Source organism: Leptodactylus fuscus, chromosome 1 (genome assembly GCF_031893055.1).
Source record: "Leptodactylus fuscus isolate aLepFus1 chromosome 1, aLepFus1.hap2, whole genome shotgun sequence".
NCBI classification, from domain to species: Eukaryota; Metazoa; Chordata; class Amphibia; order Anura; family Leptodactylidae; genus Leptodactylus; species Leptodactylus fuscus.
Window position 1 is genome coordinate 363,936,082 of NC_134265.1, and position 60,339 is coordinate 363,996,420.

Below are 60,339 nucleotides of genomic sequence, written 5' to 3' on the forward strand. Positions count from 1 at the left end.
AAGCTAACAAACAGGAAATAAGCAAAAAACTACACAGTAAGCAAACCCGGGCGTACATACCGATGGTAACAATTAGAGCGCCATCTGCCAATGCGCTTTACCTCTTCTTCCGTGAGACCAGCCGCATCTGCTGCAGTAGCGGCACCAATGTGGAAGGAATGCGTCCCGAAATCCGCCGGGGAAACCCCCGCGGACGACAGGCATCGCTTAAACAAAGATTCAAATTGGAAACGCGTGAAAAAGGAACCGTCCCTATGAACTAAAAACTGCGGGGAAGGCGGGCGGACGGCCACAAATTGCTGCACCACCGCCACCGGGCACAGGGGGCCGTCTATACGTGATATAGACAACCACGTGCCCTGCCCGTACACGTCAGTCTTGGAGCGCTTCACACGGACCCGAAGGGAATCCTGTAGAATGACCACATCATCACCCGCCAAACCACCCTGTACCAAACGCGACGGGGCTACCAACTCACCCACGCGAAGCGCACCAAAAAATGCAAGGCAAAAAGAACAACTAAGCAAAACGGCTTCAAAGGAAGATGAACAAACCGACGAAGCAGCATCAACCAGACGCCACAGCAGAAAAAAGGAGACCGGCCTGCGACAATCAACCGGTCGCGGCGCCTTCTTCCAACCCTGCAAAACAAGCTGAAAGGAAAATTCTTTCGTCACGTCGGGGAGACCCAGCAGCTTCAAACCAAAGGCAACCCCGAACATACGCCGAGCTGCCGTGGCTGCCGTGACCCCATCAGAACGCAAACGAGACAAGAAAGCGTAGGTAAGCTCGCGGCAACACTCCACATCAAGTAAGCGGTCAGGAGAAGCAAAAGACAACCATTCACACCACGCCTTACCGTGAGCTGTCCATGTAGCCGACGTGACCGAATCCCTCATCAATTGAGTCAGGGGTGAAGGACCACGTCCCATAGTAAGGAGGGGCACGGGAAGCCCTCCAAATCCGCCTCCGGGTGTAAGTCTCTGAAGCGACCCAACTGCGAACGAGAAAGAGAGTCAGCAATTGTGTTAACAACACCGGGGACATGCCTAGCCTTGAAAACGACATTATACTGCAAACATCTGAGGACTAAACGCCGTAACAAAGCTAAGACCGGCAAAGAACTAGAGGAAAGGCTATTAATTGCCGACACAGCGCTCTCATTGTTGCACCAAAATAAAATGCGTTTGTTCGCCATGGCGGGACCCCATAATTCAAGGGCGACCACAATGGGGAACAACTCCAATAACGTTAAATTGCGGGTAAGGCCCAGGGACGACCAAACCGGAGGCCACGCCGAAAAAGACCAATGGGCGCCAAAAACTGCCCCATAGCCAACAGCTCCCGAGGCGTCAGTGAAAAGCTGAAGGTCGGAATTGGTCAACTCACCCTCTGGGAAACAGGAAAGACCAGAGTAATCCAAAAGAAAGGATTTCCAAACCTTCAAATCATCCCGCAAGACTTTCGTAATCCGGACATAGTGGTGCGGAAGGCGGACTCCAGAAGTAGCCATAGCCAAGCGGCGGGAGAAAACCCGCCCCATTGGAAAAATACGACATGCAAAAGTCAGTTGACCCAGCAGAGACTGCAAACGGGACAACGGAACTTTGCGAGAACTAAGGCAGAAGTCCACATCCGCACAAAGCCGGGACAACTTGTCCTGCGGGAGATGAAGGAGCATACACTCTGTGTCAATTCCGATACCCAAAAAGGAGAGAGACGTCACCGGACCCTCAGTCTTGTCACTGGCCAACGGAACGCCAAAATAGGCAGCAAAATAACGAAAAGTATCAAGCAAATACTGGCAAGTAGGAGAACCAGCCGGGCCTACAAACAAAAAATCGTCCAAATAATGTAGAACCGATGAAGCGCCCGATTCCTGACGAACAACCCATTCCAAAAAAGTACTAAACATTTCAAAGTAACGGCAGGAAATCGAGCACCCCATGGGTAAACACATATCATAATAAAAGAAACCACCAAACTGACAACCTAACAAATGGTAACAATCGGGATGTACCGGCAACAGACGGAAGGCCGACTCGATGTCAGATTTCGCCAAGAGCGCACCCCGACCGGCTTTCACCACCAGCGAGACGGCTCTATCAAAGGACACATAAGACACCGCTGACTCTTCCTTCGGTATGCCGTCATTCACCGACTCCCCGGGGGGGAAAGAAAGATGGTGGATCAAACGATACTTTCCCGCCTCCTTTTTGGGGACCAAGCCCAAAGGAGACACCCTAAAATTTGGAAAGGGAGGCTCAGAAAAGGGGCCAGCCATGCGACCCAGCTCAACCTCCTTGGAAATCTTCTCCTGAGCAACATGAACATCCTTCTGAACTGAACGCAGGTTATCAACTAAAAGAACATTAGAACAAGAAATATGAGGTATGTAAAAACCTGTAGTGAACCCATCAAGGAGCAGGCCTGCCTCCTCCTTCCTGGGGTACCGGTCTAGCCAAGGGCGCATCCTTAAGGCGCTCACCGGGGTCCTCGGGTTTACCTGAGCCGGCCTTGGCAGGTTTTCCCCGCTTGGCGCAACGAAGGGCTGCGTGGGCGCCGCCACATATGGAGCATTCATGTTTAAACCGGCATGACGCAAAAAACCGGCAGTGCCCTTCATTGAACATCCAGCAGGCACCTGGCCTGCGAGAGGCCGCTGAGGAGGCGGAAGCCCCCCCGGCGGCCCCAGATGGAAAGGGGGGAGCTGCGGGTTTTGGCGTCAACATTAGTTGAATCCATATGTCCGTCGCCTTAGAAGCCCAACCGACTTCCGGCTGCAGCGCAAGCCGCCGCCGGAATTCCTCGTCGTACTTCCACCAAGTGGAGCCACCATACAACTTATGAGCGGAAAAAATAATGTCAAGGTAAATAAACAGTTCCGCTGCAACAACTGAACCAGACTCACAAAGAATGCAAGCAAAGGTTGAAAAGGCTTGCAACCAATTGGCAAAGGTTTTAGCCACTTTTGGCTTCTTATCGTCACCTCTGCCAAAACCCCGTTCTTTATCAACCGTAACATGATCAGGGGATAACAATGACCATATATCAATATATTCCCCACTGATGATTTTTTCTCTCAGCTCCAGAGGCACATGCGTGCCAAGAGGAGCTACCCCACAGAAATAAGTGTCCCTGAAACGCAGGCCAGAGGGAGGAGCAACCGGCTCAGGCCGCGGCAAAACCGCTCCTGGAGAAACCAGAGAAGGAGTCCTACCCTCCAGCTGCGAAACCATAGACTTCAAAACATCAAGCATGTCGCCACTCGGCCCTGGCGACTGGGAAGACCAGGCCTGCGAACAGGCCAACTCACCGGATGGTAACGCGGGCGGCTGTACCGACACGGCCAGGGGTGGAGACTGCGGAGCTGGTACTGGAGCTGGAGCTGCAGCTGCTACTGCAGGCACGGCCGGAGCGCCCTGGGCAGACACAGATTCCCTTCTCCCACTCCGCCTCCGGGAACTCCTGCTATACCTCGAGCGACGCGAGCGATGGGAACCCCGGGAGGACGATGACGAGCGCGACACAGAGCGATCGTAATCGCGACCCCTAGACCGCCTACTTCTACGCCGATGACCCCGCGAATCCCGCCGACTACGCCTGCGGCGCGAACGGGAGGAGCTACGCGAACGCGGGGAGCGATCCCGGACCCTCGAAGACCTATTATCCGCCCCGGAACCGCGATACGAACGGGAACTGGACTCCCGAAAACGGCTGGAAAGGGAATGGCGCGGGAAATGAGGAGTACCTGGGACATACTCGGTATCAAAAAACTCCTCATCACTACCCTGAAAAAGAACCGGTGACAATGGATCCGGGGGGTCTATGGGAGGGGGGCCCGCCGCATCGGAAGGGGCCGTGACTAATGTCTCAGAGAGAGGGGCCGAGGCCTCTACGCCACCGGCCAACACTGGAGGAGCTGCACTGCGCCCAAACCACCTAGCTAACCTGCCAGGAGGCGGAGGCGGCGGTGGCATGGGCTCCACAGGGGAAGTCACATTGGGGGCAGAGGCTGCAGGCTGGGCCAGAGCCACAGAAGCACTGGGCCCAGACACGCTAGAGGACCCATCCACATTAACAGGTTCAGCTGAGGGGGGAGGGGCTAGAACCCCCACAGCATGAGTGGCAGCCGCAGAGTGTGCAGGTCGGCGCCGGGACCCGGCAGCCGCACTGCCTCTCACACTAGCAGCACGCCGCCCGGTACGTGCAGGAGCCCGGGCGGCGCGAGAAGCGGCTGCTGCGGCCCCCCGTGACGGAACTCTGCTCCGCACACTGGAGGCCGGACTAGGTGAAAGCCGGTCGGGAGGCCTCGCCGCCCTACTAGGGCGGGCAGAGGCCGCCCGACCCGGCTCTGAGGAGGCTGAGGCCTGGCCTGACGCCCCGCTCGTATTGAGCAGGGACGCCAGCCAGTCAGTCCCTTCCTCACTCACCTTGCGGTGCAGCAGCTCCAAGAGCTGCTGGCGCTGGGTGTCTTTGGACATCTCGCCGTAAATCTTCTTTCTTCGACGCTGGCGGGGATCCGAAAGGAAGTCCCCGCCCAGCGCCGAAGAATATAAAGGGGACGGAGCGTAGCCCTGCCCCCCCCGCCTGACCGCGTCATCACGGCGAACGTCAGAACGCCGGGAGGGGCAGCGGAAGGGAAGGGGGGAAGGGCGCATGCGCGAAAACGCGCTCAGTCAAACCCCGGGCCGCTTATACAGCGGCCCGGTCCTAAGTCGGCCCAGCCTAAAAGAGATTTGACTCTATTTTTTCTGATGAAGCTACATCAGGGTTTTTTTTTGTTTGTTTTTTGCAGGGTAAACTTTATTTTTCCACTGTATTATTTATTCATGAAAATTCTGATGATTTTTTTTTTTTTTTTTAAATCAGCATTTAGTTTTTTTTTTGTAGATTGTGAGCCCCATATATAGCTTACAATCTACATTTGTCCCTATCAGTATGTCTTTGGCGTATAGGAAAAAAGTCCACACAAACACAGGGAGAACAAACAAACTCCTTGCAGATGTTGTCCTTGGGAGGATTCGAACCCAGGACACCATGTCGACCCTTTTTCTTTTATATTGTTCTTCATGTGGGTTGAATCCCTGAGTGTACGGTCCCTGGTAAGTAGCATCTCCAGAAGGTGTTCCATAGTAAAACCCATCAGACTTCTCTCCATCTGTATACTGTACACAGTAAATCAGTTTGCACCTCTCCACTCCCCATTCTTTACCATCTCACCTCATGTGTCGCTTTCGTGTTACATCTTGTTTTATGATTAGTTAATTCTTTCTTAATTGGAAATGTTTCCAGTGTTCAGGTTGAGAAATACAGAGGCGTCTTGTCCTTCATCTTTGCTGTTGATGAGATTAATAATGACCCCGACCTCCTGCCCAATATCACCCTGGGGTATCATATAGTGGACACGTGTGGGGACTCGCTGAAAACCGCCCATGCCTTCTTCAGGATCCTGTCAGGAAGAAACATAGCGGCTCCAAATTACTTCTGTGGAGATCCCGGTGAATTGTCGGCTTTTGTGGTTGATTGTAACTATCATACAAGTCACGCCATGATTCCTGTATTCAACCTATACACGTACACACAGGTGAGTGATATCTACATCACCTGTTTTATATTAAAGGGGATGTCCAGGCAAAAATGGACATTCAATTTATTCCTTAAATAGGCCGGGGGAGGTGAAAAAAAAACCACAAAAAAATCATACTCACCTTTCCCCGATGCTTTGATGCCTTCCAGCATGGTCCAATCTTTTCGGTCTGGTTGTTACGTGTGGTGAAACAAGAAGACAGACCAATGGATGAGAAAGAACAGCGCTTGCTCCAGATCCGTTGATTCAACACGCTCTTTTGCGTATGTGTATTAAGAACCATAATAAAAGAGCGTGTTGAATCAACGGATCTGGAGCAAGCGCAGTTCTTTCTCATCCATTGGTCTGTCTTCTTGTATCTACTTCACCCTCCGAAGGTGTCGGATGTTGTTACTGCTGCTGAAAAAAGCTCCCACGTGTAAAACTAATCATCCAGTCAAAAATCAAAGTCTTGGTGGTTTGCTCGGTGAAATCCTTTAATCTACGTGTGGTGAAAGTCCCGGCCACGTGAGGTCAATCAGCGGCTTTCGTAAAGAGCATGAGAGGTCACTACAAGAGCTCTTGTAGTACAATACAGGAGCCTACTGCGCAGGCGTCGGAAGTTTAACCGTGTTGGAGACAGAAGAGGCGGAGTTGCTGATCAAAACGGAAGCGGCGCTGAAAACAGCTCTCGGGCAGCAATGGGGATGCACTCATCGGCGTTTGAGCACTGGGACCCGCCCTCATTGCTGCAAAGAGCTCATTTGCATACCGGTTAAAACCGGTATTTTTACGGAACGGCGGGCCGAAACCACGTCTAAAGGTGGCAACCTTTCTTAAGGCTATTCCGATGTGGTCATTAGAAAAAATGTTACTTTAGTGGTAGAATCCCTTTAAGTAGATGCCAAAGCAGCAGGACGGGACCACCCTGGGAGGACACCGGAGCAACTAGAACAGGTAAGGATGATCTTTTGTTAGTTTTTTAACCTCCCCTGGCCTCTATAAAATATAAACCATTTGCCTGGGGAACCTCTTTACGCCTATTTGATAAGACATTTCTAGGTTTGAGTAAACATTTCCCATGTCCCTGCCTCACATTCTAAAATGATCCCAAAATCTTGTAATTTTCCTTCCAGCTCTGTAGAGATGACTTTTTATCTTATTATAATGACAGACAGGACTACAATGACCGGTATCACATGTATATGAGTAACACAAGATCACACAATGACCTCTGCCCAGTTCTCAAAGCAAACCTAGAAAACTGTCACATAGAATCCAATGAACTCTGAACGTTTTTTTAAATTGGTTTTGTTTTTATAACATTTAATTTATGGCAAAAATGACACCTGATGGTATTAGGAGGATCAGTACAGTTACAGAGATACCAATATTTATACTGCTTTATGTATCCAGATGGCACAGGGCACTACAGCCCACTTTCCCTTGTACAATTTTCCCCAATAAAATTCTCCTTTGGCTCGAATATTGCAATCGCTCTCATATATCATCATTACAGTCACACAGAGAAAGTTTCATTTCATTCCAACTCCTTCTTAGTGCCAGATTTATCTGGTTAATGAGTGTACAACGTAGCATGCAACTAATATTCCTAACATGGAAAAAGGCTAAATAAATAAATAAATAAAGTTATGAATTCTGGAAGTCGAGGATACAAAATAGCAAAAAATAAGTCACCAAACATTCAATCCCCACATTATCAGCAACATTGGCATTCCTTTTCACCTTTCTATGTCCCAGGGTTCTCCCCCTGTCTGTCTTTTTGGGGTGTTTTCCCTGTGTCCAGCGTGCCTTTTACCGACTTCGAAGACTGAAGCCTGCTGAGACATCTCCTGGTGACCACCATCTTGTGCCACCAGGCCATATGATGTAGCAGCTCCACTTACCAATGGGAAGGTCTATAGTTCATTCATAGACTCTACTATGGGTCACTACTAGAGATGAGCAAACAGTGAAATATTCAATATTCGATATTTGTTTTGAATAGCCCTCAATATTCGACTATTCAAACGAATATTGAATCCCATTATAGTCTATGGGGAAAAAAGTTTTGTTTCAGGGGATCCCACCATTAGACTCAGGAGGATCACCAAGTCCACTATCACACCTCAGAAAATGATGCCAACACCTCTGCAATGCAACTGGGACAGCAGGGGAAGCATGTCTGGGGGCATCTAACAAGCCCAATTCACAGTATTACACCACTAATAATGCAAGAGGTGACTGTTTCCCATAGGAATGCATTGACCAGTGTTGATTGGCCAAATGCCATACAGTGTATGGCATTTGGCCAATCAATGCTGGTTCTGCCGGAAAAGGTGGAGGCTAAGATCAGTCCACAGCAGCCTCCATTGTGGTCCGATCTCAGATGTAGCAGAGTTCAGCGCACAGCTCTCTCAGATGTAGCAGAGTTCAGCGCACAGCTCTCTCAGATGTAGCAGAGTTCAGCGCACAGCTCTCTCAGATGTAGCAGAGTTCAGCGCACAGCTCTCTCAGATGTAGCAGAGTTCAGCGCACAGCTCTCAGATGTAGCAGAGTTCAGCGCACAGCTCTCAGATGTAGCAAAGTTCAGCGTACAGCTCTCAGATGTAGCAGAGTTCAGCTCACAGCTCTCTCAGATGTAGCAGAGTTCAGCTCACAGCTCTCTCAGATGTAGCAGAGTTCAGCGCACAGCTCTCAGATGTAGCAGAGTTCACTGCACAGCTCTGCTACATCTCAGATGTATGAAAGACAACAACATAGCACTGAAAGGAGGATAATAACTCATATATACCAACTAGGAAATCCTCCATGTATTCATTGTGTATCCCTCTTAGTTTCGTGCTTTTTCAACCTCCAAGATAATCCACAGCAAAAACAACAAAACATGAGGTAAAAAACACTCAGCATATGGAAAAATACAAACAATTTTTATTAATATTCGTATACATGCAACAAGGATCAACAAAAAAACAAATACAGGAAATTTCCCACTAGAGGTCAGCACTGCAGTTGATTACAAGACCCCATGTAGTAAAATAGTATTATACATACATGAGTATAATTGCAATGATTGGAAAAATAGAAAAGATTGTTATATAAAGAGGCTGCCATTAACCAAATAGCATGAAAATGTAAATGGTAACACAGCAAATGCTTAAAGTTGGAAAATTGACTAGTTGTACAACAAATGTTTCTGCAGAGCTGTTGAAGCTGGTTACAAAAAAGTTTATTATAATATAGGCAAACCTACATCTAGGTGGCAGAATTAGCAAGTGACTGCCTATGCTGATAAAAATAAGGTCCATAAAATGTGTAATTCTGGCCCAAAAAGAAAGAGCAGGACCAAAGCCTTAAACCAACAGTCACAGTAGTGCAAAAGAAAGGGTTAATGACAAAACCTAAGGCATAGTTCAATACAGTCAATTTGCTTACCCATAGTATAAGTGAAACCAAGTGGGGGGGGGGACAACCGCAGGCCGACCTACTGACGCGCGTTTCGGCGTGTCGCCTTCGTCTACCTGAGATGTAGCAGAGCTGTGCGCTGAACTCTGATACTTCTGAGATGTAGTAGAGCTGTGCGCTCAACTCTTCTATACCTGAGATGTAGCAGAGCTGTTCGCTGAACTCTGCTATACCTGATATCTGAGATGTAGTAGAGCTGTGTGCTGAACTTTGCTATACCTGAGATGTAGTAGAGCTGTGCGCTCAACTCTGCTATACCTGATACCTGAGATGTAGTAGAGCTGTGCGCTCAACTCTGCTATACCTGATACCTGAGATGTAGTAGAGCTGTGCGCTCAACTCTGCTATACCTGATACCTGAGATGTAGCAGAGCTGTGCGCTGAACTCTACTACATCTGAGATCGAACCACAATGGAGACTGCTGTGGACTGATCTTAGACTCCGCCTCCTCACAGATGAGCCTCCGGCAGAACGAGCATTGATTGGCCAATGCTGTACACTGTATGGCATTTGGCCAATCAACCCTGGTCAATGCATTCCTATGAGAAAAAGGCAGCTCCCGAATAATGCAAGCTGCCAGGGATCCCGACTAGCATACAATGGGCTGCCACGAGATGTACTTGCAGGTGAAATTTGAAAGTGATGAGACCTTGCTAGCCAGAGCTAAATACGATAGTAAGTTCAATGCAAACACATCGTGGCAGCGCACCATATGCTAGTCGAGATCGCTGGCAGCTTGCGGTATGCGGGCGCTGACTTTTGCCCATATGAATGCATTGACCATACTCTTGCATGTATTTTTAGTGCGTTTGCCGTGTGCTGTTCGATTGTAATTGAATACCTCGAAAGGCCTGATATTCGATCAAATACCATTTCAATTGAACGCCATTCGCTCATCTCTAGTCACTACACCTCTTGCAGGTCTGCTCTCACCGCCTAGAGCCTGGAAACCAGGAGTCGTGAACTGCCATGTTGAGGGGATCGTCTTGCTTCTCTGTGTCAGTGCAACAACGGCTGCTGCGTCCTTCTCGGATGTGAGTCACACAACTCTGCAACTGCTGCCTGGCCTCCTCTCCTTCTGATGTGCAATGCAGGGTTTGACATACCATCCTGGCAACCATCTCTTCAGGACATAGCACCATCTGCAAAAGTGTTCACAAGCACATCAGTATGAGACAAGGTTGCCTGCTGTCACTAATGATCTTCATCCTAACCACTGAACCACTGATGCGGACACAAAAGCAACACGACTCGGCCCATGGAGTGGTTGTGGCGAATTCCTCCCTTTTCATATGCCTTTATACTGATGTCTCTTGCCCATTCGATTGACCTAATGCAGGGGTCTCAAACTCGCGGCCCCCGAACAATTTTGTGCGGCCCGCACAAGCCTAGGGATGCCGGATCCAAGTTGAATCCGGACGTTTCACCATTTTGCCCACAGGCAGTTTTATATACTACCGGAAAGCTGACAGTGCGCTGAGTTCAGCACAGTGTGCCCAGTGTGAAGAGCTTACGGTCCGGTACCGTAGCTCTTCTATGGTCAGAAGAGCGTCTCTGACACTCAGTCAGAGACGTCCTTCTTCACAGCACAGCCAATCGCGCTGTGCTGTGAGAGCCGGGAGGAACGGCCCCTCCCTCTGTTCGCAGTACTCGTCCATAGACGAGCATTATCAGGGAGGGAGGGGGCGTTCCTCCCAGCTCTCACAGCACAGCGCGATTGGCTGTGCTGTGAAGAAGGATGTCTCTGACTGAGTGTCAGAGACGCTCTTCTGACCATAGAAGAGCTACGGTACTGGACCGTAAGCTCTTCACACTGGGCACACTGTGCTGAACTCAGCGCACTGTCAGCTTTCCGGCAGTATATACAGTCCTATGAAAAAGTTTGGGCACCCCTATTAATCTTAATCATTTTTAGTTCTAAATATTTTGGTATTTGCAACAGCCATTTCAGTTTGATATATCTAATAACTGATGGACACAGTAATATTTCAGGATTGAAATGAGGTTTATTGTACTAACAGAAAATGTGCAATATGCATTAAACCAAAATTTGACCGGTGCAAAAGTATGGGCACCTCAACAGAAAAGTGACATTAATATTTAGTAGATCCTCCTTTTGCAAAGATAACAGCCTCTAGTCGCTTCCTGTAGCTTTTAATCAGTTCCTGGATCCTGGATGAAGGGATTTTGGACCATTTCTTTCTACAAAACAATTCAAGTTCAGTTAAGTTAGATGGTCGCCGAACATGGACAGCCCGCTCTCAAATGATCTGAAAACAAAGATTGTTCAACATAGTTGTTCAGGGGAAGGAGACAAAACGTTGTCTCAGAGATTTAACCTGTCAGTTTCCACTGTGAGGAACATAGTAAGGAAATGGAAGAGCACAGGGACAGTTCTTGTTAAGCCCAGAAGTGGCAGGCCAAGAAAAATATCAGAAAGGCAGAGAAGAAGAATGGTGAGAACAGTCAAGGACAATCCACAGACACCTCCAAAGAGCTGCAGCATCATCTTGCTGCAGATGGTGTCACTGTGCATCAGTCAACAATACAGCGCACTTTGCACAAGAAGAAGCTATATGGGAGATTGATGAGAAAGAAGCCGTTTCTGCACGTACGCCACAAATAGAGTTGCCTGAGGTATGAAAAAGCACATTTGGACAAGGCAGCTTCATTTTGGAAACAAAAATTGAGTTGTTTGGTTATAAAAAAAAGGCGTTATGCATGGCGTCCAAAAAGAAACAGCATTCCAAGAAAAACACATGCTACCCACTGTAAAATTTGGTGGAGGTTCCATCATGCTTTGGGGCTGTGTGGCCAATGCCGGCATCGGGAATCTTGTTAAAGTTGAGGGTCGCATGGATTCCACTCAGTATCAGCAGATTCTTGAGAATAATGTTCAAGAATCAGTGACGAAGTTGAAGTTACGCCGGGGATGGATATTTCAGCAAGACAATGATCCAAAACACCGCTCCAAATCCTCAGGCATTCATGCAGAGGAACAATTACAATGTTCTGGAATGGCCATCCCAGTCCCCAGACCTGAATATCATTGAACATCTGTGGGATGATTTGAAGCGGGCTGTCCATGCTCGGCGACCATCTAACTTAACTGAACTTGAATTGTTTGTCCAAAATACCTTTATCCAGGATCCAGGAACTGATTAAAAGCTACAGGAAGCGACTAGAGGCTGTTATCTTTGCAAAAGGAGGATCTACTAAATATTAATGTCACTTTTCTGTTGAGGTGCCCATACTTTTGCACCAGTCAAATTTTGGTTTAATGCATATTGCACATTTTCTGTTAGTACAATAAACCTCATTTCAATCCTGAAATATTACTGTGTCCATCAGTTATTAGATATATCAAACTGAAATGGCTGTTATAAACACCAAAATATTTAGAACTAAAAATGATTAAGATTAATAGGGGTGCCCAAACTTTTTCATAGGACTGTAAAACTGCCTGTGGGCAAAATGGTGGAAGGTCCTCTTTAAACATTGAGGTGGAATGAAGGGGCTCATGACACTGGGGCAGACGAAGGGAGGGGGGAGAACGGCATGACAATGGGGCAGAAATGGAGGGACATGAATCTGGGGGCAGAGATGGGGGGACATGAATCTGGGGGCAGAGATGGGGGGACATGAATCTGAGGGCAGAGATGGGGGGACATGAATCTGGGGGCAGATGAAGGGTGTATATGGAACTGGAGGAAAGATGGAGGGGGGACATATAGTTTACGGGTGACTGTAGGAGGATTATACAGTGTGGGGGCACATGAAAAATGAATGGGCGGAGTCAACATAAAAGTGGGTGGAGCTAAATTTGCCGCGGTGCGGCCCGCCGACTTGCTGGGATCTTGCTCTGCGGCCCACATGCTGAGTTGAGTTTGAGACCCCTGACCTAATCAAACACTATGGCATGCTTTCTTTCTCTAAGATCAATGAAAACAATATCCAAATCCTTCCTCTACATATCTCTTCTCTCATCATATCAAAACTGGAAAAGGACTTTCCCTTTGATTGGACATCTAAAGATCTAGTGTTAGGACTGGAGCCGACACCTCTGCAGCTCCTTTCCTTACACATGTTGACAGTGCGCTTGTCTCTCAAGGGTTAACTGTCTTTCGCTCCTAAACTTGATTCTTTTTTTACTCTTTTGTAGATTGTGAGCCCCACATAGGGATATATGATATAGGGATCACAAAGTTCTTTTTTTTTCTATCAGTTTGTCTTTTGGAGATTGGGAGGAAATCCACGCAAACACAGGGAGAACATACAAACTCCTTGCAGATGTTGTTCCTGGCGGGATTCGAACCCAGGACTCCAGCGATGCAATGTTGCAGTACTAACCACTGAGCCACCGTGTTGCCTCCTTAAAGCTTATTTCTGCGTACTTCCTTCTCTCCTGCTCCACTGGCTATTCAGTTTCACTTGGTGTTAGCTCTGGAGCTGTGTTTCTCGTTACTGTAGGTGTCTTACTTTTGGCTCTGGCTCCTGACTTTGTTTCCTGTCTGCCGATTCTATACCTCCACTTCCTCCTGTTGTGACCACTGCTTGCCTTCTATACCACTATCCCTTGATCTCCTATTCTGTACTACCTGCTGACTACTCATCCGTCTCATCCCTCTGTACTACGTGACCTCCTTTTGCTGACTGGACTGTATGACTACATTTATTATTTACCCTCTGCCACCACCTGGAACCTGCTTTCTTCTGCATTCTCTTCTGCTTCTGGTCCTCCTCTGCACGTGCTCGGTGTTATGGTTCTGGGTATATATATATAAAAATAATATTTTTAAAACCGCAGAACCTCTTGGGCTGCAAAGGCACTGCAGCGAGGTCCACAGGCCCTATGGGCGGCTGTATGTCCGTATGCGACAGTACGGCGGTACAGCACAGTATGTACTGGGAGCAACACACGTTCACCAGTTAACTCACTGAGTGACGGACAGTGCAGCTCCCAATGTGAACAGGCTGAAAGCAAATACAAGACAGCTGCCCAGGGTTAAACTCACCCTAGGTCAGCGACAAACATAATCCCCGGTAATAGCTAGGGGTGCTCCCGCACACAGCTAGGAGGAGGCAAACACCTAGGACCCTGTAGTAGCTAGGAGAGCTCCTGCACACCGCTAGGGGCTTCCAATGATGTTAGGCAAGGCGAGCACGGCTATCTGGGGAACCACACCTGCTGCAGCTCCACAGGCCGGAACAATGTCTATTGCTCCAGGCCTTGGTGTAGAGCTGTCAGTCATTCAGGGTTTACTGGTCTATCTAGTAGCACCCTATACTGCAACCTGCCTGAACACTGGAGACTCTCCCTGGGACTACAGTCATTAGGTCTGGTAACTTTCAGATAAAGTGTGAGCGCCGGGCGGGCATCGACTCACTCCTTTTAAAGGAAAGTCCCCGCCCAATAAGGGCGGTGGCCATGACCTCACCGCTCATACTCAGTCAGAGAGAACTGGCACTTAGGCTGTGAGCGACTCCAAAAAGTCCGAGCATGCTCAGTCGGAGAAAACTGAGTCTTAGTCTCCAGAGACTTCACCGCACGCCGCCGGGAACGAGGGTTGGATTGGCCCGCAGGTGGCGCTGTGCGCCGGAAGGCAAATCTGCGGGACCCCATCCTAACACTCGGATGGTTTGGGATTTCTGGGCCTCATGTGACTTGTCCTGCGCTCTCTGGTCCTCTGCTACTCTGGCCAAAGGAAGCAGCTAAGTCCATTTTCACCATCAGGAGCTCTGGTGAAGACCTCTGGAGACTGGTGTCGGCTCAGTTCGGGGGGCACCGGACGCTCAGCACTGTTTACCATGGGGTTCCTTGTTTCTGAAACTAATTATCTGTCTCTGTACTGCATTTGGTTCTTAATTAGATTATTTGGGAATTAAAATCGCTTCCTCACTGACACAAACCTCCAAAGCTAACATTCTACCACGTTTAGTAGTTATTGAAATGGACTTTTAGGCAAAGGCCCCGTGAGACATCCCGCAGCAAAAAAGCACTGTGGGAAAAACTGTTATGGTTACACATTACGGTTCTTTCTGCAGCACTTTAAACAGAAAGTGTGTAGAGTTTTCCTCCGCGGACTTTCTGTTCCAATTATATCTATGGGGAAACTGTTTCTGTAGGTATAATTGACATGCTGCAATTTCCAAAACTGTGCCGATTTTGGAAATCATGGCGTGTCCGCACAGCAATTTTTACCACAAAGTGAGCTCGGGATTTGCTAGAATCCCATCCACTTTGCCCGTACTGTAAAACGCCACAATTTTTCCGCCGTGTGTAAATCGCGGTGTTTCCATCCCGTGGGCCCTGGCCTTAGACTTACACTAAGCATGACTTATCCTGACTTGGCAGAGCATCTGCTTTCCAAATGCTGCTTCTTCCAAAGCTGATGTACTTGTTTCGGACGAGACCCTTGGCCACAACACCCCTCTTCCAGCAAAGAGTCAATACTTTTATTTCAAATTAATCTGAAGCTCTAAGAAATGTAGACTTCCATCTTGTATCCTCTACCGACGATGGGGCGTACTGAGTTTGGGAATCCCCAAACCTATGAGTACTATATTGCCTCTCAACATTCCACACTCAAATAACAACTCATGGGCCCATATAGAATCTTAACTGGTACCCAAACATAAACTCGAGGCATGGCTTTATTATTCTATTTGTACCAATGTTTTATTACCACCTCTGTCCCTGATTCTGCAACACCTAACAGATATTTGGCAGCATACTCATCAGTACACAGGGAAGAGGCAAAGTATGAATCTAGTATTGGCTCCTACCTGTTCATATACCTCAGATTGAAACATTTCTGATTGACTCACCACAACTCTTCTATTACCTATTAGAGATGAGCGAATGCCGTTCGATCGAATAGGTATTCGATCGAATATCAGGCCGTTCGATGTATTCGATCGCAATCGAATACCACGTGGCAAACGCAGTAAAAATTTGATTCCCCTCCCACCTTCCCTGGCGCGTTTTTTTGCACCAATAACTGTGCTGGGGAGGTGGGACAGGAACTACGACAACGGAGGCGGTGAAAAAAAATGAAAAAAACCATTGGCTTCCGAAAACATGTGACCTCCCAATTCATAAGAATAGTGTCGGCCATCTTCGTCTCATTCTTGTGTTGGAGTGATAGAGAGGGTGTGGCGTCAGTGTGATACAGTGCAATACAGTGCTTTTTAGGCAGGAATTGGGAATTTGTCAATACTAACAGCTCTTTTCAGAGCTCAATTTTAGCTAGCTAGAAAATCATGCAGCGTAGCAGCAGGGGACGAGGAAGTGGAAGTGGATACCAAGCTGGCTATCCACTCCACAGTGCCCATACTGGAGAGAGGCTGTCAGCAGTTCCCCTCACCAGCACCAGGCTACGTGGGCGAGCTCGTGAACGTGGATATCAAGCTGGGTATCCACTCCAGAGTCCATGTACTGGAGAGAGGCTGCCAGCAGTGCCCCTAGCCAGCACCAGGCTGCGTGAGCGACGATGTGGAAGTGGATACCCCGCTGGATATCCACTCCAGAGTCCATGTACTGGAAAGAGGCTGCCAGCAGTGCCCCTCGACAGTATGAGCATGGGACGTGGGCTAGGACGTGGAAGTGGATATCAGCTGCATATCCACTCCACAGTCCAGGTACTGGAGAGAGGCTGCCAGCAGCAGCAGGGGACATGGGTGAGGACGTGGATAACCAGCTGGGTATCCACTCCATGGCCCAAGTACTGGAGAGATTCAGTCAGCAAAAATTTACTCTTCCTCATCCTTCTCCTCCTACAACCCCAGCCCCTACTTCTGAATGTTTGAATTTTTTTTTTTTTTCATTAAAAAAAACAAAAACATTTTTCATGCATACCCCCCACAGGGGCATGCAAAACAATTTTTAAGGGCTCCCCCAAGGGCCTGAAAATTAATGTTTTAGGGCTCCCCCAAGGGCCTGAAATCTAATTTTTTAGGGGCCACCCCCAGGGCTAAAAAATAAAACACTGCTGCTGCAAGGCTCTGGTCATCCCAAGGGCCAAAAACACTGTTTTTTAAAGGCTCTGCTCAGCCAAGGGCCAAAAGCACTGTATTGTAAAGGCTATAGTCACTCCAACAGCCAAAAACACTGCTGTTGCAAGGCTCTATTCATGCCAAGGGCCAAAAAATCTGCTTTTTAAAGGCTCTAGTCACCCAAAGGGCCAACAAATCTCTGCTGGTACAAGGCTGAACTAAGTTAAAGGGTCTAAAACTCTGCAGGTAGAGGCTGAAGTCACCTAAAGGGCCACAATCTCTGCTGGTAGCTCAGTTTAAGGGCCTGTAACTTAATTTGGAAGGGCTCATGTTAAGGGCCTTAAAAGTGAATTTTGGAAGGTCTTACCACATCACACACACACACACACACACACACACACACACACACACATCCACAATGACAGGTCAGGGTGAGTACTGAAGGATTTCCCATTGTCTATTCCATCCGTGGTTGTCATGGGGAACGTGATTTAAAGGGGTGCTTGTTAATGTTTGTTGAGTTTAAATTGGGGTTTGTGTCCATCCATTTGGGGAGTAAAGAAGGTTTCCAGGTATTTTCCCACTTTGATAGAGGTTTTTTTGAATGTGGAAAGTGTGTAGTTGTTAGGCTGTGATGTTGGGGTAATAGAGGGTCTTTGGTGTGTTAGATGCCCCCAGACATGCTCCCCCTGCTGTATAAGTTGCATTTTAGAGGTGTTGGCATCATTTGCTGAGGTGTGATAGTGGACTTGGTGACTCTCCTGAGTGGAATGGTGGGATCCCCTGAAACGAAGCATTTTCTCCCATAGACTATAATGGGGTTCCATATTCGTTCAAATAGTCCAATATTGAGATGCTATTCGAAACAAATAACGAACATCATTTTACTGTTCGCTCATCTCTATTACCTATACGTGTGCTCTTTTGGACCTCTTTAAACTGCCAAACCAATCTGTCAAGTTCCTGAGCTGCATCTACAGGGTATTAGGATACAAAAACTGCTTCACCAAAATTGCCTAACTCACTATGAGACCACTACTAAAATCTTTCTACAATGGTACTATACACCGGAGATACTCCATTGCATTTTTCCTCAATCTCCAAAAGTCTACTGGAGAAACTGAAACAAAACTGGTTCCCTTTTTCACATTCTTTAATCCTTTTTTTCATGTAGATTGTGAGCCCCATATAGGGATCACAATGTCCATTTTTTTAATTTTTTATCCTAACAGTATGTCTTTGTAGAATGGGAGGAAATCCAAGCAATCACGGGGAGAACATACAAACTTCTTGCAGATGTTGTTCCTGGCGGGATTCGAATCCAGGACTACCGCGATGCAAGGCTACAGTGCTAACCACTGAGTCACCATGTTGCCCCCTCATTCTTTAATCCTGTCTCCGCCTTTATACCTACTGGAGAGAGGTCTTCCATTGGATATCATACTATCACACTATTTCTGAACATCAATGCTTATCCCTTGTCCCTCTCCCTAAGGACACTAATTCGCCATTTATTGCTCTTGATTTCATCAGCTATTCTCAGACAATGGACATCATTGAATATCCCAACTGTGATGAACCGGCCTTCAATTATGATTTTTCAGCCCTGAATGTTCATATCTATGTATTGTATCAGTGTGATGAATGGCCCATCAGTTATGGCCTATCTCCTATACAGGGCCTGTTATATCTTATTCCTATTTGTCATTTTTAAGTCACCATCCTGCTAATTGATTTTGTTACCTTAGCAAAGTGTGAAGGCTGGTGACCAAGTGTCCATATCTTAGGCATCCGGCCTAGGCAGAGCCAACTGCGCATGCGCAGTCGGCTCTGCTCAGGCGTCGGACCTGGGCAGAGCCGACTGCGCATGACCGCACATGCGCAGTCGGCTTTGCCTATGCCGGATGCCTAGGCAGAGTGAATTACAGCAGTATTCTACACTATGTTTTATAGATAGGTTCCTAGGAGTCCTAAGAGTATTCTACACTATGTTTTATAGATAGGTTCCTAGGAGTCCTAAGAGTATTCTACACTATGTTTTATAGATAGGTTCCTAGGAGTCCTAAGAGTGTTCTACACTATGTTTTATAGATAGGTTCCTAGGAGCCCTAAGAGTATTCTACACTATGTTTTATAGATAGGTTCCTAGGAGTCCTAAGAGTGTTCTACACTATGTATTATAGATAGGTTCCTAGGAGCCCTAAGAGTATTCTACACTATGTTTTATAGATAGGTTCCTAGGAGTCCTAAGAGTGTTATTCTTATTCTTTTATTCTTATGGTAGAGTTGGAAGGGACCTCAAGGGCCATCAGGTCCAACCCCCTGCGAGTGCAGGTTTTCCTAATTCATCCCAGCTATATGTTTCTCCAGATTCCGCTTGCAGATTTCCATTGATGGAGCGCCCACCACCTCCCGTGGCAGCCTATTCCACTCTCTCACTACCCTCACTGTCAGAAAGTTTTTCCTAATGTCTAATCTGTATCTCTTTCCCTTTAGTTTCATCCCATTGCTTCTTGTACTTCCTTGTGCTAATGATAATAGGGGAGATCCCTCTGCACTACATATAGTGTTCTACATTATGTTTTATAGATAGGTTCCTAGGAGCCCTAAGAGTATTCTACACTATGTTTTATAGATAGGTTCCTAGGAGTCCTAAGAGTATTCTACACTATGTTTTATAGATAGGTTCCTAGGAGTCCTAAGAGTATTCTACACTATGTTTTATAGATAGGTTCCTAGGAGCCCTGAAAGTGTTAAACCCTATATTTTAAGCCAATTTAATCTATAGTTCATGTCAAACATATTTGACCCAAAACAAATGAAGCAAAATGACCCTTCAGAAGTTTGCCCATCTCTATCCATTGCTATATAGGAAAAGCCTGAAAACGTTTCTTTTCCCCAATCTGCACTAGGCCTCTCGAAGCCACTAACAGCAACCCAGCTTGTATCTCTAATACGGATGTGTTCTGTCTCTGCAGCTCATCTTTGGTGTCAGTGACCCCATCCTACATGACAGGGACTTATATCCAACAGCATATCAGTTTACTCCTGATGACCGGAATCGATACGACGCTATTGTTATGTTCGTTCAATATTGTGGATGGAACTGGGTTGGGATTATTACAACAGGTGAAGGGAACAACGAAATGGGAGTAAAAGAGCTGAGGAAACTGATGGCCGAGCACGAGATCTGCATCGAGTATGTTATTAATATAAGAAATGAAGAAAAAGCAATGGAGCAAATATCTGTGATCGATAAATCTACGGCTGAAGTTGTCGTGATCTGTGGACCTTACTTAAATTATTTTAGGTTTATCAAAAATTCCAAAAAGCTTATTGAGAATGTGACCCTGATCCTTCATGAGTCCTGGGTGAGTCTTTTAGGTACAGTACAGCATTTCACAGAACAATTTCTTAACTGCAGTCTAGTTTTTATACCTGCAAGAAGAAAAATATATAAAGTTGAAAATTCTATTTATTATGTGACTCCAATAACTGACCCAAGTGATCCACTGCTGGAGGAGATCTACTTCAGGGTCTTCAGATGTCTGACTAAGGACTACAGTAAAAATTATTTCTATCAGTTGTTTTATAAAAAGTCTGGTATAAACTGCAGCGAGATGTATTATATTCCGGTATCAGCATACGACATGAAAGACACAAGCTTATACTATACCTATGTATCCGTGTATATTCTGGCCCATACCTTACACAACATGAAAGTAACTGGAAAGAAATTGGGCCTGTACCAAATACAACACAAGGTAAGGACATGTCTATGTGTGTGTGTTATATTGTACTGTATGTACAGGCTACTATAACACTGTAGTACATTATACAGTGACACATATTATAGGAATATCCACTCATCACCACCATATTGTTATTAGAGATGAGCGAACACTAAAATGTTCGAGGTTCGAAATTCGATTCGAACAGCCGCTCAATGTTCGTGTGTTCGAACGGGTTTCGAACCCCATTATAGTCTATGGGGAACAGATACTCGTTAAGGGGGAAACCCAAATCCGTGTCTGGAGGGTCACCAAGTCCACTATGACACCCCAGGAAATGATGCCAACACCTCTGGAATGACACTGGGACAGCAGGGGAAGCATGTCTGGGGGCATCTAACACACCAAAGACCCTCTATTACCCCAACATCACTGCCTAACAACTACACACTTTCCACATTCAAAAAAACCTCAATCAAAGTGGGAAAATACCTGGAAAACTTCTTTACTCCCCAAATGGATGGACACAAACCCCAATTTAAGCTCAACAAACAGTAACAACCACCCCTTTAAATCACGTTCCCCATGACAACCTCAAATGGAATAGGCAATGGGAATTCCAAAAGCCCTCACCCTTAACTGTCATTTTGAGTGTGTGTGTGTGTGTGTGTGTGTGTGATGTGGTAAGACCTTCCAAAATTCACTTTTCTAGCCCTTAACATGAGCCCTTCCAAACAAAGTTACATGACCTTAAGCTGAGCTACCAGCAGAGATTGAGGCCCTTGGCATGAGTAGAGCCTTGCACCAGCAGTGTTTTTGGCACTTAGGGTGAGTTGAGCCTTGTACCAGCGTGTGTCCCTTAACATCAGGCGGGCCCTAAGTTCTGCGCTTTGCACAAAAGTTCCACATTAACTAGGCTGAATGGTACAAAGATTAGTAGGCCCGAGAACCAGGAACAGGTCTTGCAATGGCTGTCGGATAACGCTTAAAGCACATTGTCCACCAGCCAGTCAGCCTCTACCTCCTCTTACCCAACAGTCTTGTCCTCCTTCCACCCAAAATTCCCAATCTTCCCAGAACAATAACCCCAACTGTCCCTGCTCCCCAGAGCTGTTCTCCCTTCCTTTGACTGTACCGCAACCTGCCCCTCCATTTCGCGATTCCACGGACCTAACAGACGAGTATCTGTGTCCAGATGCTCAAACACTAGAGTCTCCTCCATTCCATCTCCGGTCGATTTGGTGGCGGATGACCAGCAACCCACCCTCATCGACGGCGATGAGACGCAGTTGCTGTCAGGGCAGCCAGTTGACATGCGCATTGTGCAGGAGGAGGAGGCAAGACAGGAGTTGGAAGAGGAGGTGGTGGACGATGAGGACACCGACCCCACCTGGACAAGGCAGATGTCAAGCTGGGAAAGTAGTGTGGATGTTGAGGCAGGTGCAGCACCAAAAATGGTAGCTAGAGGCAGAGACATGTCCAGAGGCAGAGGTCAGCTGCTTTGCCGAAGCCAGGCCAGACCCGGAATGTCCGAAGATGTTCCCTTTTGTACCCAGCCCAGAAAAACTCCCCCATCGAGGGCACGTTTCTTGAAGGTGTAGAGTTTTTTCAAGGAATGCGCCGAGGACAGATATAGTGTCGTCTACACAATTTGCCTCTCGAAATCGAGTAGGGGCCCTGAGAAGAGCAACCTGTCCACCACTTCAATGCACCGTCATTTGGAATCCAAGCAATGGAATCAGTGGCAGGCAGCAACGGCAGGACAAACGTCGCCCGCCGTTCATGCCACTGCCTCTGCTCACAGTGCTGGCGATGCACTCCAGAGGACGAGCCAGGACATCACTTCATCTGCCTCCGCCACTTTGTTGACTTCTCCCTCATCCTCCCCTGTTTCTGTCTTATCTCCTTCTCCTGCACCATCAAAGGCACCATCAGGCGCTTCTTTACAACAACCCACCATCTCTCAGACATTGGAGCGCCGGCAGAAATACACCGCTAACCACCCACCCACGCAAGCCTAGAACGCCAACATCGCTAAACTGCTGGCCCAGGAGAGGTTGGCGTTCCGGCTTGTTGAAACTCCCGCCTTCCCGGACCTGATGGCAACTGTGGCACCTCACTATGCCGTCCCTAGCCGTCTCAACTTCTCCCGGTGTGGCGTCCCCGCTTTGTACCAGCACGTGTCACTCAACATCAGGTGGGCCCTTAGTTCCGCGCTTTGCTGCAAGGTCCACTTGACCACCGACACTTGGACAAGCGCCTGTGGTCAGGGATGCTGCAGTGCTTATCTTTAATGACAGGCAGGGTGAATGTGGTGGAGTCTGTTCCCCGGGTGCAAACTGGGGTGGCCTATCTCCTCTCCCAGGCCAAAATTCATGGCAGGAGTAGACTGAAACCCTACGACGCTGCAACCTCCACCACAGCTACTAGCGGCAAACGCTAAAACACTGGTGTGGGGAGACGTCAGCAGGCGGTGCTGAAGCTCATCAGCTTGGGGGACAGACAGCACAGTGCCTCCGAGGTCAGGGATGCCATCCTGGCTGAGATGGCATTTTTTTTTCCCTGCTACACCTGGGGCCTGGCATTTTTACGCCTGTGATAATGGCTGGAACCTGGTAGCGGCTCTGGAGCTTGCCAGCCTCCAACACGTTCCATGTTTGGCCCACGTCTAACCTAGTGGTGTAAAGTTTTTTAAAAACATACCCAAATGTACCGAAGCTACTGTTGAAAATGCGGCGCTTGTGCGCCCACTTTTGCAAGTGCACAGGAGTCGCTGCTAGCCTAAAAACACTCTAGCAAGGCCTACATCTGTCCAAACACAGGCTGTTGTCCGTCATTCACACACGCTGAAACCCTACAATACCATATCTTGAGCAGGGTGTGTGAGCTGCACAGACCTTTGATGGAGTTCCGTCTACAAAACCCAAGGGTTCCTCAAAGTCAGCAACCAAAGTTTCTGCACCATGAGTTTCCAGGGGTGGCAGAGTTATGGCTAGGGGAAGAGGCATGGATAGGGATGATGTCTAGGGGCAAAAGCAGTGTGGATGTGGAGGCAAGCTAAGCAGGAAAAACTGGGGGTACAAGCTAAGGCATGGACTGGGGTGATGTCTAGGGGCAAAAGCAGTGTGGATGTGGAGGCAAGCTAAGCAGGAAAAACTGGGGGTACAAGCTAAGGCATGGACTGGGGTGATGTCTAGGGGCAAAAGCAGTGTGGATGTGGAGGCAAGCTAAGCAGGAAAAACTGGGGGTACAAGCTAAGGCATGGACTGGGGTGATGTCTAGGGGCAAAAGCAGTGTGGATGTGGAGGCAAGCAAAGCAGGGAAAATGGTGGCTAGAGGCAAAGGGATGTCCATAGGCAGCAAGGGCAAAGATGCAAAACTCTCCCGTTTCAAGAATTTTCCTGACTTGTTTCCCCACAAAACATTCCTGGGAGGAGGGCTGAAACACCACCCTCCTCCTCCTCCGCTGTTAGATTGATCCCAGCTACGAGCTGAAAACGCTGCAACACTGGTGTGGGGAGACGTCAGCAGGCTGGGCTGAAGCTCATCAGCTTGGGAGACGGACAGCACATTGCCTCTGAGGTCAGGGATGCCATCCTGGATGAGATGGCAATTTGTTTATCCCCGCTGCCCCTGGGGCCAGGTTTTTTAGCTTGTTGGAGGGCTCTGGAGCTTGCCAGCCTCCAACACGTTCCATGCCTGGCCCACATGTTCAATGTAGTGGTGCAATGATTTTTAAAAACATACCCCAAATTAGCTGAGCTAAGGGTGAAAGTGCGGCACTTGGACACCCACTTTCCCAAGTCTACAGTACCTGGAGCTAGCCGCAATACACTCCAGCAAGGCCTACATCTGCCTGAAGCACCTACTGTTGTGCGAGGTCACCACACGCTCTAACCCTAGATACCGTATGTTCTGGGGGTACAAGCAGCCGGTGACATCATCACTGACAAGCACAGCTGTCTGTCAGCTGACAGGCTGACTTTCACCAAAATGAACAGACAATGGATAGACTCATCATATACATGTCAGTTACATGACAAATTTAGTGCAATTTGCAAGTCCAAGATGGTTTGGAGATCTGCGGAGAGGAATCTCACCACCTCTTGCGGGTGCCATCATTTGGAAGGCAAGCCCTGGGCTCAGTGGGTGAGAGCAAGCGCAGGATAATCGTCGTTTGGCCTGGCGGCCACTGCCTCTCCCACTGTTGACAGGGCTGGCGCTGCAGTCCAGACCAGGAGCCAGGACACCTCCACATCTGCCTCTGACACTTTGGGGAGTCCACCCTTATCCTCACCTTTTCCTGCCATTTCTCCTTTTGCCCGCGCCATCATGCGCCTCTTCCCAGCAACTCCCCATCTCCCAAGCCTTTCATTTCATGCTAAAGTACAGCGCAACCCACCCACATGCCCAAGGCTTCAACGGCCTCATCTCAAGAAATCTGGCCCAGGAGATGTTGGAATCCCGGCTGGGGGACACTCTGCCCTTTTTGGGCAGAGTGTCTACTGCGCCACCGCACTGTGCCGTCCACACCAGCACTTTCCCCCAAACATGAGGCGGTCCCTAAATTCAGCGCTTAGCCCTAAAGTTCCATGTGACCAGTTACGAATGGACAAGTGCATGCGGACAGGGACGCTAACTTTCAATTTGGGCACAGTGGTTGAATGTAGTTGAGGCGTGGACCGGGTCGCAAAATGTGGTGGCCTGACTTGTCTCCCCACACAACATTCCTGGGAGGAGGGCTGAAACACCACCCTCCTCCGCTGTTAAATTGACCCCAGCTACGAGCTGGAAACGCTGCAACACTGGTGTGGGGAGGCGTCAGCGGGCCGTGCTGAAGCTCATCAGCTTGGGGGCCAGACAGCACACTGCCTACAAAGTGAGTCATGCCATCCTCGATGAGACGGCAATGTGGTTTTTGCCACTGCACCTGGGCCCAGGCATGTTGTCATGTGTGATAATGGCCGTAACCTGGGATTGGCTCTGTAGCTTGGCAGCCTGCAACATATTCCATGCCTGGGCCACGTTTTTAACTCATTGCTGCTAATCTTTTGAAAAAGGTACCCCAATGTTCCTGAGCTACTGGTGAAAGTGTGGTGCTTGTGCGGATAGTTTTTAAAGTGTATAGTTGCCGCTGCTAGCCTCTATGCACTCCTACAACGCCTGTACCTGCTGGAACAACGGCTGTTGTGCGACGTCTCCACACTGCTGGCACTAAACATATCATGTGTTGAGCAGAGTGTGTGAGCAGCACAGACCTTTGATGTAGTTCCAACTCCAAAACCCTCGGGTTCGTCAAAGTCAACTCCCTCAGTTGCTCAACCATGAGTGGCCATGGGTGGCAGACTTATGTGAAATCCCATCCCATCCATTGCACTGGACACGAAACATTAGCATGCGCTCAGCACAACTTCGGATATGGCAGATGCGTTAAGCAGGGTGCAGGGTACAACACAGACCAGGCCCGAGCACCAGGAACAGGTGTTAGAAATACTGCAGCATCTGCCATTTCCTTCCAATTTTGGGGTTTTGGACCCGCCACCGACTTGTCTGGACCTAAGTGGGGATCATGAGACACAGTTGCCATCAAGGCAAGCTGTGGTCATGTGCGGTTTGAAGTAAGGGGGCAGTGCGCAATTGGAAGAGGAGTTGGTGGATGACGAGGCCACCGACCCCACATGGACAGGGGTGATGTCTAGGGGCTAAAGCAGTGTAGATGTAGAGGGAAGCTAAATCAACAAAAAACCTGGGTAGAAGCAAAGGCATAAACTGGGGTGATGTTTAGGGGTGAAAGCAGAGTAGATGTGGAGGGAAGCTAAGCAGCAAAAACAGTGGGTAGAAGCAAAGGCATGCAAAACTCTACCCTGTTGGAAGACTTATTCCTAGGTCTGGAACACGTTAATGGCCCCCCTGGACAAATTACTGCCACTCAGGGGCCTAGTGTCACCAGGAGGGACAAGTATAGGCGCATGTTGTGGGAATACCTGGCCGACACCAGCTCTGTCCTCTCCGATCCCTCTGTGCTCTACAGCCTAAACTTATTTTCTCATCTTTTTTTCTGAACTGCACATCTCTTGCCTGCTTCCTTTGGGATCTTAGAAATGGTGGTCCACTTCCACAGATGGTAACTTCAATAGACAGTGTAACGGGAGTAGCTGAGGGATCGCTGTCTTAACCACTTTTTGGCACAAAATTAACTTCCAAAGCCAAATATGGTGCAAGTATATGATGCAAGGACACCTACACACCTATCTCTGACACATTGGGGAGTTCACCCTCATGCGCCCTTTTGGCCTGCACCATCATGCGCCTCTTCCCAGCCACTCCACATTTCCCAAGCTTTTCATTGCAGGCAGAAGTACAATACAACCCACCCCCATGCCCAAGCCTGTAACAGCCTCATCGATAAACTGCTGGCCCTGGAGATGTTGGTGTTTGTTTATGCTTCTGGAGACCCAGGCCTTCCGTCAGCAGATGGCAGCTGGGGCACCTCCCTATGCTGGGCCTAGCCGTTACTACTTCTCTTGGTGTGCTGTCTCTGCCTTGCGCCTGCATGTGTCCCATAACATCAGTCGGGCCCAGAGCTCTGCGCTTTGCTGCAAGGTCCACTTGACCACCGACACATGGACAAGCGCCTGTGGTCAGGGATGCTGCAGTGCTTATCTTTAATGACAGGCAGGGTGAATGTGGTGGAGTCTGTTCCCCGGGTGCAAACTGGGGTGGCCTATCTCCTCTCCCAGGCCAAAATTCATGGCAGGAGTAGACTGAAACCCTACGAAGCTGCAACCTCCACCCCAGCTACTAGCGGAAAACACTGTAACACTGGCATGGGGAGATGTCAGCAGGCCGTGCTGAAACTGATCAGCTTGGGGGACAGACAGCACAGTGCCTCCGAGGTCAGGGATGCCATCCTGGCTGAGATGGCATTTTTTTTTCCCTGCTACACCTGGGGCCTGGCATTTTTGCGCCTGTGATAATGGCTGGAACCTGGTAGCAGATCTGGAGCTTGCCAGACTCAAACACGGTCCACGCATGGCCCACGTTTTCCAACTTGTTGGTGCCATGTTTCTTTGAAACCTACACCATTGTGCCTGATATACAGGTCAAAGTGGGGCCATTTTCGTAAGTGAGAACTAGCCTCTGCTAGGCAGAAAACATTCAGAGCACACTCCTCTCATCTTCGCACCGTTGGCTGGCGGAGGAAGACGAGGGGGTTGGAGTGGCATCTGATGTCCCTATCCCACACGAGGCTAGAGGGTGCACTTCAGTGCATCCCATTGCTTCACCACAAATGGTGTGAAGGGGAGTGGAAAATGGAGGAAATGGAGAGTGACCCTTACAGTTGGGGCCAGCAAAGGCATGCCAAGTAACACACTGGCACACATGGCTGACTTCATCTTGGGTTGCTTTTCAACACATATTTCACATCATGAAGAACAAATAATACTGGATTTTTTCAAGCCTCGAACCCCGGTCTAGGTCTAATGTCTGTTCCTTTCTTATATTAGGGGAGAGGGAAAAAAAATTACTTCAGTGATACGTTTAGCGTACATAGACTGACTATTAATGTGTATCCCACTTAGTGTTGTTAGGGTTACACACCGTCACAACCTGGCTAAAGCTTCTATAGCTGTTAATAAAGTCAACATAACTTTACGGTATCCAAAAAGACAGCTGGTACCGACAGAGAGCAAGACAAATGTCAATCAAAGCTGTGAGCTCTGAACACCCACAGTGACTTTGGCGTCATCATCATTATAAGGGAGCGGGTGGTAATAAATAACTTGGCAGTGCCTAAAACCCAAAAAGCTTATACAACTATATTTACATTAAGATACACAAATGAAACTTTTCAGTAGCATGTCATGAGACAAGCTGATAAGCTCTTCCTTTGTGCAGTGCTATTTGAAAGTTAAACGCTGCCTTTATTTTAATTCTGGAGAAGGTGCAGACATTAGATTTAGAACATGTTGTCTTCATTGTCCAAATCCTCTATATAGGTAACGTGTTTTTCGGGCCGAGCTGTCTGGGAACGAGCTGGTGCAGCACTGACAACCTGGGTGAATATGGCAAGAGCCTGAGATGTAGGGTGAATGAATCCCCAAATTATTTGTGGAATTCCTAGTGAGACAATGGCACTGTATACCAGTAGCAAAAATTGTGGGTGCACGTAACCCCCATATATTCTTTGAATTCCCAGTCAGACAATGGCACTGTATACCAGTAGTAAAAATTGTGGGTGCACATAACCCCAATATATTCTTTGAATTCCCAGTCAGACAATGGCACTGTATACCAGTATTAAAAATTGTGGGTGCACATAACCCCCATATATTCTTTGAATTCCCAGTCAGACAATGGCACTGTATACCAGTAGTAAAAATTGTGGGTGCACATAACCCCCATATATTCTTTGAATTCCCAGTCAGACAATGGCACTGTATACCAGTATTAAAAATTGTGGGTGCACATAACCCCCATATATTCTTTGAATTCCCAGTCAGACAATGGCACTGTATACCAGTATTAAAAATTGTGGGTGCACATAACCCCCATATATTCTTTGAATTCCCAGTCAGACAATGGCACTATATACCAGTAGTAAAAATTGTGGGTGCACATAACCCCCATATATTCTTTGAATTCCCAGTCAGACAATGGCACTATATACCAGTAGTAAAAATTGTGGGTGCACATAACCCCCATATATTCTTTGAATTCCCAGTCAGACAATGGCACTGTATACCAGTAGTAAAAATTGTGGGTGCACATAACCCCCATATATTCTTTGAATTCCCAGTCAGACAATGGCACTGTATACCAGTATTAAAAATTGTGGGTGCACATAACCCCCATATATTCTTTGAATTCCCAGTCAGACAATGGCACTGTATACCAGTATTAAAAATTGTGGGTGCACATAACCCCAATATATTCTTTGAATTCCCAGTCAGACAATGGCACTGTATACCAGTATTAAAAATTGTGGGTGCACATAACCCCCATATATTCTTTGAATTCCCAGTGAGACAATGGCACTGTATAGCAGTAGCAAAAATTGTGGGTGCACATAACCCCCATATATTCTTTGAATTCCCAGTGAGACAATGGCACTGTATAGCAGTAGCAAAAATTGTGGGTGCACGTCACCCCAATATATTCTTTGAATTCCCAGTCAGACAATGGCACTATATACCAGTAGCAAAAATTGTGGGTGTATATAGCCCCAATTCTATTGCTCGGTGACTTGCAGGGTATTTCTGGGGTGAAGGTGGGGGGGCACACCGTTGGAACGGGTATCGGGGGTATATATCGGGTATACGGGAATACACTGACAGTGTATTCCATTCAGGATCCTGGGAAAGCTGGGTTGCGGCGATTGAGCCCGTCAGTGCCACGTTACACTGACAAGCTTCTCCCTGGAATTTAGCTCTTATAAGAGCTGTTGTGGTTGTCTTCTCCTTCCTATCCTAGCCTGTCCCTGCCTACCCAGAATCTAAGCCCTAGCTAACTGGACGGAAACCTCCGTCCTCGGTGAATTGCAAGCTCAGAATGACGCGAAGCTGGGCGTCGCTGTTCTTTTAAATTAGAGGTCACATGTTTTCGGCAGCCAATGGGTTTTGCCTACTTTTTTCAACGTCACCGATGTCGTAGTTCCTGTCCCACCTACCCTGCGCTGTTATTGGAGCAAAAAAGGCGCCAGAGAAGGTGGGAGGGGAATCGAGTAATGGCGCACTTTACCACGCGGTGTTCGATTCGATTCGAACATGCCGAACAGCCTAATATCCGATCGAACATGAGTTCGATAGAACACTGTTCGCTCATCTCTAATTGTTATATATTTCAATAAAAATTATCATTCCAACACCAATTACATATAATGCTAGAGGCCAGTCCTACACAAGCTATATCTTATAACACACCTGTGACATTGCCTATGATGTAAAATATATAAAAAGAATCACTTCTCAGGGGTTTCAAGAGTCCAAATATCTGAGTGGCACCGCACATGGAACCTCCTACACATAAACCATCCTAGCCAAATCCATGCTCCAATAGGCCACAGGCACTCCTTCCTTTCTAAACCCGGACGTGGTATGTGTTTATTAGAGTATAACTTGGTGTGTAACTTATTACATGGGAAGTGTTTAACCTATATCCCAAGTACACACATTAAAGTCAGTTTAGTTTGCCAGATGTTGTATGTTATTGTATTGTGTCTTAAAATTTTAGATGGGAAAAACTCTGAAGCCAAAATTTAAATTGGCTTAAAACATAGCGCACTGTCAGAACTCCCAGGACTATATATATATAATACATAGTGTATGACACTGTCAGGGCTCCTAGGACTATATATATATCTATAATACATAGTGTATGACACTGTCAGAACTCCCAGGACTATATATATATAATACATAGTGTATGACACTGTCAGGGCTCCTAGGACTATATATATATATATATATATATATATATATATATATATATATATATATATATAATACATAGTCTATGACACTGTCAGGGCTCCTAGGACTATATATATCTATAATACATAGTGTATGACACTGTCAGGGCTCCTAGGACTATATATCTATAATACATAGTGTATGACACTGTCAGGGCTCCTAGGACTATATATCTATAATACATAGTGTATGACACTGTCAGGGCTCCTAGGACTATATATATATATATATATATATATATATATATATATATATATATATATATATATATATATCTATAATACATAGTGTATGACACTGTCAGGGCTCCTAGGACTATATATATCTATAATACATAGTGTATGACACTGTCAGGGCTCCCAGGACTATATATATCTATAATACATAGTGTTTTACACTGTCAGGGCTCCCAGGACTATATATATCTATAATACATAGTGTTTGACACTGTCAGGACTCCTAGGACTATATATATCTATAATACATAGTGTATGACACAGTCAGGACTCCTAGGACTATATATATATATATATATATATATATATATATATATATATATATATATATATATATATCTATTATACATAGTGTATGACACTGTCAGGGCTCCCAGGACTATATATATCTATTATACATAGTGTTTGACACTGTCAGGGCTCCTAGGACTATATATCTATAATACATAGTGTATGATACTGTCAGGGCTCCCAGGACTATATATATCTATAATACATAGTGTATGACACTGTCAGGACTCCTAGGACTATATATATCTATAATACATAGTGTATGACACTGTCAGGACTCCTAGGACTATATATATATATATATATATATATATATATATATATATATATATATATTACATAGTGTATGACACTGTCAGGACTCCCAGGACTATATATATCTATAATACATAGTGTATGACACAGTCAGGACTCCTAGGACTATATATATATATATATATATATATATATATATATATATATATATATATATATATATATATCTATTATACATAGTGTATGACACTGTCAGGGCTCCCAGGACTATATATATCTATAATACATAGTGTTTGACACTGTCAGGGCTCCTAGGACTATATATCTATAATACATAGTGTATGATACTGTCAGGGCTCCCAGGACTATATATATCTATAATACATAGTGTATGACACTGTCAGGACTCCTAGGACTATATATATCTATAATACATAGTGTATGACACTGTCAGGGCTCCCAGGACTATATATATCTATAATACATAGTGTTTGACACTGTCAGGACTCCTAGGACTATATATATCTATAATACATAGTGTATGACACAGTCAGGACTCCTAGGACTATATATATATATATATATATATATATATATATATATATATATATATATATATATATATTACATAGTGTATGACACTGTCAGGACTCCCAGGACTATATATATCTATAATACATAGTGTTTGACACTGTCAGGGCTCCTAGGACTATATATCTATAATACATAGTGTATGATACTGTCAGGGCTCCCAGGACTATATACATCTATAATACATAGTGTATGACATTGTCAGGGCTCCTAGGACTATATATGTATAATACATAGTGTATGACACTGTCAGGGCTCCTAGGACTATATATATCTATAATACATAGTGTATGACACTGTCAGGGCTCCTAGGACTATATATATCTATAATACATAGTGTATGACACTGTCAGGGCTCCTAGGACTATATATATCTATAATACATAGTGTATGACACTGTCAGGGCTCCTAGTACTATATATATCTATAATACATAGTGTATGACACTGTCAGGGCTCCTGGGTTGGGTTTAGCCGATCTTGAGATTTCAGGATCAATTTTAAAATCTGATTTCCCATCATTTTCCAGCCGATCCTGATCATGAAATTTGTTCTATCGTTGATTGGGATACGATCTTCCCCGATCCCAATTGTTCAACCCTAGTCAATGCTTCTCTATGGGAAAAGTCACTTTTAAGATTGAGCCGATCTTGAGATTTCAAAATCCGATTTCCGATCTTTGACTCTTCAATGTCACAGCCCCCTAAATACCCTCTGCCATTTTACATTTACACATTTCATATTGTACTTCCTGCAGGGAGAGAAGTGAGCAGGCACTAGCGAGAGTGTTTGAAACAGAAATCACAACAAAACTCTGGATTATTCTGATATGAAGCATTTACTTGTTATAAAGCAGAACTCGGTTATCAGTTATGAAGCCGTTATCTGTTCATTTGATCTGCCAGTATGTCAGACAGAGAAGCAACAAGCCCCGTCTAAAGTACAGGTCAAAGTAGAGTAAGGGGGCGTTGAAGTAAGGGTCACTTTCAGAGGCCTGAGCCCCCAATGTCAGCTAGCGGTCTTGTCTTGACCAACAACCCAGCGGTTCTAGAATGGGTGACTTGGTCATCCACTTCATCCCTAGTCACATCAGACACCCCAGCCAAGAATCAGGGACCTCACTTCTCCTCAACCTGCCTCTGTCCTTTGCTATTCCATCAGCCAGAGAAGTACTCTATGCTATAGGCTCAGATCCACTGTACAGCGAGGATGAGCTACTGGAGGAAAGTCAGCAGCTACTGCCTAGACAATATCTGGAGGAGACATCCGCCGCTTTCTCCGATAGGCAGGCAAGTAGTGACGAGGAGAATGATGTGGGAGCTGTTGTTGCAAGCGGTCAGAAAACATTGAGGAGCACATCAGGGACCTGCAGACAGTAGTCGACGACGATGCAACTGATCGCAATTGGAAGCTGGGTGACAAAGCAGCTACATCATCATTGGGAGAAGAGGGTGGCAGCCTATACATGAGGCAGCGGTGGAGCTCTGTGAATGGCTTTCCATTTTACACAATTGCTAAAGCACCAGCAAAGCTAACTGAATTCCAGTAACCTTGTTAGGTCCAAACACGGGTTTACTTCTGACTAGCTTGTACTCTGCAAAGTAGCTCTTGACATGCTTTCTTCCTGCTGTCCCCCACAGGATAATTTGATGCAAATGTAAAATGGCGCGTGTCAAAGTTTTATATTTGACCGCTTCATCGATGCAAATTTTATGATTGCATATTAGACATACTGCAGAACCTGCTCTCTCCACAAAAGCGAATTCCTCTGTCCATTCCAGCTGAAAAGTACGATACGCCTCATCTTTTCTTCTTTTAGCCATCTTCTTCTTCTACAATTAGCTAGCTGACACTTACTTTCTGACCTCACAAGGACGCGTTACGCATGATTGTCCAATAAAATTTGGTGTTGTTTCGGAGGACAGCTGTAATTGACTCCAGCCATCCGCAACCATGAACTTGCACACTAGTGTTACTTAGGCTACTACTTTTTCGTGACTGGTGGGGAACAATGATGGCATCTTTGCTCTTAAGGGGAAGGGCAAACTGTCCCCTGCAGTACTGTGTATAAGGGATAGATAAGGGGGCCAGCCATCAAAAGAGCCACTTCTGGCACGCGAGCCAAAGGTTCCCGACCCCTGCTCTATGGCCTCCTAAGACTGCTGCCAATTTAACATTAAATTGACACTTGACACTCTGTGGCTTCTTCATGCTGCTGCCACCTCCAAACTCCATCACTGGGTCACTCTGTGTCCTCCTAAACTGACGCCACCTCCACACTCTGTTACTGGGTCATTCTATGACCTTCTAGGGCTTCTGTTACCTCTACAATATGTCACTTTGCCACTCTGTGGCCTCTTCATGCTGCTGCTGCCTTTAAAATAGTGATCAGTGGAATAGATGAGGACTGTCAGCAGCTGATCTGTACTTGGGCTGGGTATTAGACCCCAACAAATCACATACAGATGATCTATGCTTTGGGCAGGTCATCCGTATGGAAATATCCATAAACCCCTATTTATTATTTTGGAGCATCCTGGGTCGGTTCACGGAGAGAATGTCAGTTTTCTGAGTTGAATCAGTTGAGCAATGAAGGCACTTCGTACGCTCCTCTGCCCCCACCCTCTATGCACAATTTTTTATTTTTTATTTTTTTAATTCTCATTTTTATTTATTTTTATTTTTTTACATTTTTAACATTTTATACAACAAATTCTCAAACAAACATTTGGCATGTGAAGAGCAGGTTAAGAGAAACTCAGCTCTGGAGGACTTCCCAAGTCTCAGTCAACAACCATTTGACTTGCACTACATCGCTACATTGAGGTGTGGAACTTATGCAAATTAAGTTTACAGATGTGGTATTAACAGTTCTTGATCAATTTTTAAAAGAGCCTAGAATGTTGGAAAAATTCAAAATTTGATTTTTGTTGCCTTTGTTCACAGTTTCAGAAGTACTTGAAGTACGTTCATTTCAAAGACCCCAATGGAAGAGATATATATTTTGATGATGAAGGTGACATGCCGATTTACTGGAACATAGAAAACTGGGTTCTGTACAACTTCAATGACATATTTGATTTTACAGCAACAGTGATTGCTTCCATTGAAGAAACATCAAAGGGGAGATATAATCTATATTTAGGACGTGAAGAATTCACATGGAAAAATGGCCGGGTAAGTGACTACAACATGTCATGATACTGTTTCTATAAGAGACTAGCAAGTGATACAAACTTAGACTAGACTGACTAAATATTATCATTCAACATCGGCTAGTTTCATAAATATGGCTAATTTTAAGACTGTCTACTGAAAAGTTATCCATCAACATGAAATATCTCTTAGATGAATGCTCATGCAACCGACAGCTATCTTGCCCGACCCCCCTTCCCCCTTAAAGCACATGGAAACAAGGCTCATGTATTCTGAATAGGGAAGACAAATCTAAACATTTTTGGCAATGGCTTATCTCCACTTAAAACAAAAGATCAGGCAGTTGGATTACATTCCCCAATCTCTGAGTTAGGGGAAGAATCAGAAAATTCAACAACACTTAAGATGTTTGGGCAATACCACTGAACTCATATTTAAATTGCACTAACTAGTAGATGGTTTAGAAAAATCTGCCCTACTATGTGTAAGGGAATTGCTAGAGGAGCAATTCCCCATTAGATGCTGGTGAACCCTGGGGAAGAGGTGTGACAAGACAGTGAGCCCTAAGCTGAACCCTCCTCCCATCCCTCTATCCCTTCCTACTTGCCTGAACTGTCCTAGGTGACAGATGACAACTGGAGAGCAAAACCCTTCCTATATATAGGTATTGACACAGAACGCAGACAAGACAAACAACAACAAAGGGAGGTCAGCTAGCCAAGGGATCAGTAACAGTCGAGCAACGCAGTACAGAATCGGAATGCAAGAGAGTAGTCAAAGGTAAATCCAAAGGTCAGGAATATGAATACAGGAAACAAAACAGTAAGAGTAAATAACCATCAAGCACTTGTCTATGCTCAGACTACACACCATTATCAACAACCCTCTGAAATCTGTTCATTAGCCGACTATGAATTGGAATGAACTATCCCAGGATTAAGTCTGATCTTCATAATCTGTCAGCTCTAGATGTGGCACTGTGGCCTTCCTGAAATCCAGGCAGTCGATATCCGGCACCACCTTCATCCAACACTTTTGTGACATAGTCAAAGAAGTCAATGAGATTAGTTTGACACGATTGACCCTCAGTAAAGCCAGGCTGTTTAAGGTCCAACAAGTTGCAGGTTTTTTCGGTGGTCAATCATCATCTTTTTCATGAGGGTTTTCCTTATTTCTACTACAACTAAGGTCAAGCTACCTGGTCTGTAATTTCTAGATTCTTCTCTTTTACCCTTCTTATGAATGGGCACAACATTTGCCACACTCCGATTTTCAGGAACTAAATCTGTTTGGAATGACTGTTTGCACAATCCTGTGAACGGAGACGCATTGACAGAACGGAGCTCTTTAAGGATTTTTGGTTGGATCTGGGGTCATCTGGACCCATTGCTTAGTTTCACTTTAAACGTGCCAATTCACCCCAAACATCAGTCTTTAAAACTGTTCAAATGGTCAGTGAAAGCCTTATCCCCATCAATATAGTCATGTTTTCTCTTTTCTACTCTAAGTAATCCTGCAGCGGAATTGTGTTAATTATATTTTTGGAGGGGGGAGGAGATAAAGGAAATATAACAAAAAAAAAAAAAACCTTACCAAATATAGCATATTCTTTGTTCCCTCTTTGCTATTTGGATAACTGTTTTGTGATTTTATCTCTGTGGCTCAGAATAATGATAGCAATACATTATGTAGATTTAATGTTTGCTAATGTTATGCAATAAAAGCACTTAAAAAAAAATAATAATTTGATTTTATATAGTCATTTTCAAAAAGTTAATAGCGATCTTGGTTCACGACATCTGTTAGGGTGGGGGCCTTTCTTTCACCACCCTCAGTGCCTCCACGGTGTGATTGAGGGGTTCCATGGAAGCCAATGGCCAATCAATGTTCTAGCTGCCCTAGTCTAAAGTAAATATACAAAAATAAAAAAAAAGCAGGGCACTCACCACAGCGTTGTAAAATCCAATTTTAGTAACTGGCTACGTTTCAGATAAAACCAATGGGAACAGTCAGTATTAGAGATGAGCGAGTAGTGTTCGATCGAGTAGGTGTTCGATCGAATACTACGGTATTCGAAATACTCATACTCGATCGAACACTACAAGCTGTTTGAAGTTGAAGGTTCGATGCAGAACCAGCGTTGATTGGCAGAATGCTATACATATGGTTCTTCTCTTACCTTTAGATGTCTTCTCCGTGCGGAATCCCCGCGGCGTCTTCCGGCTGTAATACACTCTGCCTAGGCATCCGGCCTAGGCAGAGACGACTGCACATGCGCGACATGCGCAATCGGTTCTGCTCAGGCGTTGGGCCAGAGCAGAGCCGACTGCGTATGTCCGCGCATGCGCAGTTGGCTCTGCCTAGGCTGGATGCCTAGGCAGAGTGAATTAAAGCCGGGGGAAGATGCCGCGGGGACGCTGCACCGCAAGAAGACTTCAAGGAGAATCCAGCCCGACCGTCACTCGTGGACTTGGTAAGTATAATTTTATTGAATTTTGCGTACCCCTGAAACGAGCATTTCCCCCCATAGACTATAATGGGGTTCAAAATCCGTTCGAACAGTCAAACAGTGAGCGGCTGTTCGAATCGGATTTTGATCCTCGGACATTTTATTGTTCATTCATCTCTAGTCAGTATCTATCATGTAATAGAGTAAGACTTAATGATATTTATGGTTTTGTTTGCTCTATTATAGATACCAAAGTCTCGCTGTAATGATCGATGTTCTCCAGGAACCAGAAAGGCTCCTAATGGAGGATATCATGTCTGCTGCTATGACTGTGTCCCGTGTTCTGAGGATGAAATATCCAATATCACAGGTAAGAATATATTCTACTACACACATATCACCATGTAGACACAAACAGAGGCTGAAACTTGAATGGACCTTGAGATTCCCACAGTGAATGTGAGATGTCACAGCGGGGGATTCTGGTAAATAAATAGTTCCACTAAAACCTAAAATATATAAAATCATGAGAAAAAGACAGACTGTCCTCTCTGAACCCTATAGGACTACATAACAGGACATAATACAAATAAAAACACATGAATATTAGAAGGTCCTAAAATTGGGTAAATCCAAATTCAGATGAAGAACAACAAGAAAAATTACAGACAGCTCGTCATTATTTATCTAACAAAAACTGACCCAAAGCCTGAGATGGATTTGGGATTGTCTTCAGCCTAACAATGGCACCTTAAGAGATCTGTGCAGAAACCAATGTCTACAAACCTCAATGATCTGAAGAAATGTTGTAAATAAGAATTGTCCAACATGGTCCAAAAGGATGAGAAACTGATAAAGTCCCCCAGAAAGTCATTTCTTCACGTTGTTGCCATAAAGGGAGTTTTATAAGGTATTGTTTCATGGGGGGCACATTTCATTTTTCAGACATGGCTTTTATATTTGGATTCATATTATTGTTGAAAAACTAATGAACTGCTGGAATCTCTTTGTGTGTTCTTCAGATTTACCAGATTTTAAAACCTTCTTCCATGGCGTTTACACTAACCACATACCACCCATCCCTCTTTCCTCACCTCACCACATTATGTGCATTTTTGAGTCACATAATACACCAATCTTAATACTGTAAATTGTCCCCAATGTGTTATGTGTCAAGTCAAACTTTCCTACATCTGTAGATAGAAAGACATGGCGATCCCTATACTGTATACAATACTGTAACATTATTATACTCCGGATCCTCAAACATAATATATTATTTACTGTAATTGTAGACAGTGACACCTGCTATAAATGTCCTGAAGAAGAGTGGCCTGATGAGAAGAAAGTGAAATGTATCCCCAAGACCTACGAATTTCTAACTTATAAGAAGGACATTTTGGTTTCTGTTTTTATATCAATTACTTTACTTTTTCTATTATAACATTGTGTATATTGGGAATCTTCATCTATTACTGGGACACTCCAATTGTTAAAGCCAATAACCGGACTGTGAGCTTCATCCTCCTGGTCTCCATCTTGCTCGGCTTCCTCTGTGTCTTCTTCTTCCTTGGTTGTCCAGTGGCCATAACCTGCTTACTGAGACAAACATCATTTGGGATCTTCTTTTCCATTGGTGTCTCATCTGTTCTTGCCAAGACTATCACAGTCTGTATTGTCTTCAAAGCCACCAAACCTGGCAGTGTCTGGATGAAGTGGATTTCTAGCAAAGTCTCTTATTCCGTGGTCTTGGTGTGTTCTTCTGTACAAGTTCTCATTTGTGTTATCTGGTTGTTGGTGTCTCCTCCCTATGTAGAGTTTGACCATCACTCTTATCCTGGGAAGATCATCATTCAGTGTAATGAGGGCTCAGATCTCTGGTTCTACTCCATGTTGGGTTATATGGGGCTCCTGGCCGCTGTCAGCTTTCTTCTGGCTTTCATGGTGAGGACATTACCGGACAGTTTTAATGAGGCCAAGTACATCACCTTCAGCATGCTGCTGTTCTGTAGTGTCTGGATGGCCATGATCCCGGCTTATCTGAGCACCAGAGGGAAGTACATGGTGGCCGTGGAGATATTTGCTATACTGACCTCATGTGCTGGCATTCTTGGTTGTATATTTCTCCCCAAACTGTATATTCTGCTTTTAAAACCTCGTTCTAACTCAAGAACTATAATAATGAACAAAAACAAGTTCTAAATATAATGTAAATTATAGACTAGGTTAACCCCTTAGCAACCTTGGACATGTTATTACAGTCCTATGAAAAAGTTTGTGCCCCCCTATTAATCTTAATCCTTGTTAGGTATAAATATTTTGGTGTTTGCCATGTCAGTCTGATCTATCTAATAACTGATGGACACAGTAATATTTCAGGATAGAAATGAGGTTTATTGTACTAACAGAAAATGTGCAATATGCATTACACCAAAATTAGACCGGTGCAAAAGTCTGGGCGCCTCAACAGAAAAGTGACATTAATATTTAGCAGATCCTCCTTTTGCCTCTAGTCGCTTCCTGTAGCTTTTAATCAGTTCCTGGATCCTGGATGAAGGGATTTTGGACCGTTCCTCTTTACAAAACAATTCAAGTTCAGTTCAGTTTGATGGTGGCCGAGCATGGACAGCCCGCTTCCAATCATCCCACAAACAACTCTTAAATGATCTGAAAACAAAGATTGTTCAACATAGTAGTTCAGGGGAAGGATACAAAAAGTTGTCTCAGAGATTTAACCTGTCACTTTCCACTGTGAGGAACATAGTAAGGAAATGGAAGACCACAGGGACAGTTCTTGTTAAGCCCAGAAGTGGCAGGCCAAGAAAAATATCAGAAAGGCAGAGAAGAAGAATGGTGAGAACAGACAAGGACAATCCACAGACCACCTCCAAAGAGCTGCAGCATCATCTTGCTGCAGATGGTGTCACTGTGCATCGGCCAACTATACAGCACACTTTGAACAAGGAGAAGTTGTATGGGAGAGTGATGAGAAAGAAGCCGTTTCTGCAAGCACGCCACAAATAGAGTCACTGCCTGAGGTATGAAAAAGCACATTTGGACAAGCCAGCTTCATTTTGGAAGAAGGTCCTGTGGACTGATGAAACAAAGATTGAGTTGTTTGGTCATACAAAAAGGCGTTATGCATGGCGTCCAAAAAAACAGCATTCCAAGAAAAACACATGCTACCCACTGTAAAATTTGGTGGAGGTTCCATCATGCTTTGGGGCTGTGTGGCCAATGCCGGCACCGGGAATCTTGTTAAAGTTGAGGGTCGCATGGATTCCACTCAGTATCAGCAGATTCTTGAGAATAATGTTCAAGAATCAGTGACGAAGTTGAAGTTACGCCGGGGATGGATATTTCAGCAAGACAATGATCCAAAACACCGCTCCAAATCCTCAGGCATTCATGCAGAGGAACAATTACAATGTGCTGGAATGGCCATCCCTGAACTGATCGCGAATTGTAAAGAGGAATGGTCCAAAATCCCTTCATCCAGGATCAAGGAACTGATTAACAGCTACAGGAAGCGACTAGAGGCAAAAGGAGGATCTACTAAATATTACTGGCACATTTTGGTGTAATGCATATTGTACATTCTCTGTTAGTACAATAAACCTCATTCCAATCCTGAAATATTACTGTGTCCATCAGTTATTAGATAGATCATTTAAACCCAAAACAAAACCAAAATTATTGGAGCGGTCCCAAAACCAAAACAAACATGAATATCATAACAACTCAAGACTCGCAGAATATAAAAAATATAATCAATTTATTAACAATTATAATCAATAAACATCAATAAACAACATATAGGATAGGGAAAACACACAAGGGGACAGAACCCCCCACACAATCGATGGCAGTATGACACCTAACCCTCCCACTAATGAAGACTGAGAGAAATCCTATAATATGAATATAGTATCGCAGAAATGGATAGAATATCCGATATAATAATTTCTATCAAAAATATACACAATATAGAATAGATACTCTGAAGTGCTGATGAAATATTCCGGCCAGAGTAATATATATATATATATATATATATATATATATATATATATATATATATATATCCACATTCCTACTCCCACCACATGTCAGTAAATACAGCTAAGAGGATAATGTATATGCATACCCTTTGGTAGAGACATGACCGCTTGTCAGTAATGCCACAGGGGGAGATACTCAGCAGAAGGAGACTCTCAGTACATCAGAAGATGGGACTTGTTGAAACGCCCGACGCGTGTTTCGCCGTTTTCGCTGGTTGTCGGGAGGGTTAGGTGTCATACTGCCATTGATTGTGTGGGTTTTTTTTTTGTCCCCTTGTGTGTTTTTTCCCTATCCTATATGTTGTTTATTGATGTCTATTAATTATAATTGTTAATAAATTGATTATTTTTTATATTCTGCGAGTCTTGAGTTGTTATGATATTCATATTAGATATCAAACTGAAATGGCTGTTGCAAACACCAAAATATTTAGAACTAAAAATGATTAAGATTAATAGGGGGGCCCAAACTTTTTCATAGGACTGTATGTCCTGCATCTTTAAAAGTTCACACATCAGATCGTAATACTACAACCGAGGATGGTCCCCTGCTAAATATCTGATCGGACTGCATCGGGAGTGGGTGTTAGCTGTAACCAATAGCTAAGACCCTGCTGTATAACTATTGAGTCTGCCCAGTGACCCCAGGCTGCCTGGAACTCCCGTTACCTGGTTGATCCTACCTGCAATGGAGGGAGTCAGCATAGGATAATTTCTATAGACTGGGGGCCACATGGTGGCTCAGTGGTTAGCACTGCAGCCTTGCAGCGCTGGAGTCCTGGTGTTGAAATCCCACCAAGGGCAAAAAACATCTGCAAGGAGTTTGTATGTTCTCCCCGTGTTTGCATGGATTTCCATCCAATATTCCAATAAAGACATACTGTATGCTCTATGGTGGGCTCACAATCTACATTATAAAAAAAAATAAAAAATTAAATTCTATAGACTGCAATACATGACATATGTATGCGCGTGTCTTGTAGACTATAGTACTAAAATGACTCATGAAAAATTAAAAAAAAAGTGGAAAAGAAATAGTGTGTAAAAAAAAAATGAATAAAGTTATAAAGCCCTCAAAATTTAATTTCCTATATAAAATCTATTATACAAAAAAAAGCCTAAAAATGTATAAAAACTATTCATATTTGATATTGCCGCATCGGTAACAACCTGTAATAAAACCGATGCAATATGTAACATGCATGATGAACATCGAAAAAAAAATGAAAAACCTCCAGAAGTAATGATTTTTTACCATCTTACCTTACAAAATATGCTATAAAAAGTGATCAAAAAGTCATATGTACCCCAAAACAGTACCAATAAAAAGCAGAGGGTTGTCCCGCAAAAAATAAGCTCTCAAACAACTCTGTCAGCCAAAAAATAAAAATGTTACACATCTCAGAAGATGGTGATTAAAACAGAATTGATTTCTGTCCCTAAGGGTAATTTCACAGAGTTTTTTTGGACTGAAACCTGAAGCGGAGGTCGCCTCAGGTTCCAATCCAAAAGACGGGTCGCCACAACTGAAAGCCGGTGCACTGCACTGGCATCCAGCTGCGCACTCTGCTCCAGATTATTAGATTGAAGATTATAGATTGGATATCTTGCTACTTTTTTCTGGGACCCATTAGAAATAGCTCCCAGAAAAAGCTCCTGGGCGGCTCCCATTGATTACAATGGGAGCCGTCTTTTTGGTCAGGATTTTGAGGCGATTACGGCTTCATAATCATAACCAAAGAACTCTGTGTGAACTTACTCTAAATGGGCTTTTGTTCTGCAGAATTACTAACACATAAAAACCAATATAACAGGTATCGCTGTAATTGCACCACCCATCAGAATATAGATCACATGTTTTTGGACACCATGACACTTTTGCAGAGCTGAAATGCCACCAAAAAAGTGGAATCCCTTAATATGTGATCCCATTTTAGAAATGACACCCCTGAAGGATTTATCCAGGGGTGCAGTGAGCATTTTTAACCCCCATGTGTTGCTATAATTTATTATCCATAAATGAATACGCAGCTGATTGTGAGAGGTGAAAATTTATGGAGGTGAACATTTTTCCAGAGATACGTCATTTCAGTGCGTAATATGTTGTGCCCGCCTTGTATCAGAGATGAGTATTTCAAAAGCTGTTGTGCCCGGGATGCCCGCTTATCAGTTTTTGGAGTGTGTATATCTGCTGACATAAGTTGGGTATAACACATCGGGCACTGAAGAGACAAATCTCGAAAAATTTAATTTTTACCTTCTCATTATCAGCTGCACATTCGTTTCTGGAACTAAATAAATGCAACAGTCAGGGGTATAAAATGCTCGCTACACCACTTGATAAATCCTTTGAGGGGTATAGTTTCCAAAATGGAGTGATATGTCTGCGGATTCCACTTTATTGGCAATGCAGGGGTTTTGTAAAAGTGACATGAGGTCAAAGAGCAAAACTGTGCCCCAAAAGCCAAAACATGGCTCCTTCCCTTCTGTCCCGGCAGTGCCCAAACAGCAGTTTATACCCACACAGGGCATTAAGTACATTATTCTGTTACGATAATGTCATACATGTGAGCATAACATGCCATTTGGGCACACATCAGGGCACAGATGTGAAGGAGCGCTATGTGGCTTTTGGAGTGCAGATTTAGATTGTTGGATTCTGGATGCCATGTCACACTTTCAGAGACCCCAATATTGCCCCTACAAAACTTTTTGGGGAATTCCAGTTTACTGGCACCTCCAGGGCTCTGCAAAAATAACAAATTTCTACTCCAAAAGTTTAAAAATATGCAGTGCTTCTTCCCTTCTGAGCCCTGCTGTGTTCCCCAGCAGCATTGCACACCCATATATATAATTTTAGGATTGTATGTCTCTGATGCCACAACATAGCGGCCGCAACGTATTAGTTACTGGAATTATATATTTCTTTAAATATTTAAATTTTCACTTTCTACATGAATTCTACATTCTACATTAATTTTTGAGGCTCAAATCGATAATACCCCTTGATACATTCCTTGAGGGGTGTAGTTTCTAAAAAGAGGTTTGTATTGTATTGATACTTTGGGGGCTCTGCAAAAGCAACATGAAAACTATTCCAGCCACATCTGCCCTCTGAAAGCCAAATAGCGCTCTTCCCATTCTGATCAGCACAGAGGTCACTAATGCCGCACAACAAATGATCTCCTATAATCCAGTACTAGACTATCAGATTATCTGCTATAATCCAGCATAGTACCGGACTAGCAAATGATCCAGCATGGTCAGGAGCACAAAGAGATCACTAGTCCTGGGATATCAGATAACTGAGACTAGGGGCTCTATAAATGCGACATGGCACCCCAAAACTTTCCCAGTGAAATTCGCCCTTCAAAAGCCAAATAGAGCTCTTTCCATTCCGAGCCCCGCCATGTTCCCATACAGCAGATTATGATCACATATGGGGTATTGCCGTGTTGAGGTGAAATTATTTAACAAACTGTGGGGGAGGGGGGGTTACTGCTTGAACCCCTTGTGAAAATGAAAACTTTTGGGGATAAAGTGACATTTTAGTGATTTATCATTTACACATCCCAATGTTAGTAAAATCTGTGAAACGGCTGTTTGGTCAAAGTGCTCACTATACCCCTTGATGAATTCTGTGAGGGGTGTTGTTTTCAAAATGGGGTCACTTTTAGGGGATTTCCATGGTTTTGGTCCTCTAGGGGCTCTGCAAATGAGACATGGTGCCAGAAAACCATTCCAGCAAAATCTGCAGTTCAAATGCCCGGTGAAGAAATCGCACAACAAACTGTGATTTTCCCCTTTAACCCTTTGTGAGTGTGACAACGCTGGTCAACACACAAAAATCATCAGTAAAGGTAATACATCTGTCCTATGGAGCTTGACGTGCTGATTCCAAAAACATGCTTAGTTTTTTGTTTTGTTTTTTCTATCACATAAAGTTTCTGAAATAGAAGCATTTTTGTTAATATGTTAATTCTGCAAAAATCCTATCAATGACTAATGTCAAGCATTTGAAATTTCTGCTCATATTTTGGTTTCCATTTTGCATGTGAAATTTATTTTCTTTCAATAAAAACAGTTTTGTAAGGTCAAGCTTTTTTTTCTGATATGTAGATTCCTGTTTTCTTAATGTCGCCAGTATATTTCCTATCTCCCTATATTATAAAAATGAATTTCTGTCTGTCTGTCTGTCTGTCTGTCTGTCTGTCCGTCTGTTCTCTAATGCGAACCAAACGACTGGACTGATCTTCACCAAATTTGGTACAGAGATACTTCAGATATCCGGGAAGGTTTAAGATGAGACTCCAACTCGCTCGGACGCACCGTTGCTGAGATACAGCATTCCAAACACAGTGCCCCCCCCCCCTTAGCCAATACAAACCTGCAAGTCTTTCACTCATATTCCAACTGCAATACACACGGTCACTCCACATGCACAATACAACACTGATATCCAAACTGAGATACATGCATCAGAGGATTAGATACACAGATCAGCACACAGTATCACACGCCAGAGGATTAGATACACAGGTCTGCACACAGTCCCACACACCAGAGGATTAAATACGCACTTCTGCACACAGTTCCACACACTGAAGGATTTGATACCTGCATCTGCACACGGTTCCACATGCTGAAGGATTAGATACAGGCGTCTACACACAGTTCCACACTCCAGAGGATTAGATACGCGTGTCTGCACACATTTGTACACGCCATAGGATTAGATACACACGTCTGCACAGAGTACCACATGCCGTAGGATTAGATACAGGCGTCTACACACAGTTCCACACGCCAGAGGATTAGATACGCACGTCTGCACACAGTTGTACACGTCATAGGATTAGATACACGCGTCTGCACACAGTACCACATGCAGTAGGATTAGATACGCGCGTCTACACATAGTTCCACGTGCCGAAGGATTAGATACGCGCCTCTTCACACAATACCACACAGGGGAGGATTAGATACATGTGTGTGCACACAGTACCACACTTTGGAGGATTAGATACATGCCTCTGCACACAGTACCACAAGCCAGATAATTAGATATGCGTCTCAGCACACAGTACCACACGGGGGAGGATTAGATACTCGCGTCGACACACAGTACCACATGCCATAGGATTAGATACGCGCATCTGCACACAGTACCACATGCCGGGGGATTGGATACGCGCGTCTACACACAGTTCTAGACGCCATAGGATTAGATACGCGCCTCTTCACACAATACCACACGGGGGGAGGATTAGATACACGCATCTGCACAAAGTACCACACCAACAAGGATTGGACACTTGCATCTAAACACAGTACTACAGGGGAAGGATTAGATACAGCTCTACTCCAGGTATCCATAACAACTGATCACAGGTTTTTCACTGACATCCAAAATGAGATACACATAATCACATGACGCTTATGGACATACACACAAACCACATACAAAATACACCAGTGCAAAATTGGACAATTCTTATGGGGCCACTACACAAACATAACATGTAATATACCCGTGCAAAGCCGGGTCCTCCCTCTAGTACCTTATAATGGTGATGCCGCTCCATGGAAACTATACGCGATACAGAAAAAACTATATACATATTTGAAATCAGGACAATAAGCTGATTCATAAAAATACAAAGTCGCCTATGATGATTACAATTTTTTTTTGTAGATCTGTGATATCGAACATATTTCTGCTAGATACTGGCATCATCTTTTGATCATCTTTTTATTTATTTTGGATGTTAGATGGCTTACAAGTAGGGTTGAGCCGATCTTGAAATTTCAGGATCGTTTTTAAAATCCGATTTCGGATCATTTTCCATTCGAACCCGATACCGATCCCAATTCCGATCCTAATGCAAGTCAATGGGATTTTTTAAATAAAAAAACAATCCTATTCACTATACAGCATGCAGTTCAAAAACTGATTAAATCTTTGGACCCCATGCTGTGTAGTGATCAACCCCACCACCAGTGTACGCTTACCTGCACAGCTGCAGCTCCCAGTTCTTCTTTGTCTGCTCTAGTCCTCTGTTCTTCACATGTCTTCAGAGCGCCCTGCGCCCCCACCCCACCCCCGCCTCCCTAGACTAGTATTGTAGAGATGCAGGGAGTAGGCGGGGCTTGGTGCGGCTGGAGAGTGTGAGCGGGGAGACGTGAGTGCATCACTCACGTCTCCCCTCCCAGTACCCGCCCACACTCTCCTAAGCCCCGCCTTCTCTATAACACTAGTCTAGGGAGGCAGGGGAGGGGGCGGGGCGCTCTGAAGCCACATGAAGGACAGAGGACTGGACCAGAAGAGGGCAGCGGCAGCACTCCTGAGCAGGTAATTTGAACGAAGTTCATGAGTAGATAGTTACTACTGTACATTGACTTGTCTAGTAGATAGATTGTCTAGTAGATAGACAAGTCAATGTACAGTAGTATATATCTACTCGTGAACTTGCCTCGTTGTCCTCACAGCAGCGCAGCACACAGTGATTTACCACAGCCTGCCACTCTTCTTCTTCATCCCTGTTATACCATATATTCAGCTGAGTATACAGTAAAACAGGGACCAAGCAGAAGAGTGGAAGGCTGCGGTAAATCCATAGGAATGAATGGACACAGCCGCACGCAGGGGGTTAAGCGGCCCATGCTCACTTTGCGGGAAAAACTGTGGTGCAGACACATTGCAAATTCCGAAATCACGCATGTCAATCATACCTACGTAAATGCCGGCGGTTTCCCGACAGGTTTAATTATAAAATAAGGAGAGGAGGAAAACTCAGCAAACTTTCTGTTTAAAACGTTGCGGGAAGAACAGCGATGCGTTGTTTTTTTTTGTTTTGTTTTGTTTTTTGATCCGGGACGTCCTATGAAGCTTTAGCATTAAAAATAAATAAATTTCAAACTAATTTTTTGGGACCACTTTGGTTCACTTCAGGATTAGGAACATTAAAAGGAACCCTGACTAACAACCTTCTAAAAATGCCCGCATAAAGTGACAGGTGTAGCGCCCCATGAATTGTCACCGCACCAACCACATACACTTCCTCGCTCCAATATGGCAGTACCATAGCCTGTCTTGTCTTGTAACGATATAATTGGCATAGGTTCTAGTGAGAAGCTACAATTCCCATTAACCTCATACTAGAAGATACAATCATGCCCATAGGCTAATGCTTTGGAACAATGTGAGTATTACTGTAGCAATGTCTTGTATAAGTTCCGTTCAAAACAAGCCCCTGGCCATTAAAACAAAACAGTATGACCACCAAGTTTGGCAGTATTATAGTCTGTCTTCTCTTGGAATGGTCTGATTAACATAAACTCTAAAAATGAGAAATTCTTGTTCCCATTAGCCTCCTAATAAAAATACAATAATCTCCGTGGGCAAATGCTCCCTTCAGAACATTGTAGGTATTACTGGAGCACTGCCCAGGACAGGTCTCTGCAGCGCCGCACCTTCCATGAGGCGACCTGAAGCGAGCGCTTCAGGCGGCGCCATGCCAGGGCCCCAGGGAGGGCGGCATTTTGATTACCTAAGCCAGTCCAGGACAAGCTGTCCTGGACTGGCTTAGTGTCATCGTCACCGAGCGGTGGATTGGGAGGCCCTGTGGATGCAGCGCTGCTCCAGCAGCCTCCCCTCATGCTCAGGCAGAGAGCAGGTCGTCTCTGTGCCTGCTCTCTGCCTGCGAACGGCGCTAAGCCCCGCCCCCTTCGTTCCACCCCGCCCCTTTGATCGACCACGCCCCTTCGCTCCGCCACCTCCTCTTTCTGTAGCTCGCCTCGGGCGGCGAAAGGGGTAGGTTCACCCCTGGGTCCCTGCCTATTAGAACTAAATAGTATGACCATCTAATGCATTTCAATGTCACTGGCTAGTCTTTGCCAGGACATATCATCAGAGGTACTACATACAGGTAAGCTAGGATATAATTAAAAAATTTTAGCTTCACACTGAAGGCATCAAAACTCAGAAGTAAGACATGTGGAATTATATACTTAACCAAAAGGTGTGAAACAACTGACAATCTGTCTTATATTCTCGCGTCCTTTTGCTTTGATTCCTGCTTTGCACACTCTTGGCATTCTCTTCATGAGGTAGTCACCGGGAATGGTTCTCACTTCACAGGTGTGCCCTGTCAGGTGTAATAAGTGGGATTTCTTGCCTTATAAATGGTACCATCAGTTGTGTTGTGCAGAAGTCAGGAGGATACACCGCTGATACTGAATAGACTGGTAGAATTTGTATTATGGCAAGAAAAAAGCAGCTAGTAATAGTCATGCTAAGGCTAGACCTAAAAGTTGAGTTTCAGAATGCATCTGCCGTTGAAATAAGTGCACAAACTATCTGAAGACGTCTAACAGAATGTAGGGTTTGTGCCTATCTACCCAAAAAGAAGCCACTGTTGACCAAAGAAATGAGGAAAAAGTGACTTGCTTGGACTAAGAGACTTGTTTCTTGGACAAAAGAACAGTAGGACAATGTCATCTTATCTGATTAATCAAAATTCATTCTCCATGGACTAGATGGGAAGCGATATGTGAGAAGACGAAAATAGGAGGCCTACCAACCAGAATGTATTGTACCAACTGTAAAGAGTCCAGCAGGCCAAATCATCTGGGGATGCAGAACAAGCAAAGGAGTCCCTTTCTCCACTCGCTTCAGGTCCAGGAATTCCTCAAAACGAGCAACATCCAAACGTTGGAATGGCCTGGCAACAGTCCTGATATCAATCCTATTGGATATTGCCGGCATATCATGGGTTGTAAAATTGCTGTGAAGAAGCCAAAGAGTAAAACTGAACCCCGAGAAGTCATTAATAGAGTGTGGCATCATGAAACTGACCAGCAATACATTCAGAACCGGATTCATTCCAGGCCAGACACATGCATAGCAGTTATTGTCGCTAAAGGAGGATCAATTAAATATTAAGCACCAAAATATGTTTCTATATAATCTCAAACTGTTGTATTTTGGTTACATTTGTGTTTGTGGCAGAAAAAATTCTATCCTCTTCTCTCCTAGATGACGAGTATTTGGCAATTTTGTACATGTCACGTGATATCTTTTAGTCAATTTCGTAGTAGGAGGTATACATATCATAGGCTCATTCATATGCATCACATACATTTGACAAAAGTGCAGTGTCATAACTTAGACCCAACCCCTTTCCACAAAATCCCACCCCAATTCACAAGACCACACCCCCTTTTCACAAAGTCACACCATTTTTTCTTTCAAGGCAAAAAAACTGTCCAAAAAGTGCATAAATAACTCGATAAATGAGGTTCTCTGCATATTACACAGATTTGTGGCTAAAATTATACCAGGATCCTGCCACATTCTCTTTATTAAATCTCCACCACTGATGATTCTCCAGATTCAGTATTTTTAATATTACAAAATTATTTAATTTACTAATAAATGTGAATTTTAATGTAGATGATGAAATAAGAAAACTGCAATAATTTTTTAGTTCAATTGATGCACAACCAAGGTTTTATTTTACTGTCTTATTGTACAATGTGGATTCTATGTTAGTTTAGTGGTAGAATCCCTTTAATATTCTAAAGAGACCAATATGATCAGGAGTAGAGATGAGCGAACAGTGTTCTATCGAACACATGTTCGATCAGATATCACGCTGTTCGCCATGTTCGAATCGAATCGAACACCGCGTGGTAAAGTGCGCCATTACTCGATTCCCCTCCCACCTTCCCTGGCACCTTTTTTGCTCCAATAACAGCGCAGGGTAGGTGGGACAGGAAGTACAACACCGGGGGCATTGAAAAAAATAGTAAAAACCCATTGGCTGCCGAAAACATGTGACCTCTGATTTAAAAGAACAGCGCAGCCCAGCTTCGCGTCATTCTGAGCTTGCAATTCACCAGGGACGGAGGTTTCCGTCCATTTAGCTAGGGCTTAGATTCTGGGTAGGCAGGGACAGGCTAGGATAGGAAGGAGAAGACAACCAACAGCTCTTGTAAGAGCTAAATTCCAGGGAGAAGCTTGTCAGTGTAACGTGGCACTGACGGGCTCAATCGGCGCAACCCAGCTTTCCACAGTGTTCAGGATCCTGAATGGAATACACTGAAAGTGTATTCCCGTATATACAACGCTGTTAACTGTTTGTTGGATGCATGTCCTGTATATTTGTTGTTCTCCCCCCTCCCCCACTCCTTTCCTGTATGTACCCTCCCCTTGTCCCTTAACCCGCCCCCCCCCTTTGTATTATGTGAAAAATTTGTAAAACGACTCAATAAAAGCTTTGAATTAAAAAAAAGAAAGTGTATTCCCGTATACCCTATATATACCCCCGATCCACATTCCAACGGTGTGCCCCCCACCTCCATCCCAGAAACTAACTTGAATACACTGTAAATCCCCTAACAATAGAATTGGGGCTACATACACCCTCAATTCTTGCTACTGCCATATAGTGCCAGGGTCTGACTGGGAATTCAAAGAATATTTGGGGTTACAAATACCCTCAATTTTTGCTACTGGTATATAGTGCCATTTTCTAACTGGGAATTGAAAGAATATATTGGAGGTACATATACACTGAATTCTTGCTACTGCCATATAGTGCCAGTTTCTGAGTGGAAATTCCCCAAATAATTTGGGGATACATTCACCCTACATCTCAGGCTCTTGCCATATTCACCCAGGTTGTCAGTGCTGCACCAGCTCGTTCCCAGACAGCTCGGCCCAAAAAACCCATTACCTATATAGAGGATTTTGACAATGAAGACAACATGTTCTAAATCTAATCTGTCTGCACCTTCTCCTGAATTAAAATGAAGGCAGCTATTAACTTTCAAATAGCACTGCACAAAGGAAGATCTTATCAGCTTGTCTCATGACATGCTACTAAAAAGTGTCATTTGTGTATCTTAATGTAAATATAGTTGTATAAGCTTGTTGGGTTTTAGGCACTGCCAAGTTATTTATTACCACCCGCTCCCTTATAATGATGATGACGCCAAAGTCACTGTGGGTATTCAGAGCTCACAGCTTTGGTTGACATTTGTCTTGCTCTCTGTCGGTACCAGCTGTCTTTTTGGATACTGTAAAGTTATGTTGACTTTATTAACAGCTATAGAAGCTTTAGCCAGGTTGTGACGGTGTGTAACCCCAACACTAAGTGAGATACACATTAATAGTCAGTCTATGTACGCTAAACGCATCACTGAAGTAATTTTTTTTCCTCTCCCCTAATATAAGAAAGGAACAGACATTAGACCTAAACCGGGGTTCGAGGCTTGCAAAAATCCAGTATTATTTGCTCTCCATGATGTGAAGTATGCGGTAGACTCTTGAAAAGCAACCCAACATGAAGTCAGCCATGTGTGCCAGTGTGTTACTAGGCATGCCTTTTCTGCCCCCAACTGTAAGGGTCACTCTCCATTTCCTCCATTTTCCACTCCCCTTCACACCATTTGTGGTGAAGCAATGGGATGCACTGAAGTGCACCCTCTAGCATCGTGTGGGACAGGGACATCAGATGCCACTCCTTCCCCCTCGTCTTCCTCCGCCAGCCAACAGTGTGAAGATGCACAATGATGAAGAGTGATGATGAATGAATGATGAAGAGTGAATGATGAATGTGTGAAGAGGCACAATGGTGTAGGTTTCAAAGAAACATGAGACGTTTGTTTATGATATATTTGATATATAAATATCCAAGTAATGCTCCAGCTCACTCTATCAGTCTGGTAGCACTTGCTTTAGAGGCATAGTAATTAAGCACAGGTGTGCTGATAAAGTACAAGGGATAATATCGCTCTAAACAATTATATGCCATTTTTGAATAGATGAGAGCAAAGAAGCAGTCTTTTTATATCATAAACTCGGCAGTTAATCAGTTTGGGTTATTATGTAGAACTGAATCCTTGTCCAGTTAGGAGGAGGATTGAAGCTAGCACCTACTTTGCAGCATGTGTAATATTGAGATGGTAGCTGCATGACTCATAAGCTAAGACTGCAGGTTTCTTGATAAGCGCCCATTGTCCAGGGAATGTGTGTAGAGACGTATCATTCACATATAAGATCCCTTGGTGGTTAGGAATTGAAGGTGCAGCAAAATAAACAAAATATCGTTTATTATGAATAGTTTTGTACCCAGGTTGAATATTTTTAAAGAGAAATAAATAAAGATTAGAATTTTAATAGCCATTTTTTGTTTTGGATTTTCAAAGAAACATGGCACCAACAAGTTGAAAACGTGGGCCATGCGTGGACCGTGTTTGAGTCTGGCAAGCTCCAGATCTGCTACCAGGTTCCGGCCATTATCACAGTCGCCAAAATGCCAGGCCCCAGGTGTAGCAGGGAAAAAAACATTGCCATCTCAGCCAGGATGGCATCCCTGACCTCGGAGGCACTGTGCTGTCTGTCCCCCAAGCTGATGAGCTTCAGCACGTCCTGCTGACATCTCCCCACGCCAGTGTTACAGCATTTGCCGCTAGTAGCTGGGGTGGAGGTTGCAGCGTCGTAGGGTTTCAGTCTACTCCTGCCATGAATTTTGGCCTGGGAGAGGAGATAGGCCACCCCAGTTTGTACCCCGGGCCCAGACACCACTACATTCACCCTGCCTGTCATTAAAGATAAGCAGCATCCCTGACCACAGGCTCTTGTCCATGTGTCGGTGGTCAAGTGGACCTTGCAGCAAATCGCAGAGCTCTGGGCTCGACTGATGTTATGGGACACATGCAGGTGCAAGGCAGGGACAGCACACCAAGAGAAGTAGTAACGGCTAGGCCCAGCATAGGGAGGTGCCCCAGCTGCCATCTGCTGACGGAAGGCCTGGGTATCCAGAAGCCTAAACGCCAACATCTAAAGGGCCAGCAGTTTTTCGATGAGGCTGTTAAAGGCTTGGGCATGGGGGTGGGTTGTGCTGTACTTCTGCCTTCAATGAAAAGCCTGGGAGATGTGGAGTGGCTCGGAAGAGGCGCATGATGGTGCAGGCCAAAAGGGCGCATGAGGGTGAACTCCCCAATGTGTCAGAGACAGATGTGTAGGTGTCCTTGCATCATATACTTGCACCATACTTGGCTTTGGGCTTTAATTTTGTGCCAAAAAGTGGTCAAGACAGCAATCCCTCAGCTAATCCCGTTACACTGTCCATTGACAACTCCAGCACTGAAGTTACCATCTCTTAAAGTGGACCACCACTTCTGAGATCCCAAAGGAAGATAGCAAGAGATGTGCAGTGCAGAAAAAAAGATGAGAAAATAAGTGTAGGCTGTAGAGCACAGAGGGATCGGAGAGGACAGAGCTGGGGTTGGCCAGGTATTCCCACAACATGCGCCTATACTTTTTCCCTCCTGGTGACACTAGGCCCCTGAGTGGCAGTAATTTTTCCAGGGGGGCCATTAACGTGTCCCAGACCTAGGAATAAGTCTCCCAACAGGGTAGAGTTTTGCATGCCTTTGCTTCTACCCACTGTTTTTGCTGCTTAGCTTCCCTCCACATCTACACTGCTTTCGCCCCTAAACATCACCCCAGTTTATGCCTCTGCTTCTACCCTGTTTTTTTGTTGAATTAGCTTCCTTCCACATCTACACTGCTTTCGCCCCTAAACATCACCCCAGTTTATGCCTTTGCTTCTACCCAGGTTTTTTGTTGATTTCGCTTCCCTCCACATCTACGCTGCTTTAGCCCCTAGACATCACCCTTGTCCATGTGGGGTCGGTGGCCTCGTCATCCACCAACTCCTCTTCCAATTGCGCACTGTCCCCTTACTGCAAACCGCACATGACCACAGCTTTCCCTGATGGCAATTGTGTCTCATCATCTTCACTGAGGTCCAGAAACGTCAGTGGCGGGTCCACAACAACAAAATTGGAAGGAAATGGCGGATGCTGCAGTATTTCTAACACCTGTTCCTGGTGCTCGGGCCTGGTCTGTGTTGTACCCTGCATCCTGCTTAACGCAGCTGCCATATCCGGAGTTGTGATGAGCGCATGCTAATGTTTCATGTCCACTGCAATGGATGGGATGGGATTTCACATAAGTCTGCCACCCATGGCCACTCATGGTTGAGCAACTGAGGGAGCTGACTTTGACAAATCCTAGGGTTTTGCAGTTGGAACTCCATCAAAGGTCTGTGCTGCTCACACACTCTGCTCAAGAGATGATATGTTTAGTTCCAGCAGTGTGGAGACGTCGCACATCAGCCATTGTACGGGCAGATACTGGCGTTGTAGGAGTGCATAGAGGCTAGCAGCGGCAATTATAGACTTTCAAAACTATCCACACAAGCGCCACACTTTCACCAGTATCACTTAGGGACCGCCTCATGTTTGGTGAAAAGTGCTGGTGTGTACGGCACAGTGAGGTGGCGCAGTAGACACTTTGCCCAAAAAGGGCAGAGTGTCCACAAGCCGGGACCCCAACATCTCCTGGGCCAGAATTTTTGAGATGAGGCCGTTGAAGCCTTGGGCATGTGGGTGGGTTGCGCTGTACTTTAGCCTGAAATGAAAGGCCTGGGAGATGGGGAGTTGCTGGGAAGAGGTGCATGATGGCGCAGGCAAAAGGAGAAGTGGCAGGAAAAGTGGAGGATGAAGGTGGATGAGGGTGAACTCCCCAAAGTGTCAGAGTTAGATTTGGAGGTGGTCTGGACTGCAGCACTGTCAACAGTGGGAGAGGCAGTGGCCGCAAGGCCAAATGACGATTATCCTGCGCTTGCTCTCACCCACTGAGCCCAGGGCTTGCCTTCCAAATGATAGCACACGCAAGAGGTGGTGAGGTTGCTCTCTGCAGATCTCCAACTCATGTTAGACTTGCAAAGTGAGCAAACTGCACTAAATTTGTCATGTAACTGACATGTATATGATGGGTCTATCCATTGTCTGTTCATTTTGGTGAAAGTCAGCCTGTCAGCTGACAGACAGCTGTACTTATCGGTGATGATGCCACCAGCTGCGCTGTAGATCCTTTCAGATAGCACGCTGGCAGCAGGGAAGGACCTCCAAAGCAAACAGCGCAAGTTCCAGCCACAAATCACACTTGGAGACACAATAAGTGTACGGCGCAGGGGGAATGGAGAAGACAGAGCAGGGGTCGGCCAGGTAGTCCCGCAACATACGCCTATAATTGTCCCTCCTGGTGACACTAGGCCCCTCAGTGGCGGTAGTTTGCCCAGGGGGTGCCATTAACGTGTCCCATACCTAGGGAAAATTCTTGAAACGGGGGAGAGTTTTGCATCTTTGCCCTTGCTGCCTCTGGACATCCCTTTGCCTCTAGCCACCTTTTTTCCCTGCTTAGCTTGCCTCCACATCTACACTGCTTTTGTCCCTAGACATCACCCCAGCCCATGCCTCAGCTTGTATCCCCAGTTTTTGCTGCTCAGCTTCCCTCAACATCAACAATGCTTTCACCCCTAAACATCACCCCAGTTTATGCCTGTGCTTTTACCCAGTTTTTTTGTTGATTTAGCTTCCCTCCACATGCACACTGCTTTTGCCTCTAGACATCACCCCAGTCCATGCCTCTGCTTGTACCCCCAGTTTTTGCTGCTTAGCTTGCCTCCACATCCACACTGCTTTTGCCCCTAGACATCACCCCTATTCATACCTCTGCCTCTAGCCATATCTCTGCCACACCTGGAAACTCATGGTGCAGAAACTGAGGGAGCTGACTTTGAGGAACTCTTGGGTTTTGTAGATGGAACTCCATCAAAGGTCTCTGCTGCTCACACACCCTGCTCAACATACGGTATCCAGGGTTTGAGTGTGTGGTAACCTCGCACAACAGTAGGTGCTTCAGGCAGATGTAGGCCTTGCTGGAGTGTATTGCGGCTAGCTCCAGGTACTGTAGACTTGGGAAAGTGGGTGTCCAAGTGACGCACTTTCACCCGTAGCTCCGCTAATTTGGGGTATGCTTTTAAAAATCGTTGCACCACTACATTGAACATGTGGGCCAGGCATGGAACGTGTTGGAGGCTGGCAAGCTCCAGAGCCATCCAACAAGACAAAAAAGCCTGGCCCCAGGGGCAGCGGGGATAAACAAATTGCCATCTCTTCCAGGATGGCATCCCTGACCTCAGAGGCAGTGTGCTGTCCGTCCCCCAAGCTGATGAGCTTCAGCACGGCCTGCTGACCTCTCCCCACACCAGTGTTGCAGTGTTTCGAGCTCGTAGCTGGGGTCCACTTAATGGCGGAGGAGGAGGGTGGTGTTTCAGCCCTCCTCCCAGGAATTTTGTGTGGGGAGACAAGTCAGTCCACCACATATTGCGACCCGGTCCATGCCTCAAGTACATTCAACCACTGTGCCAAGATTGAAAGGTAGCGTCCCTGTCCACATGCACTTTCCATTCGTAGCTGGTCACGTGGATCTTTTGGGCAAAGCGCTGAACTTAGGGACCGCCTCACGTTTGGGGAAAAGTGGTGGTGTGGACGGCACAGTGAGGTGGCGCAGTAGACAGCAGGCCCAAAAAGGGCAGAGTGTCCACAACCCGGGACCCCAACATCTCCTGGCCCAGAATTTTTGAGATGAGGCCATTGAAGCCTTGGACATGTGGGTGGGTTGCGCTGTACTTTAGCCTGGAATGAAAGGCCTGGGAGATGGGGAGTCGCATTGCAAAGTGTGTAAACCACACTCAGTTTGTCCTCGACCTATACATTTAGAAATTATCTCCCCCAGCGAGGAACGTGGCCTCGATGGGGGAATTTTTCTAAGGAAGCTAGAAAAGAGAGCATCTTGGGCCTTGCTGGCTCAGGCCTAGCTTCTGTCATGCAGCTGTCTTCTGCCTCTGGACATCCCTTTGCCTCTAGCCACCTTTTTCCCTGCTTAGCTTGCCTCCACATCCACACTGCTTTTGCCCCTAGACATCACCCCAGTCCATGCCTCAGCTTGAACCCCCAGTTTTTGTTGCTTAGCTTGCCTCCACATCCACACTGCTTTTGCCCCTAGACATCACCCCTATCCATGCCTCTGCCTCTAGCCATAACTCTGCCACCCCTGGAAACTCATGGTGCAGAAACTTTGGGAGCTGACTTTGAGGAACCCTTGGGTTTTGTAGATGGAACTCCATCAAAGGTCTGTGCAGCTCACACACTCTGGTCAAGATATGGTATGTAGCGTTTCAGCGTGTGTGGATGGACAACAGCCGAAGTTCGGGCAGATGTAGGCCTTGCTGGAGTGTTTTGAGGCTAGCAGCGGCTCCTGTACACTTGCAAAGGTGGGCACATAAGTGCCGCACTTTCACCAGTAGCACATGTACATTTGGGTATGGTTTCAAAAAACGTTGCAGCACTAAGTTAGACATGGGCCAGGAATGGAACGTGTTGGAGGCTGGCAAGCTCCAGAGCCGCTACCAGGTTCCTGCCGTTATCACACACGACAAAAATGCCTGGCCCCAGGTGCAGCAGGGAAAAACACATTGCCATCTCAGCCAGGATGGCATCCCTGACCTCGGAGGCAGTGTGCTGTCTGTCCCCCAAGCTGATGAGCTTCATTGCGGCCTGCTGACGTCTCCCCACGCCAGTAGTTGGGTCGATTCAAGGGCGGAGGAGGAGGGTGGTGTTTCAGCACTCCTGCCAGGAATATTGGGCGGGGAGACAAGGCAGGCCGCCACAGTTTGCGACCCGGTCCCAACCTCAACTACATTCAGCCAGTGCGCCGTGATTGAGATGTAGCCTCCCTGGCCGCATGCACTTGTCCATGCGTCGGTGGTCAAGTGGAACTTTGGTGCAAAGGGACACGCGCTGGTGCAAGGCTCAACTCACCCTAAGGGCCAAAAACACTGCTGGTGAATTTTGTTCCGCTCAAAAGGACTCTGTGTTTACATTTGGCTCAGTCACATTTGACAGTCAAAATGAAGGTCAATGCCTGGGTCCTCAGTCCAATCCACTGCATCAATCCAACACAATGAGAGTGATGGTTCTGGAACCACTGTTTTAGGGGCAAAGAGTTTTAAAAGGACTAACACTCTGCTGGTGCAAGGCTCTACTCACTCCAAGGGCCTCAATCTCTGCTCGTCGCTCAGCTTAAGGTCCTGTAACTTTGTTTGGAAGGGCTCATGTTGAGGGCTGGAAAAGTGAATTTTGGAAGG

At 45.4% G+C, this 60,339-nt stretch overlaps 1 pseudogene; it reads left to right on the top strand.

Annotated features, from left to right (window-relative positions):
- Positions 1-3,258: 3,258 nt before the first annotated feature.
- On the top strand, positions 3,259-40,412 carry LOC142187523 (vomeronasal type-2 receptor 26-like; annotated as a pseudogene).
- The last annotated feature ends 19,927 nt before the right edge of the window (positions 40,413-60,339 follow it).